Below are 72,089 nucleotides of genomic sequence, written 5' to 3'. Positions count from 1 at the left end.
CAAACAAATATTTCATAATGTAAATTCAAATGTTATTGATCTGTTGTATATACAACTTACAACATACAACTTATGTTAGTAAAACATTTATAGCAAGACAATATATGTTTAGGCTGCATTCACATGTCAGCTTATAATCGCGGGCAGAACCGCCGCGGTTCCGCCCGCGATTCGGAGATTTATTGCAAATCGCGGGACGCCTAGCGTTGCCCGTTGATTTGCAATAGCCCCCCAAACGCCGAGCGATGTTGCCGCGATTTACGCCCGCCGAATCGCGGCAACATCGCGCAAACAAAATCGCGGGACGCAATACGCTCCAAAGAAGCTCTTGTACTTTTTTGGAGCGTATTGCGTCCCGCGATTTTGTTTGCGCGATGTTGCCGCGATTCGGCGGGCGTAAATCGCGGCAACATCGCTCGGCGTTTGGGGGGCTATTGCAAATCAACGGGCAACGCTAGGCGTCCCGCGATTTGCAATAAATCTCCGAATCGCGGGCGGAACCGCGGCGGTTCTGCCCGCGATTATAAACTGACATGTGAATGCAGCCTTAATGTCTCTGTGTAAAGATGTTTTCCTAATTTCTTTGAAAATCTCCAAACAAAATATTTTATGAGAAAAAAATGTAATAACATTCTTTTCTTTTCAATTCCTGAATCTCATGGGTGCAAAATAAATCTCCATCAGGTAATATCCATCATCTAGAGATCAAAGAAACACAAATACCAATTCTGGATATTTCACATAAATATGAGAGGCCCCAATTAACTCTGTACAGCTCTTATTTAAGTAGACATAGACACACTGATTTACTGCAAACTGGACTGCTTAAAAAAAGAGCAGTAAATGATGGTACCAGGACCTCAGTGCTGGGATCTCTCGGTGCAGAAAGGCTTGGTCTTCAGTACAAAGTATCTTGGCACAGGAAAGTATGCAAAACAAGGTGTTAGGTTTTCAGCAAGGGTTAATGTGAGGGTTGGGGTTACAGGGCGTGTTTGAGTGAGGGAACTTGGAATAGGGCTCTTTGAGTGAGAAACCCTGCGCTGATAACTATCAGGACCAAGATCCCAGAAGGAAAAGCTAATGTACTATGATGGAGGAAGTTTGGGAATGTCTCATAATTTGAAGGTAATTTTCATGAATTGGTGTATTGCTTTCATTTCAGCTGTAAAGTGTCATATTCTCTTGGGTCAAAGAATATCGCATTGTGCTGAAGCTATTGAGGAAACTTGTACCACAACTAGTAGCTTCTAATGTTATTAGCCTAAATAAGGCCAGGTGTATGTTCAGTCTGAACATTTAGTTTTGAATAGAATGGGGTAGGCATAAAACCCCTGTCTGGTTTTTATTGCTATCTGGGTAGAGATTTCCCCTCACCCTCTTTACAGGGGTACAAGTGACACTACTAGACGGGTAGTGAGGGTAATTATACAAAAGCAGTATATGCAGAAATAAAAAACATCTATTTTAACCACTTGCCGACCGCTTACTGAGCTGGTACTGCGGCAAAGTGGCTCATTATCGTCTGGCGACGTAGGCCTACATCACCAGACTCTCCTCTCTCTCAGTGGCGCGCGCGCGCCGCTGGAGGCTCGCTCCCACTGTATTCAGACAAAGCGGGAGTCAGGCCAGGGGAGGAGAGGCGATGATCACCGCCGCTCTTCCCCGATCGCCGGGGATCGAGTGAGGAAATCCGCCCGCTTGTGTAAACAAAGCGGGCGGATCTCCTATGTGACAGACAGGGACAGATTACAGGATTCAGCATAGCTGAACCTGCAATCTGTGTCTCTGTCACACAATCCCCTCCCCCCACACACGTCAGTAAGCATGAGGCATACATTTAACCCCTTGGTCACCAATAAAGTTAACCCCTTCCCTGCCAGTGTCATTATTACATTAACAGTGCAAATTTATAGCACTGATTACTGTAGTAATGTCACTGGTACCCCCAAAAGTGTCAAAAATGTCAGTTAGGGGTCCGATCTGTCCGTCGCAATGTCGCAGTCCCGCAAACAAAATCGCAGATTGCCGCCATTACTAGTAAAAAAAAAAAGAAACAATAAAAATGACAAATCTTTCCCCTAGTTAGTAAACGCGATAACTTTTGCGCAAACCAATCAATCACACTTATTGTGATTTTTTTTTACCAAAAATATGTAGCAGAAAACAAATTGGCCTGAAATTTTAAAACATTTTGATTTTTAAATTTTTTTTGGGAATGTTATATATCAGAATGTAAAAAATATTGTTTTTTTTTTTCAAAATTGTCGCTCTATTTTTCAAAAATTAAAAATTGCACAGGTGATCAAATACCACCAAAAGAAAGCTCTATTTGTGGGGAAAAAAAGGACATAAATTTAATTTGGGTACAGCGCTGCACGACTGCGCAATTGTCCATTAAAGTAACGCAGTGCCGAATCGCAAAATATAGCCTGGTCAGGAATGGGGTAAAATCTTCCGGTCTTAAAGCGATTAAAAATACGCTCATTGAGAATTTTTTGGTCAAAGACATGTAGCTAAATATATTTTGGCCTAAATATATGACAAAAATTGAATATATTGGATATTTTTTAACTGTCAAAGTAGAAAATGTCAATTTTTTCGCAAAATTTTCGCTTTTTTTCTTTCTTCCACCAAAAGGAAGCTCTGTTTGTGAGAAAAAAAGGACGTAAATTTTGTTTGGGTACAGTGTTGCATGACCGCGCAATTGTCAGTTAAAGTCGCGCAGTGCCAAGTTGCAAAAAGTGGCCTGGTCATTAAGCAGGAAAATCCTCCGGTGGTAAAGTGGTTAATAAAATAGAGGGGCGAGATACCCAATCAGCTTTGAATTGCTGTGTTCATATTGCAGATTTCACCTCTTCACTGGCTGGTGAAACTGCTGCCACTATGACAATAAGTAAAAACCCAATAGGGGATATTGTAACCCTTCACCACTCTACCCAAAACTAAAAGAAAACATTTTTTACTGGATTTACACTTTAAGTAATGTTTATGCAGGAATTTAAAATATTTATGCTGTGCTGAATCCATACACTATTCACTGTCATCAGGATCACCTTAATTGAAATCTCCAGAATGATTCTTGCTATCTACAGAGCTGTAATAAAGTATTTGCCCCCTTCCTGATTTTTATTTATTTATTTTATTTATTATACAAAGAGAGAGTAAATACACAATGTAGTTTTAAATAATAATTTCATTTATTAAGGGAAAAAAACTGTCCAAACCTGCCTGGCCTTATGTGAAAAAGTAGTTGCCCCCTAAACCAAACAACTGGTTGTGCCACCCGTGGCGGCAACAACTGCAGTGAAGCATTTGCAATAACTGGCAGAGAGTCTTTCACATCACTGTGGAGGAATTTTGGCCAACTCTTTGCAGAATTATTTTAATTCAGCTGAATTGGAGGGTTTTCCAGCATGAACGGCCTGTTTAAGGTTATGCCACAGCATCTCAATCGGAGTTAAGCCTGGACTTTGACTAGGCCACAACTGTGTTTAGGATCATTGTCCTGCTGCATACCCCAAGTGCTTTTGAGCTTGAGGCCACAAACTGATGGCCGGACATTCTCCTTTAGGATTTTCTGGTACATCGCAGAATTCATGGTTCCATCAATTATGGCATGCCATCCAGGTCCTGAAGCTGCAAAGCAGCCCCAGATAATCACACTACCACCAGCATGTTTGACTGTTGGTATGATGTTCTTTTTATGAAATGCTGTGTTGGTTTTACGCTAGATGTAACGGGATGCACACCTTCCAAAAAGTTCAGTTTTTGTCTCATCAGTCCACAGAATATTTGCCCAAAGTCTTGGGAATAATAGAGATGTTTTTTTGGCAAATGTGAGATGAGCCTTTGTGTTCTTTTTGGTCAGCAGTGGCTTTGGCCTTGGAACTCCCAAGTATGCCATTTTTGCCCACTCCCTTTCTTTTTGTTGAATCATGAATCTTAACTGAGGCAAGTGAGGCCTAAAGTTCTTTAGATGTTGTTCTGGGTTCTTTTATGACCTCCTGGATGAGTCATCTTTGTGCTCCTGGAGTACTTTTGGTAGGTTGGCCACTCCTGGAAAGGATCCCAACTGTTCCACATTTTCTCCATTTGTGGATAATGGGTGTCACCATGGTTCACTGGACTCCCAAAGCCTTAGAAATGGCTTTTTAACCCTTTACATACTGATACAAATAAATTACTTTGCTTCTCACCTAATCTTGAATGTATTTTTATCTTTTAGCATGCTTCACTTTGTTAGACAGTTTCTATTCAAGTGATTTCTTGATTAAAAGGTCTGGCAGTAATCAGACCTAGGCGTGACAAGTGAAAATTAACTCAGATTTCCAAAAAATATGGTAATCACAGTTCACTCATGATTTAGCAAGGGGGGGGGGGGTAGTTTTTATATGGGGCCAGGCAGGTTTGGACAGATTTTTTTTTTTTTTAATGGGGGACCAGGCAGGTTTGGACAGCTTTTTAGTCCTTAATAAATGAAATAATTTAAAAACTGCATTTTGTATTTACTTGGGTTATCTTTGCGTAATATTAAATTTTGTTTGATGATCTAAATCATTTAAGTGTAACAAATATGCAAATATATATATATATATATACTGTATATATATATCAGGACCCCTTCCTGATACTTATTTACAGTGTTGTATTTGCACGTTCACAAACAGATATTCCTTGTAACATCCCAACATTTGATGTTTTCTGCACAGTGTGAACATCTAAATTCTCTTTGCCAGTCTTTTCATGCCTGTTACTGTTTTTCCAATATATTTTTTTTATCTGGAGCAAATATATGCATAGGTTTAAGCATGCGAACATCCCAAAGAGTGGAAGTCTTAGGTCTTGGTTCATTACTGTTTCAATAAATGAATCCTTCCTAGGCTAGGTTTACATCAGTAACGTATACATTGATGCTTTAGAACCAAAGATTTTATATATGGGTTACATATGGGTTATATACAGGTTGAAATACTCCAAGCCACAGTTTTTCCTAACATACTGCAATGCAGTACGTTGATAGGAAAAGATACTATTGGAAACTATGTACAGTATTTTTTCTTGTCCATGCATTTTTCAAATGAATGGCAACGCATCCAGTATGTACAAGCCTTTACTCATCCCTATTGCTGTGTTTGATTTTAACAAATTATCTAAAGTGCATGCAGAGCTTTGCAACTACTACAGAAGCAATGCTTCAAGAGTTCAGAAGCTTTTTCTTTTATAGGAAGTAAAACACTAAAGTTTGATCACAATTAAAAAAAAAAAAAGGTGAGGATGAGTTTTTCTCTAGTTACATTATCACCAGCAAGTTTCACATAATCGCGTATTCATTGTTAATTGGAAAATAACTTTCAGTATGTGAGAGTGCTACTTCTGGAAAAAAAGTCACAGCTTGAAAAAAAAAAAAATGGGGATTTTCCTTTTACCAACACAAGTCAAGTTCTTACTTGTGTAGTTTGTTACAATTCACAAAAGTATTCAGTGTCCAGCAAAAACTCTTAATTTGTACAGGGGTCCTGGACTCAACAATAGACATTTGGGTATGGGGTTTTTATTGCCCAGTTGAAAGCTAAATGTTATCACCTATGTCTCAATAAGGGATGGGCTCAGGCATGCTCTGATCGTAGTCCCAACCCACCTGAGCAAACTTGCCAGGAAACCCTCACTGCACACCGCCAATCATAGGCAGTGAGGCATTTCCCGGCCCACAGCTGCACATATACATGCTGCCTATGATTGGCAACATGCAGTGAGGAATTACCGGCGGGAATAGTCAGATGGTTTAGGACTATGATCTGAACACGCCTGAGCCCATCCCTAGTCTCAATCAACTATGCCTAATAAACATTCCCCTTCTCCCAACTTTGATTCTTCAACTGTCCCCTAAACTTAACAATGAACTTGCCTCCTAGCACTGAAACTACCTCTGCGAAATTAACCTTTAACACATTATCTACCTTAACACATAGCTTTAACCGAGCCCTTAGTGGTTCTAAAGCCATAAAAAATTTTTGCATTAAGGTAAAAATGTCCCAGAAGTAGTATCACCCACTTAAATAGGCTTAAAAAAAGCTAGAGAACTATAATGTGTGTACAAAAAGATTTTAAAGAACTGGGTGTTTGAAATCCTGCAAGAATGGGCACCAGCCTACTTTTATAAGCCTTTTAAGGCCACTTTATGAAGGGAGCATGGCTGTGAGCAAAATGGACCTTTCGTTTTAATTGAAGGTCTGCTGTAAAATTGACCCCATCACACCTAACATAACTTTGAAAGTTGACCTTACCACTGATTCTAATCCAAACACTTAACTCTAAACCAAATTGAAATACCAAATTGTAACCAAATACGTTTCCCCAATCTGAAAGTGGTTGAAAACCCTTGCATACAGTGCTCAGCATAAATGTGTGCACCCTTTTTGAAAAGTAAGATTTTAATCAATATCTCAGTGAACACAAGAACAATTTCCAAAATTTTAACAAAACTGAGTTTTATAGAACATTTCTTTTAGCTCCATTACATAAAAGTAAGGTTAATAATATAACTTTGATTACAAAATCTTCAGTACTCAAATTAGTTAATGCAAAAATGAATACACCCCACAACAAAAACTACTACTTCTAGTATTTTGTATTACCTCCATGATTTGTAAGGACAGCACCAAGTCTTATAGGCATGGAATGAACAAGTTTGCAACTTATTGCAACCTCTATCTTTTTCCATTCTTCAAGAATGACCTCTTTTAGGGCCTAGATGCTGGATGGACAGTGATGCTCAACTTGTCTCCTCAGAATTCCCCATAGGTGTGCAATTGAATTCAGATCAGATGACATACAGCACTTAGCCACTGAATCATTTTCACCCTGTTCTTCTTCAATAATGCAACAGTGGCCTTAGATGTGTGTTTTGAATCACTGTCATGTTGGAAAAGTGCACGACGACCAAGGGCACGGAGTGATGGTAGCATCTTCTCTTTCAATATACAGCAGTACATCTGTGAATTTATAACACCATCAAATAAATAAAGCTCCCTGACACAGCAGCAATCATGTAGCCCTACAGAAGGACACTGCCACCACCATGTTTCACTGTAGGTACTATGCATTTTTCTTTGTACCCCTCACCTTTTGACACCATACAGTTTTGAAGCCATCAGTTCCAAAAATATTATCTTGATTTTTTATTTCGCTTACATACTTCAGAGTACAGATTCCCAGTAGGCGTCTTCTTTTTCAGCATGGGCCCTGGCAAATTCTAGGTGGGCTTTTTTTTTGCATGGGCTTTCTTCGTGGACGACAGCCATGCATGCCATTCCTCTTTAGTGTACACTGTATTGTTTCACGGGAAACAATCACCCCAGTTTGGCTTCCTACTTCCTTAGCTAACTGCAGTGAACTTGCATGGCGATTTTCTTCAATTTGAGAAGATGCCCCTGTCAAAGTGTTAACATCCTTGGATGACCTGGATGTCTCTGTAAGATGGTCGCAGTTCCAGTTAAATTTTTGTATCACTTTTGTTACAGTATTCTGACTGATAAGTAAAGCTTTCCTGATCTTCTTGTAACCTTCACCTTTCTTGTGTAAAGAAATGATTTTCTTTCTCAGACCTTGTGACATTTCTCTTTCATGTGGTGCCATTGCTGACACCATGAAATGGGAAGGGGTTTTCTTTTATCCTATTTATTAAGGTTTTCAGATATATGATACAACAATTTACAATGTACAAAGAAGATATGTATATGAAAGAAATCTGCATATACCTTCAGGGTACAATGTACAACTTCCAGAAACCAAAGATGTAAACTCCCTATCTAAAGTAAAAAAAAATACAAGCTCTATATCAGCAAGTAAATATCAGCAAGAGTAAATCTCAGTTGTTATAGTTAAGGGTTAGGTAGTCAGATATTTTACTAGGGAACATATCTACTTATGGATTGTTTACATTGTTTCTATAGAAAAAAGATAAGAAGGACAATAAATAAATAAATAAATAAATAAAGGGGGGCAAATATGGAAGATAAAAAAAAGGGGGGAGGAGATGAAGAAGGGAGGGGGAGGGTTTGTAGATTAGAGCCAAGGTAGGAAAACGGGGCCTATAAGGCCCACTCCAGCATGGCTAAGTGCAGAGAATAGTAGGATTTATTTTAGCCCAAGTCAGAAACACAGATGAGTGTTAAAACTTGGACCAAGCAGCCCAGGTATGAGAAAACTGTTCTTCTCTTCCTGTTTCTTGCGCCAGCAGCCATTCTAGGTCTCTAATGGAGTCTAATTCGGTTGCCCAACCCCCGAGGGAAGGTACAGACGTTGATTTCCAATGGTGAGGAATGACTGCTCTGGCTGCAGCGAGAAAGTGTCCAAGCACATCCTCTTTGGCTGTCTTTAGAGGTCCAGGAATCATAGTCAGGAGAACCACTTTAGGTGATACGTGGATAGTTGTATCCGTAAGTTTACCAGAATAAAACTTTTCTTTGTTAAGTGATGCCCTTTTACAATCAACTGTCTGCTGGACACCTGTTTAACCACTTTACCACCGGAGGATTTTGCTGTCTTACGTCCAGGCCACTTTTTGCGATTCGGCACTGTGCAAATTTAACTGACAATTGCGTGGTCGTGCGACGCTGTACCCAAACAAAATTTACGTCCTTTTTTTCCTACAAACAGAACTTTCTTTTGGTGGTATTTGATCACCTGTGCGATTTTTACTTTTTGCGCTATAAACAAAAAAAGAGCGTAAATTTTGAAAAAATAACAATATTTCTCTGTCGCTCATTGGCAGACGTAGTCCTCCTTGATTAATATCAACTCGGGTTATACTGCCCACTACAGGAGTAGGACCAGACAGGAAAGAAAACAGGAAAGAAAATGTTCTGGCCACACCCTAGGGGCAGTCCCAGAGGGTATATCCTCTCACTTCCTGCTACAGCAAATCAGTTTTTTTCTGTCTAGTTAGGAGTAAGGACCTAGATTCCTTGCTAGGATCTTCGGTCCTGGCAAGATTTTTTTTTAGAAATACTTTTTTAGACAGCTTTTGTTCCTGTGAGATCTTCAAGCAAGTACGCTGAAACTGGGCGACGGGCTGGATGTTGAGATCCAGTGGTCACCCCAGTTCAGCCTACGAGCGCGTGCAGGCCATAGCTCCGCGCTGGGTCGGCCGCGACATAGTCCCACTGGACGGGGACTGACCCTGCGAGTTAAACGTCTCACCTGGACGCCAATGACCAACAGAGTCACGGCGTCCGTATTGGTCGACAGCCCCCCCACCCCGGTGGAGAGGGGTTCTGTCAGGAGTTGGCGCCCGCCTGGTTCCGGTATGGTGAGTAGAATGTTCCCCCTCTCCCCCTGTCGGGTTTGTTGGTGGACGCGGGCCCCTCTCTGGGATGGTCGGACACTCGGTTTTCTGGGTCTCCCCTCTATCCTATAACAGGTCACAGATCCCCCAATTTGAGTGTGATTTTTGTGAATAGAAACCAGGAGGCTTGGTTTGGGAGCTGACTATCTAAAAGTCACTATATGACTGTAAGGGTGACTGAAGTCAGTGGCAGACTACTAAGAGGCATTACTATTGAGGTATAGAGGTATCCTACCTGTCTAGTGTGTACACAGGCCGATGCCTATGCCTGAGTTACTGCAGCCACAGATTGCCATCCCTCCAGAAAGCCGGTCACTTCCACAGGCCACACAGCCTCCCGCAGGCCGAGGACACCTCCCACAGGCCGAGGCACTTCCGCAGGCCGCACAGGCCGAATGCACACATCCCGCAGGCCGCTGCTAGCTTGCAAGCCGCCGCTATCCTACACAGGCCGCCGCCATTTTCCTGAAGATCACACGAGGCCGCCATATTGGCGTAGCCTCGTGTCTCCAGCATGGGGGCGGCCATGTTTGAGGTGACCAAACACCTCGTGGAGTAATTGGGAGGCGCCGGAAGGCGTGTAAAGGGGCGGAGCCGCCTCCTTGGCCCAGGGAAAGCAAGCCAAAGACTTCCTGTCTGTAACAGACAGTGCTGGAAGCAGTTTGATAAGAAACTTCTGTGCATCAGGTGAGCCTTGGGGTCTCTCTCTCTCTCTCTCTCTCTCTCTTTCTGAGGGGTCCAAGCAGGTAGACTGAGGGGCGCTACTGCGCTGGGGGACTAAGTTAAAAAAAAAAAAATGTTTTTTTCTTGCAATTAATTTTTTTGTGTTTGCTGGCAAGTGTCTTGTTACATGAACCCTGCCACTCATGTATCCCCACCTGATCCCCTCGGGGTGGCCGCAGGACCCTCCAGTACCCCACTTGTGATGATGCATTATCAGCAGTTTTGGAGTCTTTGGTATCCCGGGTGGAGGTAGCCTGTCAGGGAAGGGGGTCAAGAAGAGCGACCCCCGCCTACCCCTATGTCATCTGATACTTCAGATACGGATTCTGAGCTTGTCATTGCCGGGAAACCTTAAATCTTGAGGTTACACCGGCAGAGGTAGCTGAGACTCATATTCCTTTTTTGGTACTAGCAAGCCTACCAAAATGGTGAAGGGTTTCCCTTGCCCAAATGGGGTCTTCTGTAAACGAGCCCCTGCTATTTCCAAACGCATTGCTAGGCGCTATCATTTTGAGGAATCCCTCATTACAAAGATGGACAGTACCACCAATAGTGGACTCACCGATTTCCAGACTAAATAAAGCCACTGTTATCTCGTTGGATTGACAGAATGGGCCCAACCCATCTCTAGGGTGGGGGGACGTCTTCACCGGTTTCCGGATCCAGGGCTTTCCAGAATCCCGGATAAAGGGGTTCGCAAAGTCATATGGTCGGGATACAAGATCGAGTTTCGATCACTTCCACCGGTGCGATTCTTCCCTTCCAATATTCGACATCCCCGGGTCGCTTAAAAAGCTTTGCGGGGAACAGCTTGATGCAACAAGCAGTGGTAGTTCCCATTCCTTGGATGAGTTCTAGTCGAACCTGTTCACAATGCCCAGGAGAAAGGGCTAGGTGCGTCCAATTCTGGTCTTGGAAGAGATGGAGTCCATCCATACAGTGGTGGCCTCCCTGCATCAGGGGGATTTCCTGGCATCCATAGACATTTAGGATGCCTATCTTCATATCCCCATCTTCGCAGGACATCAGCGTTTTCTTTGCTTTTCCCAAAGATCATCCCTGGTTCCCACCAGGAGACTGAACTATCTGGGCCTAATTTTGGATACATCCTTGGCAAGAGTGTTTCTCCAGGTGGAGAAACTCCAGAAGATTCAGTCAATGATTCGGATGTTGCTGTCCGTCAACTGGCTGGGATTGATGGTCGCCTCCTTAGAGGCAGTACCGTTTGCCCAGTCTCATACCCGAATTCTCCAAAGAGGAGATTCTTCTCATATGGAATCGGAATCCCGATTCCCTGGACAATCGGATCCGATTGAGCGAGCAGACCAGTGAGGCTCTGGTCTGGTGGCTTCGGTCTCCGATGCTCAGCCAGGGGAAGTCATTTCTTCTGATAAATTCCAGGTTACCGATAAAGGTGTTGGAACTGAGAGCGATCAGACTTTGTCTGATTTACTGGACCGAGCAGCTCCAGGGCAGTCCGGTTCGGATCCAATCGGACTATGCCACGGTCATGACTTATGTCAATCACCAAGGGGCACCAAGAGTGCCCTGGCGGCCATAGAAATGGCCAACATTCTTTATTGGGGGAACAGTTGTTCCAGTTCTCTCCGCGATATTTATCACGGGGGTGGACAGGCAGATTATTTCAGCCGTCAGATTCTGGATCAAGAGGAATAGTCTCTTCATCCAGAGGTATTTCACCAGCTGTCCCTTCATTGGGGCACCCCGGATATGGATCTGTTGGCAGGTTGGCTCAACAGGGCTCGCGCCCGCGATCCTCTAGTGGACGCAGCAGACGCGCTGAGCGCCCCGTAGGGGCAGTATCAGCTACTGTATGTCTTCCCCCCTCTCAAGTTACTGCTGAGATTTCTCCGCAGGATAGAGGTGGAGGGAACTCCAGTTATCCTGGTAATTCCGGGCTGGCCTCGTCAAGCTGGGTACGCCGACTTGGGCAGGCTAGTCGCAGACGCTCCTTGGAGACTTCTTCTCAGGGAGGATCTGCGGTCTCAAGGACCGATCTTCCATCGTGCTTTACAGTCGCTGGTTTTAACGGCCTGGCCATTGAGACCCAGGTACTGAAGGACAGGGGATTGTCAGCTTCAGTTATTCCTACTCTAATTAAAGCAAGGAAAGCGACTTCTAGCAAAGTCTATTATGGCACATGGAAGACTTATATTGCGTGGTGTGAAACGTTGGGATTTCCCCCACGTACCTATTTGGTGACCCGAATTTTGGCTTTTCTGCAAAAGGGGGTTGAGCAAAAACTATCCTTGAGCACCATCAAGGGTCAGGTTTTCAGCGTTAGCAATCTTCTTTCAGAAGCCGCTGGCTACTCATTCCTTGGTGCGGAATTTCATCCAGGGGGTGCGGCACTTGGCTTCACCAGTGCGCGCGCCCTTACCGCCCTGGGATCTTAATTTGGTTTTGTCGGTTCTGCAGAAACCTCCCTTTTAAAATATCAGGGAGATTCCCTTGCATACATTATCCCAGAAGGTGGCCTTCTTGGTGGCTATCACTTCTGCACGCAGGGTGTCAGAACTGGCTGCATTATCATGCCATTCCCCATATCTTGTGGTTCATAGGGATAAGGTAGTTCTTCATCCAAAGCCATCCTTTCTTCCTAAGGTGGTTTCAGACTTTCATCTGAATGAAGATATTGTGCTACCTTCCTTGTGTCCTCAGCCCAATCATCCTCAGGAATATGCGTTGCATTCCTTGGATGTGGTTCGGGCAATCAGGGTATACCTGAAGGCTACGGAATCGTTCCGTAAGACGGATTCACTTTTTGTGATCACGGATGGCCCCAGAAAGGGGTTGCCTGCATCTGCCGTGACTATCTCCAAATGGATCAGACAGACGGTGGTACAGGCTTATTCGATTAGGGGTCGGAATCCTCCGTTCCCTGTTAAGGCGCACTCCACTCGAGCGCTCAGTACTTCCTGGGCCTACCGCCATCAGGCGTCAGTGGTCCAGGTGTGCAAGGCGGCTACCTGGTCGTCGGTTCATACCTTTACAAAATTTTATAAAGTTGATGTGATGGCATCGGCGGATGCCTCATTTGGCCGCGAGGTTTTGCAGGCCGCAATTTGAGGAGACCGGTGGTCTACCTCGAGGGTTTTTTTCCGTTGGAATTTCAGTTGAGTCTCATCGTGTGATTGATGAGCCTTTAAAACTTCTAGTTGGCACCGGTTGGGCCTTCTAGATTGGATTTTGATTTCCATTATCCCACCCCTCATTTGTGGCACTGCTTTGGGACGTCCCGAGTTGATATTAATCAAGGAGGACTTTTTGTAAAATCTTACCGTAAAATCCTTTTCTCTTAAGCTCATTGACAGACGTAGTACCCGCCCCTCTGTTTTTGAGTTGGGTTGGGTTAAATTCTCTAAACACTGCTTTGTGACATAACTGATTTGCTGTAACAGGAAGTGAGAGGATATACCCTCTGGGACTGCCCCTAGGGTGTGGCCAGAACGTTTTCTTTCCTGTCTGGTCCTACTCCTGTAGAGGGCAGTATAACCCGAGTTGATATTAATCAAGGAGGACAACGTCTGTCAATGAGCTTAAGAGAAAAGGATTTTACGGTAAGATTTTACAAAAATCCATTTTTTCCCATTTTTTTATATGAAATTCCCCCCCAAAACAATGTAAAAATCAAAATTTTTTAAAATTTTTGGCCAATTTGTTTTCTGCTACCTATGTTTGGTAAAAAAAATCACAATAAGCATATTTTAATTGGTTTGCGCAAAAGTTATTGCGTTTAGTAACTAAGGGAAAGATTTCTGTCATTTTTGGTGTTTTTTTTTAAGGAGTAATGGCGGCGATCTGCGATTTTTTTTGCGGGACCCTCGACATTGCGGCGGACAGATCGGACCCTTGACTGCCTTTTTTGACACTTTTGGGGGTGACATTTTTACAGTAATCAGTGCTATAAATATGCACTGTTACTGTAAAAATGACACTGGCAGGGAAGGTGTTAATTTTATTGGAGAGGGAGGGGTTAATGTATGCCTGGTGCTTACTAACGTGTGTGGGGGGAGGTGACTGAGTGACACAGGGACAGATCGCATGTTCAGCTATGCTGAACCCTGCAATCTGTCACTGTTTGTCACTTAGGAGATCCGCCCGCTTTGTTTAAACAAGCGGCGGATCTCCAAACTCGATTCCCCGACGATCGGCGAAGAGCAGCAGCGATCGCCGCTGCTCCTCCCCTGGCCCGACTCCCGCTGTGACTGAAAACAGCGGGAGCGAGCCACCGGCGGCGCGCGATTGCCGCCCACAAGGGGAGGAGTCCAGCGTAGGTCTACGTCGCTGGATGGAATCGAGCCACTTTGCCGCAGTACAGTCCCAGTGACTGGTCGGCAAGTGGTTAATGAATAATTAGACTCATCTGTAGTTGAATTCTTGATAATTAAAAGTTAGCTTTTTTCCTAAGACTTTCATTGGGGTGTATTCATTTTTTGCAACATAGTCTTGAATGCATTCGTATGGAAACATACTTTTTTGTGTGAGCAAATTAACAAATCTTGGTTGCAATCAATGGCCCGAATTTTTGGGAGTATTTTGTAGTATAGTGTCCCATAAAAATATTGATTCCGAAAGGAAAGTAAAGGTTTTCTGGCAACTCTGTTGGGTTTACTCATTTACGCTGAGAACTGTATACCCAGTGAAGTGACTAGCCCTAGAAGAAACACAGAGATAAAAAAAAAAACCCTGCATAAGATGTACCTGTTTATCTGCAGTTATTTCTTCTGTAGATCATTCTAAAAACACAGCAGATCACAGGCGTTTTTCTTAGCTATAGCATTAGGGGTCAGGGATCTGAAGTCTCACAGTGCAGATTTCAGTGAGGAAAGCTCTGAGTCCTGATTGGAGGGAAAGGACACCCCCCCCCCCATTTTACACAGTACACAGAGAACATGCAGCGCTAAGGATATGAATCACAGGCTGCGTGCTGGAGCTCTCCTTGCTTCACCTTTTTATCTCTCGTTGTCGAGAAAACCTTTTAGAAGGTACGCCTACTGACAACAAAGGAATGAGATGGCAGAGAGAAATCACACTCAGTGGGATTGATTTACTAAAACTGGAGAGCGCAAAGTCTGGTGCAGCTGTGCATGGTTGCCAATCAGCTTCTAACTTCAGCTGGTTCAACTAAGCTTTTAAAAAAAAATGGATTGGTTTCTTTGCAGAACTGCCCCAGATTTTGCACTCTCCAGTTTTAGTAAATCAAGCCCAGTGTTTTGGATAAAGTATACTATTTCATGTCTGAGGTATACAGCCTCTTTAAAACTGTCAGAATACCCAAACAGCCGCTGCATCTGATTGAGTGCAGCCAATGTTCGGCTGACAATTTTCCACCTGGCTCCTTTTGTTTTTCTAGCAAAGGGTGTTAGACAGGAGGTGCCTGACAGGGTCACCCACATAGCAGGTGTTGTCTGGTTCCTCGAGAACCAGCCAAAATTCATATAAGGTGTACCCACCTTTACGTCTTACATAATGAAGATGCATTGAATCTGTGCTTAGCTGTGCAGTAGGTTTGACAAAGCTGTGTCTTCACTACTTCAAAATAGCTTTTTTGCCATTTTAAATTAAGCTTTGGAGCAGGTGGAGAGTGTCCCTGAGCTGTTGGAGTTGAAACAGAACCGATAACAGAATTAAGCTGAGCTCTCTCTGCATATATGGAAATAAAATAAGATTTAACTTTGTTTTTTGTTTTATTTAGATCTAGAGTTGATTATATAATCTTATTGCACACCTCCATTTCTGCTTTACATCTTCCTCCCTATAACCTTTTCATATTTGAAATGTCCGAAACTGGAAAAATATAAAGTTGGTAAAGTTGTTTCAGGTAGAATTTGTATTCTCAAAGAATTAAAGGCATCATATTTTTTCATTGAAAAGTTAATTTGGCCTTGTATATTTAATACACAGTAAACGCATTAGGAAAATATCACATATTTCTTTTTGTGTTTGATTAGTGGTTAGAAACATGGTCCTAAGGAAGAGTGACTTTAGAAGAGCTGTACTGAGGTAAAGTTTTAAAGTCTCTAGAAAAACTTTCAGGAGTAGCTCAAGAGTCAGATCTGTGGGAAAGCCTAGAGTTAGAGTTAGTTTAGGCTCTGGAGCACCCTAGGCGTTAGAGCTCATCTGGACACACTTCAGAGTCAGAGCATGAAAAAGGGACTATGAAGTCAGAAGAGAATATAAACAACAAATATGTAAATCAGGGGCCTCCAAACTTTCGAAACAAAGGGTCAGTTTGCCACTCTTCAAACTTTAAGGGGGCCAGACTGTGGCCATTGGGAGTAGAAAATGCCCTGGCGTCAGCTACTGTTGCCTTTCTATCATCTTGAACCAGTCTGCCCAATCTCCTCTAACCTCTGATATCAACAAGGCATTTTCCTCCACACAACTGCTGCTCACTGGGTATTTTTTTTTTTTTTTTTTGGACCATTCTATGTAAACCCTAGAAATGGTTGTGCACGAAAATCCAAGTAGATCAGCAGTTTTTGAAATACTCAGAACAGCCCAGCCCATCTGGCACCAACAACCATGTCACATTCAAAGTCACTTAAATCCCCTTTCTTCCCCATTCTGATGCTCAGCTTAAACTTCAGCAATTCGTCTTCACCACGTTTAGATGCCTAAATGCATTGCGTTGCTGCCATGTGATTGGCTGATTAACAATTTGTGTTACCAAGCAATTGAACAGATGTACATAATTAGGTTGCCTGGTGAGTGTATATGTAAATGGTTGGAGATACCTGTAATAAATAATAGTGCCCCATCTTTGGTGTCAGTGGAAGGAATAGTTGCCCAAGGGCCAGATAAAAGCAAGCAAGGGGCTGCAGTTTGAAGACCCCTGATATAAATGATCATACACAAAGTCCGAGTCTTTTCCAGTTGGGGCCACTGTAACCAGCTGATTTGGTAAAAGTAATAGTTTTATTGGATTGTTTGGACACACATTTGTCTGTTTGATGGCATATGGGCTGGATTGCCAACATTTGATAAATTCATACTAATAAAATCTGCAGTGCCCCCTGGTGGTGAATTGTTTAGCTAGTTAGCTAGTTCTTGCCCAAGGACGTACAGACTATGTTTCTACTTCAGTTAAGAAATACATATTGATAACTGTTCTGTCCCAAGCTTGTGACTGGAGAATGAAAGAGCTGTGATAGACTGATTAGGTAATCTCTCTATTCTCCTGTCAAAATGTTCCTTGTTCATATGAATGCAGGACACCTGGTTGGCCTAAAGTACTGCCTCTGTCTCTCCCAGTCTAAATTATGCTGAAGTGGAGGTTACAAAAAGCAGAATAAGGTTAAATTCCGGAATACTGGTTTCATTTAAAAAAAAAATACATTTAAGGACTTTTAATGAATGCATAACTATCATAGGTGTGTGCAGCCTATTGCATTAGGGTGTGCATCCTAAAGCTCACGTGTGTATGTCTATATATATATATATATATATATATATATATATATATGTGACCTCGGCATATTGATCTCCCTGCCGGCACAGTGAAAGAAGTGCGTAAACACTTCTCTTATGGCAGAACCGGTCCGGTAAGAGGAAGATCTTTCCCATCTACCTGCTGGCACACAGAGTGATAATACTAATGCGCATGGGGTGATGAGGGTGTACCCAGGCACACCCAGGATACCCTGTGTGCATGCCTATGATAACTATATTTATTGATGACTTTTTAAAGCTTCGTTTGAACCATTCTTAGACTCTGAAGTTTTGCCTTACAATTAATTTAACTACTTGCCAACCGCCCGCCCACCGCAGTTTTACTGGGGGTACATTGCTCGTGGGAGTGGTGCTGGTGGCGAGCATACGCCACCACCAGCGCACTCCCGCCCCCACTAGGCAGCTGGGATGCCAATCCATGGGACCGGTGGTCGCGATTGCCGCCGCGCACCCGCGATCGCTTCCTGCTGAGAGAGAAAGAGGGTCAGCTGTTTAAACACAGCTGACCGTTGTTCTCTCCTAAATGATCACAGAGCACCTGCGATCCTTCTATACAGGATCACAGGTCTCTATGATTATTTCACAAGCCCCTCCCCCCACAGTTAGAAAACACTCCCCTAGGCTCACAATTTGATCAACCCTACGTTAACCCCTTCCCTGCCAGTGTCCTTATTACAGTAACAGTGTATATTTTTAGCACTGATTACTGTAGGAATGTCACTGGTTACTCTAAAAGTGTCAAAAATGTCAGTTAGGTGTCCGATCTGTGCGCCGCAATGTCACATTCCTGCTAAAAATCGTAGATTGCCATCATTCCTAGTAAAAAAAAAATTAATAAATAAAAATGACATAAATCTTTCCCCTAGTTTGTAGATGCGATAACTTTTGCGCAAACCAATCAAAAAACGCTTATTGAGATTTTTTTTACCCAAATATATGTAGTAGAATATGAATTGGCCTAAAAGGAGGAAAATTTTAGATTTTATTTTTGGGAATGTTATATAGCAGAATGTGAAAAAAAATATATATTTATATTTTTTTTTTTTTCCCAGAATTGTCGCTCTTTTTTGTTTATAGTGAAAGAAATAAAAATCGCAGAGGTGGTCAAATACCACCAAATGAAAGTACTATTTGTGGGGGGGAAAAAAAGAACATCAACTTTATTTTGGTACAGTGTCTCACGACCGCGCAATTTTCCGTTAAATTAACACAGTGCTGAATCACAAAAAATTGCCTGGTCATTAAGGGGGCAAATCCTTCCGGTCAAGAACTGGTTAACTTTAACAGCTATTTAAGAGCTACCGTTCTTTCAAATTGAAATCTTTTACAAACCTGTAAATGCCTTCCATTCCATCTCAGACTTGTACTCACAGTTATGCAGTTGTCACTAGACAAGTGAAAATATAAAATAAAACTGATAGCATAGGTATAAGCTTTGTGATTTGGGACTCCTACCCTTACTTTCTGCCTTAAGGCACTAGTCCCAATGTTGTTTATATAGATAAAAATCCAATTTTACAATGTAAGTCTAGGCCCTTATGACAGAGTTTATTTATTTTAATCATAGTCAGATGTACCATTCCATATCTCTGAAAATCAGAGATCAGTCAGCAACAAAACATGCATTGTGGTTAGCTGTTTCCTAATGATCATACAAGAAAGAAGAGGTCACATTTCATTTTGAAAATGGTTAGACTCAGTGGCCCATGGGATTTGACTCTAATTACAATCTAGCAGTTATTAGAATAGAAAATATATGGACATATTAAAAATACAGTGAAGCGTATTCACGATAATTAGTGTATTCACCCAAGAATGGAGAAGTTGTGTTATACTGCACACACAGCATGCCCTCCTTATTAATAGTTCTTACAGATTATTTGCTTTGACTGTAGGCAGCTCGGTGCTGTAATAAAATGCACATATTTGTTCAGTTACTCTATGTGGGCTGGCTTCCATCACATCAGCTGCACACCGAAAAATCTTTTTATCAGGAAGGGAAATTATTCCAAGGGCTGCAGCTGGAAATGATAGAACTATTGCATAACTTTCCCAACTGAATGAGTAAGTAACAAAGCTCCCTATCACTGAGAAATTACAGAAACTTACTAGTGTTGGTTGGCATTTCCCAGCTTTTGTTTTAAAAGAACGAAAACTTAAACCTGGACCTTCATAGTAGCTTAAGTGTATTAAACAGGGTACACAATGGCAATAATGGTTTGAAAAGCTATGAGAGGATATGAAAAAATGAAAAAGAAAATCTTACATAAGTCTGTAACTGGAGATAACAATCTGCTCATATGTAAATAGTTTGTTAGAGCATTCACAAAGAAAAAATGATTTCCATGTGTTTGTTATCAACATGCAAGTTTAACTCTGAGAATTTGTATGTACACCAGCGTTCTTTTTTTTTCTGGATAAATACAGTGGAATATTTTAGGGAATGACGAGGGTTGCTACTCTTCATACGGCAAACACAACATTTTATTACAGTTTGGAAAAGAAACATGCCATTATGCCATGTCAGATGAATATATAACTGGTTATGACTAAGCAAATCTTTTCGTGAAACGCGTTAACCATCTTGCTGCCTTTATGTCTATGATGTCTACTATGTTGGGTGCTTTTGTTCAATACATATCTTAATTGCCTTTTATTCGGAGTGCTGTCAATCTTCTCTTGTGCTCACTGCTGTATGGATTACGGACCTAGAAGAGCACCCGACTTCCATTACACACACCTGAGCGGCTTTTTGTCCATCATTGTTTAGATGAATATATAATGTCATTACTGTCATCTCAAGGCTCAATGAAGTTATGTAGCTGTACTGTTGGTGGCTTCAGTTCAGATTTTGGACCAAGGTCTCCCCTGCTTTTCAACTCTCCCACCTTATCTTGCTCCACAAACGTACCGAGAATTACTGCATAGATTCAAGATGGGATAGTTGTCCAACAATCAAACACAGCAGAGCTGCCCAGAAAGGCTAGAGTGGCAAATTACATAACATGATTGAGGGCTGGAGACCCATGGTGAAGCATCATTGTGTTCCTCTCCTTCATTTAACAGTTTCCCTGTACAGTTCTGCTGATCATTATTGACCCAAGAGCCAACAATGTCATGAACTATTTAACTGGGTGCAGCACACCACCAAGTCAGGCTGCTTGTCAGAAGTTATTAGAGAACCCATCAAAGCTTACTATAAAAATGATGTGAACGAATTGATCTAGAAAATAATTTAGCTTGATAATATTCACTTAAAGACTAAATTAAATTACGTTTTATGATGTGTTAAAAAGAAATTTCAGGCATGGTACGTTTGTACATAATTACATTGGTCCAGCATGTATTTGACATACCTGGCCAATGCCCCTGGAAGCTGTAAATCCCTGAAATACACATCACTACCCCAATGATCTTCACATGCTTCCGGGTCCTGTCTGAACCGCCAGCCTGATGCACACTGTGATCTCTGGAGATCAGCCGCTCAGCATGGGCGCCATTCAGAGAATGCTTTGAAATTTCTGAATGAGTGCAAAACGTTTTTTTTATTTTGGATGAGGCGGAGAGGCAGAAAGGTGATGTCCTGCCCTCCACCTCATCCAATCAGAGTGTGCTTTGCATTCATTCAGAGAATGCAAAGCATTCTCTGAATGGCACCCATGATGAGCGTCTGACCTGTTGTATTTAAAACATATCAGACGGGCAAGTCAGCACTGGACATGGAAGCAAGTGAAGATTACTGAAGTAACAGTATCTACTTTAATGGTTTTCAGCCTCCAGGGGCATCAGTCAAGTATGGTATATTTCTTAGTATTATAGTATTAGCATTGGTTGGCATTTCTTAAACCAATACTTAATTCTGTTGGTCCAAGCAGGACCACTGTAACTACCTATAAAATATACCATGATTCAATAATTATTCTTTAGGCATTTTTTAGAGGGTATGCTATCCAATGACACATTTAATTGTTTAGCATTCTGAGCCCATTGTAGACTTAAATAGGGGCCTTCAAAAGTCTGATGAAAATAGCATGTGGTGCAGTGTATTTGCACTCTCTCTCTCATGTTCATGATTTTCAGAAGTGAAAGTGACGAAAGGTTTCATGTTGAAAGCAGAAGTAATGTAACATTCTTTTGCTTCCGCCGTGTGCTAAAACACCTAGCAAACAGGTAGGAAGCCTCACTTTCGTCATTCACTGCATGCGCTGCTAGTAATACGGAGTCATGTCAGAGCTTACTGAGTTCCAAAGAGGGAAAATTGTTGGTTATGACAACATTTTCTTTCTGGGAAAACATTGTCCGATGAGCATCAACATGGTCAACTGACCAAAAGAGACAAAAGGACATTGCGCAGGATTGTACCCGGATTGGTTTTAGATTCCATTATCCCCCATCCAAGACTTATATTTGTCAATTCCCAGGAGAGTTCAGGCCTTCTTGTTTGTCAAAGGTGGTCCAACACCATATTTGATAATGATTTCATTTTTTTACCATACTTGTTTCCATAATCTAGTCCAACTCCTGGTATGGTAGGGGAAAGCATTACCATTCAGCAGCAACAGCTAGCAGTGAGCTCAGAGGGGAAGATACAATTCATGTTTTTTTCTGTATTATCTGATAGGCTAAATCTTTTTTTTTATTTTTTGGAAATGGATAATATAGCAGTCACTGGTTATGAACATGAATACATACAAACCTGATACCCGTATATATATATATATATATTTTTTTTTATGCTGCAGTAAATTCTTTATGGGTATGGATACTCTTTGACAGGTGGACAGAATTACATCATCTATTAATGCAAAACAAGCTGTCCTGACCGAGGAATAACCCAAAACTGCAGTAATATTTTTGAGGCTGTCAGTAGAAATGAACAGAGTCTAGAAAAGTGAGGTAATTTCTGTAATTTACTTACGCATGTTTTTTTATCTGTTATCTTTAGGGCCATAAGACACCTCAGCCATGCAATGAATGGGTTGGCAAGGCACCAAAGCATAAAAAAAAAAAACGGATTGCACCATTTTCTGCAATGCGGTGCATAATGGTATGTTACTGTGTGTTGCAACACATGTTCGTTGGAGCTCCATTGCCTTAAAATGTTGTCATGCTACATGCTACTGCAATGTCCTAACACATGTGAACATGACACACTGTATCACAAAGTTGTTTCTTTCTCCCCTTTGCATAAAGAATAACAAAAAAAAAATGAAAGCGCAAGCAGTAAATTCAAGTGAAATTAATAGATAATGTTAAACCATTGGAAATAATAACACACTCATTTAGATTGCTAACCCCTTGGTCTTTTGAAGTGTAATTTATCAGAAAACATTTTATCATCGGAAAATATTTTTTTTGTATATTAAATAAGTATATAGCTATACCATATTTTTAGAAGAACAAAAGAGAATAAGATGATGAATAACAAAGGAATAAGTGGTGAAAAAATGTATATCTCTATACTGGAATCTCTATTCTCCAGGGCACTGCAAAATCTATCATCAGCATAAGCATGCACAACTAGAGACTCGGCCCTGTGTCAAATAAAATAAAACATTACTGACTAATATATATAATTTTATATATATATATATATATATATATATATATATATATATATATATATATATAGTATATATAGTACACTCACCAGCCACTTTATTAGGTACACCTTTCTGGTACCGGATTGGACCTCCTTTTCCCTTCACAACTGTCTTTATTTCTTCGTGGCATAGATTCAACAAGGTGTTGGAATATTACTCAGAAATTTCGGTCCATATTGACATGATATCATCACGCAGTTGCTGCAGATTTGTCGGCTGCACATTCATGATGCAAATTTCTCACAATCTTACACCACATCCCAAAGGTGCTGTGTTGGATGGAGATCTGGTGACTGTGGAGGCCATTGAAGTACAGTGAACTCATTGTCATGTTCAAGAAACCAGTTTCATATGATTTGTGCTTTGTGACATGGTGCATTATCCTGCTGGAAGTAGCCATCAGAATATAGATACACTGTATTCATAAAGGGATGGACATGGTCAGCAAGAATACTCAGGTAGGCTGTTATATTTCTCTATTTGCAGAAAATGTGCAGTACTTGGAATTTTCTTAAAAAGATTGTTAAACTGCAACTTATTACATTTTTGATCTTGAGTTTAGATATACAGTATTTAACTTCACTCCGTTTTAGTTACTTTATTTTTCTAGCTGGTACAGAATGCGATTTCTTCACAAGGGTAAATCCAGGACAAACATAACATAGGTCCCCTGCAGTCTTACCAGTTCACAGTTACTCTGCTCACAAATTGAGCCTATGCATACGCACTATTACATGAAATTGGAAGTTCCAATTTTTTTTAAGACACCTGACTCTCAAGATGAAATCCTTGCATGAAGAAATGGGCAGGGACCCTACCTTCACTCTCACTAAACAGCCTCCAGAGCCCAAAAATTTGCATACCCAAGAGAAGAGTTCCTCTTAAAACCATAAGAGTTCCTCTTAAAACCAGTAACATCATCAGGGGATTTTATTGCAGAACCTTCCATACCCTTGGAGGCAAATCTATCCTGTTCCTTGGGTTATCTTGGCATGTGTGCTTGATAAACATTCTTTTTTTTTTTTTTAATATTTGCTATTCAAAAAAAAAAAAACTGTGCAGTTGGGTTTAGGCCTTATTTGAGAAGTGTGCAGATATGGGTGAGTGGCCCCAAATGCAGACAGTCTGTGGCCAAAATTTGATCAGTGAATATAAATACACTGGCGCCAAACAATAAAAAAGATATAAAAAGTGTTACATTTAGAACTGCTGCTGTTTTAAACAACCTATACAATAAAGTAAACAAGTTGACCACAAGATATATGCGATCAGCAGCGCACGTTCACAACATGAATATTCCACCAATCATAATGTGAAAATGGACAAACCTAATCTATCAATACCAATAATAGTTAAAGTGCTCTGTTCAAATAAATTACTTTGTGCAAATAATACCATAAATATTTGTCATTCAATTAACGTCATTGGAAGCTGGCGATGATGTCAATTGAATGACGAAACGTGTAAAGCTGATACGCAAGTCGCCACGTTCGGTGCACTAGCCCAGAATGCACGTTACTTCAGGCTCTTCCAGTGTGACGCCGCTCCCCTGCACAGCGCGGTAAACCATACGAGAGCTTTGTTTTAGTCCATTAGGCTGCTATTGTTTTTTACAATAATGTTATGGATTGCATTGGCCTTATTGGGGCCAAGTTTTTTCATTAATTTTAAATAAACTGCTACATTTTTTAAAATACTACACTATGAGGAGTATACCTTTCTTTATGTCTGTGCTCCCGGAGATCTACTTTTAAAGCAGCCAGTGCATGGAGATGACACCCTGGGTGGACAAGCCAAGGATCCCAACCTGATCAAGGAGATCATACAAACCCATTTGGACCTCCACCATATGGTAAGAGGGTCAACACCTTCTGGTGAGTGTGAATTTCTGCCATTTCTCCTAGCACAGAGGGTGTCACCATCACTGCTATTTAGAAACAACTGCACTTTGGTTTTTTGGAAGGAGTGTGTTCACTTCTTGGAATAGCCAAAGGAATTGTATACAGTGTCATTGTCGGACTTTTCTGGGGACTATATTTGCACGTTTTTTGTTTTTTATACTATATCACGTTTTTTGATTTTTTGTTTTACTTTTAAGGTATTATTTGCACAGAGCACTTTAACTATTATTGGTATTGTTAGATTACGTTTGTATATTTTCAATTTATGATTGGCGGTATATTTATGTTTTGAACGTGCGCTGCTGATCGCATGTATCTTGCGGTCAACTTGTTTACTTTATTGTATGACCCGAGGTGATTTGAAGCAGCAGCAGTTCTAAATTGAACACTTTTTATATCTTTTTTATTGTTTGGCGCGAGCGTATTTATATTCACTGATCATATTTTGGCCGCAGACTGTCTGCATATGGGAAAAAAAAACTGGGGTTGGTCTAACTTGAGAATGTTTGATATAGTGCCACAGTGATCACCATAAGTATGGTGGTCCTTCCATTGGCTATAGAACCATATGCATATAAAGTGTACTGGAAAGGCCAGTGGACAGAAAAGAGAGCCTTTGAGGGATGGACAGAATGAAACCGCAGGGCAGTTTGTTCAAAATAAATTGTATTTTTTTCTGGTTATAAATAAATGCAAGTAACAATTAAGGTTCAGACAGGGAAGTGCAGAGGTATGTGGTGCTTTACATTGAGTAATGGCAGTGATGCGGTAACCTATGTGATACATTAAACACAATAATAAAGTCATTAATAGTGAATATGACCCAGTGGGGGTGACTCTTTTCTGTCCACTGGCCTTTCCCAGTACACTTTATATGTCTGCATATGGGGCCACACACCCATATCTGCACACTTGTCAAGTAAGGCCTAAACCCAACTGCACAGTTTTTTTTTTTTTTGAATAGCAAATATTTAAAAAAAAATATAGAATGTCTATCAAGCTAAAAGAAAATCTTTTTTGGGGACTGTATGTGTATGTTTTTCGTTTTTTATACTATTTTACATTTTGATTTTTTTTTTACTTTTATGGTATTATTTGCAAAGAGCACTTTAACTATTATTGGTATTGATATATTATGTTTGTCCATTTTCACATTATGATTGGTGGAAGATTTATGTTTCGAACGCGAGCTGCTGATCGCATGTATCTTGCGGTCAACTTGTTTCAAATTTGATCAGTGTATGGCCAGCTTTACTTTTGCCAATGGTCACACCCACTTGCCTGCAGCCTGTTTGGTGTGGAGGAACTTGATTGGCCTACAGAGAGTGTTTACCTCAACCCGAAAGAACACCTTTGGGATGAATTAGAGTGGAGACTGAGAGTCAGGCCTTCCAGCATCAGTGCCTGATCTCACGATTGCGCTTATGGAAGAATGGCCAACATTCCCATAGAAGAGTCAATGCTGTTATAGCTGCAAAGGGTGGGCCAACTCAGTATTGAACCCTAGGGACTAACACTGGGATGCCATTAAAATGTATGTGTTTGGAAAGGCAGGCATCCCAATACTTTTGATATTTTAGTGTATGTACTTGAATAAGCTATACTTTTTTTTTTTAGTATACATAATAGATTTTGGAAATTGTTGCAGCAACAGAAAAACAATCACAATTATGTTATGAATTGATTTAAATGAATAACATATACTGGGATGCCATTATCCACTTGCCGACTGCCTAACGTACATTTACAGCAGCAAGTTGGCTCTTCTGTGCAAAATCACATACCTGTACGTCATTTCATGCAGGAGCTCCAGGGGGCGTGCACGCCCCCCGGAGGTGCGATCGCGCACTGATTGATTACAGCGGGAGCCAATCAGCGGGTCTGGCAACAGGCAGAATTATGATCTGCCTATGTAAACTAAGCAGATCGCTGTTCTGACAGGGGAGACAATAGAGATCTTGTATTTCTGCTAAGCAGGAACACACATTTCTGTCTTACCCCAGTCAGAGCAACCTACACACAGTTAGAAAACACCCCCTAGGGACACATTTAACCATTTGACTGCCCCTGATGTTACCCCTTCCCTGCCAGTGTCAGTACAGTTACAGTGCATATTTTTTTAGCACTGATCACTGTAATAATGTCACTGGTCCCCAAAAAAGTGTCAGTTAGTGTCCAATTTATCCGCAGCAATGTCACAGTCCTACTAAAAATGTGCTGATTGCCTCAATTACTAGTAAAAAGAAAATAATATAATAAAAATGCCATAAAAATATTGATTGGCACAAACCAATCAATATACGCTTATTGGGCTTTTTATGACCAAAAATATGTAGCAGAATACATGTTTGCCTAAATTGATGAAGAAATTTGATTTTCTACATTTTTTTATTGAATGTGTTTTATAGCAGAAAGTAAAAAATATATATATTTTTTTTCAAAACTGTTGGTCTTTTTTGGTTTATAGCGCAAAAAATAAAAACTGCAGTGGTGATCAAATACTACCAAAAGAAAGTTCTATTTGTGGGAAAAAAAGGACATCAATTTTATTTAGAAACAACGTCGCACGGCCGCGCAATTGTCAACTAAATTAATGCAGTGGCGTATCGCAAAAAATGGGCTGGTCAAGGGGGTAAAACCTTCCGGGGCTGAAGTGGTCAAAGTTCATGAGCGTGTAAAGGCAAGAGTTCCAATACTTTTGACTATTTACTGTAGGTCTCAAAAAGGATGTCCTTGTGACAGGTTCAAAAACTTGCCAGTGATTTCTATACTGAGATGATACAAGAATCAGCTCAATCATGGCTGTGACTTGCTGTTAAAACACTGGTAGAAAAAGCTGTCATGTTAACCCTGTCCTAATATGAACATCTAAATATATCAACATTTAGAAAAGAAATTCTGTCTATTTTAAATGTGACAATCATCCTGAAATTCACAAGTGCCATGAAAAATAATGGTCTTGGTGGATTTGCTGTATAATTCAATTTTATCGCTTCATTTATGTTCGTCCATAGGGGACACAGCTTAGTAATGGTATTCTGCTCTGTTTAAATCTGTCACAACTGTGAAATTAGGCAGTATAAAATGAAACAACCTAATGTTTTACATTGTACCTGAAGTACAAGCTTAGGTAGGAAGAAAACAAATGGCAGCAGTAAATGAATTCAGGCCCTAACACAAAGTGACAGATGATGGACTACAGTGCACCTTTTACTGAGACACGGTATGAGATTTACTGTGTGTTCCATGCAATTAAGTTGTCTTAATGATTCCTAGTTACAGTGTAAGGGAATTTAAGACGCTCTAATGATTGTACAGCCAGACAAATAAACATGTAGCTGCCTCAGCTTCAGAGATCAATTTGTCTTCCTCACTGTGATTTACTAACATTGTAGCTGACAAGGGTTCCTGTTCTCTACATTTGATTTTGTGCATTGACCAAGGTTGTTTCTAAATTATTTACATACAAAACTATAATGTGCATTTAAGAATACTGGAACTACGTAGCTCCCAACTGTCCTTGATTTCGAAGAACTGTCCCTGATTTGGAACCATGCCCATCTGTCCATCTTTCCTGCTCATTTGTCCCTCATTTTAGTCTGATCTATATAGTTGTATAAAGAATATGCACTTATTATCATTCAAAAAGTGTTTCCCGGTGATAAACCTTTCATCAATTTTCTAAATTGATAGATATAAAGGAATAGTAGTGTTAAAAAAAAAGCACTTGTGGGTTGAACTAATAATTTTTGGGGGATAATTCTCCTTTAAGAGGGTGTGTCCTATGACTACATACTTTTGCTAATAGGTGTCCCTTGTTCCCATCTCAAAAAGTTGAGAGGTATGGAGATGTAGCACCCTCCCAGGTAGGCGCTAGAAGGAGAAAATATACTTTTGGATCCTTTCTGCTTACCAGAAGGATAAATCTATATTGTTCTCTGCCTACCAGAGCAGACCTTTCTAGCAGGATCAGCTAGAAAGGTCTGCTCATGGTGCTCAGGTGCAACTCAGTTTGTCTGATGTGTATTCAAAGTGCTAAACCTGACAAATGAGTGCACAGGCATTTAGTACAGCCCTGGTGATTGGCAGAGGAAAATGCCTTGGTGCATGCTGGGATACTGTATAAATGAAAGGAGCACATGTGTTGGGGTCTTTCAGCTGGAGAGCAGAGTCCCAGAGGGAGGGGATGGCTGCCTCCCCCTCTATAGAAGTTGCTATGCGGCCCTTTTTTATATATATGTATTTTTTTTGTATGTGTGTTTTATCATGCACTTCTGTGCAGGTGGGGTTTGCTTGTTTTTAAGTAGACAACCCCCCCCCCCCCCCAATATTGTTGAATTCAAAGGGAAGCGCAGTATTCCCCCTTTGGTACAGTATCTCACAAAACTGAGTACACCCCTCACATTTTTGCAAATATTTTATTTTATCTTTTCATGTGACAACACTGAAGAAATGACACTTTGCTACACTGTAAAGTAGTGAGTGTAGAGCTTGTATAACAGTGTAAATGTGTTGTCCCCTCTAAATAACTCAACACACAGCCATTAATGTCTAAACTGCTGGCAACAAAAGTGAGTACACCCCTAAGTGAAAATGTCCAAATTGGCCCAATTAGCCATTTTCCCTCCCCGGTGTCATGTGACTCGTTAGTGTTACAAGGTCTCAGGTGTGATCGGGAAGCAGGTGTGTTAAATTTGGTCTCTAATACTGGTCACTGGAAGTTCAACATGGCACCTCATGGCAAAGAACTCTCTTCCAGATATAGAATAGCAAATATCAAACAAAGATATCATGTTAGGTTCTGCACCAGATATAACATTTAGGCTTTCCAAATTAAACGAATATTTAAGCATAACTGGAATATTTTAGGACAAGACCCTGTCCTGGGATACCATCTCTGATAAGCCTGAAGTGATTTTAAGGAAACCTAGAGACCTGAGGAGCTACATTTCCCCTAGTAGAGTCCAAAAACACAGTAGGGGAAATAGAAATACAGGGGGGCCCTGGTCCACAAGATTCGACCAAAAGGGTAACTACCGATGTGGGGTGAAGAACTGCAGAGCTTGTTCCTATATGTGGAACCATAACATAGAGATAATTGGTACAGATGGTCATAGATGTGAGATAAAACAGTTTATTAACTGTGGGACATCTTATGTCATTTATGGGTTAATCTGCCTGTGTGGTTTGCTGTATATAGGAAGGAATATACGCCCCCTAAAAGTCAGGTTCAATGAGCAAAAAATCATAAATCAAAATCAGGACAGAGAGAGGATAAAAATAGGAAGAATAAATATTCTGTACCTCGACATTTTAACCACTTGCCGCCCGCCCACCGTCATATGACGGCGGGACGGCGCGACCATTATCCTGGGCGGATGTCATATGACGTGATCCCAGTAATGCAGGGCAGGCACGCGATCGCGTGCGCGCCGCTGTGCACTGCCGGTGTCGGCGTGTCCCCGGGACACAGCCGGTCACCGGCAGGGGGGAAACAGCCAATGGGCATGGCTGTTTCCCACGTGATCGGCTGTGTTCCAATGACACAGCCGATCACAATACAGGAGCCCGGAAGATGACCGCGCATGCGCGATCGGGAGCACGCAGCACGGTTATGTCGGTGGAGCCATTCACAGCCGATCACAAAATGTAAACAAAGAGCAGTAACTCCCTATCACTAGCTCTTCTCCCCTCATACAGTTTCCAGTGTGAGGAGAGCAGAGCTAGAAATAGTGAGTTACTGCTCTGTGTACCTGTCACAAAGTAAAATCACACCAATAAAGGTCCCCACACAGTCCTCAGCCCCCCCCCCCAATTGCACCTGTCACCCAACAGTCACCTCATCAGTGCCCAGAAATTGACACCCATAAGGCTACGTTCACATGTGAGCGTAGCGATCGCGGGCAGAATCACTGCGATTCTGCCCGCGATCCGGAAATCATTGCAAATTGCGGGACGCCTGTGCATTGCCCGTGATTTGCAATAGCACCCCAAACACTGTGCAATGTTGCCGCGATTTCCACCTGCCGAATCGTGGTAACATCGCGCAAACAACGCATGACGCCCAAAAAAGGAACAAGAGCTTCTTTGGAGCGTCATGCGTTGTTTGCGTGATGTTACCGTGATTCGGCCGGCGGAAATAGCAGCAACATCGCACAGCGTTTGGGGTGCTATTGCAAATCACGGGTAAAGCACAGGCGTCCCGCGATTTGCAATGATTTCTGGATCGCGGGCAGAATCGCAATGATTCTGCCCGCGATCGTTACGCTCACATGTGGACATAGCCTAAAGTTCACCGGTCACCAGAGACTGCCATCAGTACCGCCGTGCACCATCGCCCGTCACCTGTCACCCATCAGTGACCATCGCCCGTCAACTGTCACTCCATCAATCACCGTCACCTGTCACCCCATCAGTCATCGTCATCTGTCACCCTATCAATCATCGTCACTTGTCACCCCATCAGTGATCGTCACTTGTCACCCCATCGATCATCGTCACTTGTCACCCCGTCAGTGATTGTCATCTGTCACCCCATCAATCATCGTCACTTGTCACCTCATCAATCATCGTCATCTGTCACCTCATCAATCATCGTCACCTGTCACCCCATCAGTCATCGTCACCTGTCACCCCATCAGTCATCGTCACCTGTCACCCCATCAGTCATTGTCACCTGTCACCCCATCAGTCATCGTCACCTGTCACCCCATCAGTCATCGTCACCTGTCACCCCATCAGTCATCGTCACCTGTTTGCCATATACATGCAATCACTTACTGACCGCCTAACGACTATATGCGTCGGCCATTAAAAGCTAAATACTGGGGTTATGGCAGCAGATAGCTGCCATAACCCCGGTATTTTTTGAAACGGCGGGCGGTCGGCTTTCAGATAAGGGTGGTCCCAGTGGCGGATTCGCCGCAAAATTACCCTTACGGTGCAGGGGAAGAGGTGCCCCCCCCTCCTGCCGCGTCCCAGACGTTTTCCCAGCTTACCGGACCCGCCGGCAGCGGGGAAAACTATCCGGTCTCGGATCCTCAGAGACAGGAAGTCGAGTGAGGGCAAGATGGCCCTCACTCGACTCTATGGTCTTGGAGGACCGGAGCTACGTCAAAAGACGTTGCCTAGCAACCGGTTTAAAGGGCCGCTTTTTTTTTTTTTTCCTTTTTCAACAATTTTTTTTTTTCTTTTTTAGTGTAGTTGTGAGGTGTGAGGTCTTTTTGACCCCAGATCTCACAATTAAGAGGACCTGTCATGCCTATTTCTATTACAAGGGATGTTTACATTCCTTGTAATAGGAATAAAAATGATCAAAACATTTTTTTTTTAAACTGTGTAAAAATAAAAAAATTATAAATAAAATAAATAGGAAAAAAAAAATTAAAGTGCCCTGTCCCCGTTAGCTCGCGCGCAGAAGCAAACGCATACGCAAGTCCCGCCCACATATGTAAACGGTGTTCAAACCATACATGTGAGGTATCTCCGCGATCGTTAGAGCGAGAGCAATAAGTTGAGCCCTAGACCTCCTCTGTAACTCTAAGCTGGTAACCTGCAGATATTTTTAAAATGTTGCCTATGGGGATTTTTAAGTACCAATGTTTGGCGCCATTCTGTGAGCATGCGCAATTTTGAAGCATGACATTTTGGGTATCTAATTACTCGGCGTAACATTATCTTTCACATTATGGAAAAAAATTGGGCTAAATTTACTGTTTTCTTATTTTTTAGTTCAAAAAAGTGAATTTTTTTCAAAAAAATTGCATTTGGAAGACTGCTGCGCAAATATGGTGTGATAAAAAATGATTTTAGCTTGTAAACACCAAGTGTCAAAAATAGGCCCAGTCTTAAAGTGGATAAATGGACAACTTTGTGAAAAGTGCTACTTGGATGTTAGGCCTATGTATGTGGCCAGGCTGTGAAAAAGTGTTACACATGTGGTATCGCCATACTCAGGAGGAATAGCAGAATGTATTTTGGGGTGCAATTTTTGCTATGTACATGCTATGTGTTAGAAATATTGCATAAATGGACAGCTTTGTGTAAAAAAAATGTGTTTTCATTTTCTTTCCACATTTTCCAAAAACTTGTGGAAAAAAATGACATATTCAAAAGACTCATTATGCCTTAAAAATGATACGTTGGGCTGTTTGCTTTCCAAAATGGGGTCATTTTATGGGGGTTTCCATTGTCCTGTTGCTCCAGGGCCTTCAAAAGTGCGATAGGTTGTCAGGAAATTATATGTGTAATTTGTGCTCCTAGAATGCCGGACGGTGCTACTTGGATGTTAGGCCTCTGTATGTGGCCAGGCTGTGAAAAAGTCTAACACATGTGGTATCGCCATACTCAGGAGGAGTAGTAGAATGTGTTTTGGGGTGTAGTTGCAAGTATACATATGCTGTGTGAGAGAAATAACCTGTTAATTCGTCAATTTGTAAAAAAAAAAAAAAAAATCTTCATTTTGCAGAGTTGTGGGAAAAAATTACAACTTCAAAAAACTCACCATGCCCCTTATTAAATACCTTGGAATGTCTACTTTCCAAAAAGGGGTCATTTGGGGGGTATTTGTACTTTCCTGACTTTTTAGTGTCTCAAGAAATTAGATAGGCCATCAGGTGTGGTCAAGTGTGATCAATTTTCAATGATTAGCACCATAACTTGTGGACTCTATAACTTTCACAAAGACCAAATAATATATACTGATTTGGGTTATTTTTACCAAAGATAAGTAGCAGTATAAATTTTGGCCAAAATTTGTCAAGTAAAATTACTCATTTGCTAAATTTTATGACAGAAACAAAGAAAAATGCGTTTTTTCACAATATTTTCAGTCTTTTTTTATTTATAGCACAAAAAATAAAAAACCCAGTAGTGATTAAATACCATCAAAAGAAAGCTCTATTTGTGTGAAAAAAAGGACACAAATTTTTTTATGGGTACAGTGTTGCATGACTGAGTAATTATCATTCAAAGTGTGAGAGCGCTGAAACCTGAAAATCAGTCTGGGCAGGAAGGGGGTGAAAGTGCACTGTAGGCAAGTGGTTAAAGAAAATCATAATGCCGACCCAACAAGTATAAGAGTTTTTGGGATTGAATCGATAAGCAAGGATTCCGACGGTGGTATAAGGTTTCATAAGTTATGGGTAGTTACATAGTTACATAGTAGTTGAGGTTGAATAAAGACAATAGTTCATCCAGTTCAACCCGTGTAGGTGTGTGTGGACGTATTAATTTCCCATACCCCTGAATGGTCTGATCCTTGAGATGTACATCTAAGAGTCTTTTAAAAGTAGCCATACTCCCCGCAGTTACTACCATTTGTGGTAGAGAATTCCAAAATCTTGTAGCCCTTACAGTAAAGAACCCCCAGCGTAGCCTGAGGTTAAATCTCTTCTCCTCTAAACGCATTGTATGGCCTCATGTCCTCATGCATTCCTTGCGACTGTATATATTTTTTTTATGTTGGGATCACCGTTGAGGTATTTGTAAATCGCTATCATGTCCCCTCTCAGGTGTCTTTTCTCCAGGGAGAATAAATTAAGCGCTTCTAAACGCTCTTCGTAATTAAGGTCCTCTAATCCCATAATACGTTTTGTTGCCCTTCTATGTACTCTCTCTAGCTCCAATACATCCCTTCTGAGGACTGGTGACCAGAACTGGACAGAATACTCCAGGTGTGGCAGGACCAGAGTTTTATAAAGTGGTAGGATTATAGTTTTATCTCTGGAATACATCCCCTTCCTTATGCATGCCAATATTCTGCCGGCTTTGTCAGCTGCAGCTTGATATTGCATGCTATTGCTAAGTCTATCTTCTACTAAGACCCCTAGATCTTTCTCCATTTTTGTTCCCCCCAGAGGTTCCCCCCTAGCGTGTATTTTGCTTTTATGTTATTGGTCCCTAAGTGCAAGTTATGCAAAAGAGAGACCTATTGCATCTTTACTTTAGGTTCCCTCAGACCAGGGGGTTTAAATGAGGATTTGGAGATCCATTGGGTGGCCCATTAATCTATTGGCACATGGAACAACTGTCTGGTCTAAATCTATAGAGTAAATAGTTGCTTTATTGCTATATATTTTCTTATCATACATTTTCTCATCATCTATTTTTGCTTGATTTTGCTTTACTTATCTTTATTATTTTTCATCACCTACATAACCCAAGATGCATGGTAGGAAGGATCTGATTCTGCATACATTGAGTACTGATATGTATCAAGGGGCCTGACCTGAGGGGGGCCATCCCTGCAGTTAGAGGAGTCAGTGAACGGGTGTCAGTAAAGGGGATACTAAAGAGTATCCTGAAGATAATGTAGTTCACCAAGTCTATTGCTAGAGAAAGAGAAAGGAGGCTTAATAATTTCCACAAATCCAAGTGGCAGTATGGTTAAAGCAGTGTGTCTGCTTCCACAAGCAACCTGGTGAGGCCTAGTGAGAGTTGTCCTTATCTACTGTATATAGTTACAGTTGGAGTATCCCACTATTCCCTTCTCCCATCCAAGTTCCACAATAAATACTAAAAACTCTCTCTCTATCTTACTCTTATGCGCATCCTGCTTGCTGCGTTTGCTCTGGCACAGCAACCCATACAGTAGAAGTAGTGTTGTCACCCTGGGACATGAAGTGTATTATTGTCAGGGTCACCAAGTGAAAGTAAAGAATAAAGCCTGAACAAAGAAAACGAATGCAGCCACCACATCTGAGGACTGGTAAGCTGCAGTATATTACATTCGTATTTATAGTCTTAGATACACTTTAAAGCAATTGTAATCCACTGGTGGTAAAAAATGAATAAAAATCCTGCAAGGCAATGTCATAATGTGCTAGTATGCATTGCATACTAGCACATTATGAAAAACTTACTTTAGAACAAAGTCCTCCAGCGCTGCAATGTCAGCACTGAGCCAGCTGACATCTACCCCCATTTTTTTTCCAGGTCTGCGGCCTCCGGGTACATGAGTGCCCGGGGGCGCAATGACGTCACTCCCGCGCATATGTGTGGGAGCCGCCGTTTCCAGCACAGGCTCTGAAGGTCCGGCACTGTAAGCCGGACCTTCAGAGCGCATGCGGCAATGATGTCATCGGATGCATGCACTCTGAATATCTCCTAAACTGTACAAATTTAGGAGATATTCACAGTACCTTTAGGTAAGTCCTCTTATGTTCAAAGTCCAGCCAATGCACAGGGCAATTAGATAATGTGTATGATGAATATTTATTTAAAGCAGAACTTCAGCACAAACAAATACTGTCTAAACACAAAAACAAGAGATGTGCATATTTTTACTTGAATTAAAGGGGGAGATTTACTAAAACTGGAGGGTGCAAAATCTGGTGCAGCTCCGCATATAAACCAATCAGCTTCCAGGTTTTATTGTCAAAGTTCAGTTGAACAAGTTGAAGTTAGAAGCTAATTGGCTGCAATGAACAGCTGCACCAAATTCAAAGTGTTCCAGCTTTAGTAAATCTACCTTTTTGCATGCTTTGCATGTTTGTTCCAGATGTGCGCAATAGTCCAGTGTGAAACCTTGTATCTCTGCAGGAGATTGCTGTAATAAAGACCGGTCACTCTTGCTTTCTTTCATTCTGCAGGGTGACTGCCCCCTCCTTTAATTCTTTGCAGGAATCCTGTAGTGGGTAGATCTGTTGGGTCCCTCCCAAAGCTCTTCTCTTTTCACAGGCTATGTACAGCACAGTGATGATGTCACTGCTACATTGGGGTAAAGGGCCAATCACAGCAGCCCTTTACTGTGTGATCAATCACAGCTGTTTACAGTGTAAGCAGAATTTGCCGGTTATTGGCAGTCCTCCCCTCACATTGACAGCGCATGAGGAGAGGAGAGCCGGTGAGAGGCAATCCACACAGGGGACATCTACACTGATAATCAGGACACTGATCATCAGCGTCCTGATTATCAGTGCAGCCCCATCAGTGCCTATCATTGCTGCCTTTCAGTGCCCATCAGTAATGCCTGTCAGTGCCCATCAGTGATGTCTGTCAGTGCCCATCAGTGCCTCCTCATCAGTGCTGCATATCAGTGCCCATCTGTGATGCTTATCAATGCAGCCTCATCAGTACCTCCTCATCAGTGCTGCCTCATCAGTGTCCATCAGTGAAGCCTATCAGTGTCCAACAGTGCAACCTCATCAGCGCACATCAGTGAAGGAGAAAAATTCCTTATCTACAAAATGTTATAACAGAAACTATGAAAAACATTTTTTTTTAAATTCTCAGTCGTTTTTTATTTGTTTAGTAAAAGATAAAAAAAAAACAGTGGTGAATAAATACCAATAAGAGAAAGCTCTACCTGTTTAAAAAAAAATGATAAAAATGTTGTTTGTGTAAATTGTTGCATGACAGCACAATTGTCATTCAAAGTGTAACATCGCTGAAAGCTGGAAATTGGTCTGGACAGGAAGGGGGTAAAAGTACCCAGTATGCAAGTGGTTAAAGCGGAGCTCCACCCAAAAGGGGAAGCTCCGCTTGTCTGCCATCTCTGCTTCCACATCTGGCACCTTTTGGGGGAGGGGAGAGTAGATAACTGGTTTTGACAGGTACCCGCTCCTACATCCAGCTAAGTTCGATGTGGCAAACTGAGCCGGAATTTCGTCCCCCCTCCATTCCCCGCAGCCTTCTGGGACACTTCACAGGTCCCAGAAGACCGCGGCCCATTCACAAAATGCAGTGCGCTTTGTGCATGCGCAGTAGGTAGCTTCACTACCCTTAGGCTGGCCATACACTATACAATTTTCTTATTCAATTTCCTTTAGATTTACCTTAAACTATGTAGTGCAAGGGCCTGCCTGACTGCATACAAATTGAAAGTGTTTAGGTTTGACCCTATATTACATGGTTTTGGTAAATCTAAAGGAAAGTTGAACAAGAAAATTGTATAGTGTATGGCCAGCCTAAGTCAAGATGGTGCCACCAGCAGCCGATAGCTGATTGAATAATCGGCTTGGGTAAGGACTCTACCTGATGCCTGGTGCCTAAGTCTTCCAGTATTAAAAGTCAGCAGCTACATTATTTGTAGCTGCTGACTTTTATTTTTTTCTGCATGGAGCTCCTCTTTAAAGAATATAATATATTTTTTTGTTTTTTTTCTTTGTTAGTCAACCCAGACCCTTATACAAGCAATGACTACATATCCTGCCATGCAGAAGCACACTACTGCATATATAATCCCAGTGGGTACTTTTTCTTTTTAGTCACTTTAACTCATAAAAGAATTTCTGGCTTGCTAAACAAAGATCAGCGTTCTCATAAACTTTCCTTGTCTTATTATGTAACATTACTTGGCAGGGTGTGGCAGAATTCTATTCATTGACCCTTTTGTTTCACTTCCTAACTCTGCCCCCTGTCAGTCGCAGCAGGCATTTCTTCTTCTCTCTCGGAGATTGACTTACTCCACTGTCCTTCTGTAGCAGTGGGTGCCAAATAACAGCACTGGCCATGTGTTGCTCTAGTATCCGATACTAACCGTCATATCTCATTTTAAGTTTTTATATATCTTTTTAGTGAAGGCTGTAAAAGTTCTATATGTCAACATATTGCTCAATAACAGCAAGTCTGAAATAACTTTTTTAACAGATGTAAGAGATAGACTTTTATAACCCTTTCTCATCCATGTGCATTTGTGGCACGTCTTACTGCATGTGTTTTCACTAGCGCTTTTTTCCCGTGTTGTTTCCCAGTGAGGTATGCAAAGTGAGGCAAAAAATAGAGGATTTTTTCTGTGCATATGCATTAAAATATGTGATCAATTTTTATGCGTTTACCTTTCATTACAATGGACTCATGGAACCCCTTTCATATGGTCACTGCAAATTCTAAAGCGACATGCTGAGTTGGCAAGTGTATATATCACCAGCACACCATGGATGTTAAAGGTCCCATTCACACGGGGGCCTTTGCGATTGCGGGTGGAATTGACACTTAAATGTGGGTGCAGTTCTGCCCCGATTGTCGCACCACAAATCGCGGCAAACCACATTGTATGAAACTTGTCATCCAAGTTCCTTCTCCTTTTTAATCGGTTTGCCGCAACTGCAGCACGATTTATCATACGACAATCACGTCAGAAACAAACCCACATTTAGGTGTAATTGAAAATGAATGGCCCCTGAAAAAGCGTGGTGCAATTTGTCAGTTTTGCAGAGCGATTTTGGGATTGCGGGCAGAATCAAGGCGGTTCTGCCCGCAATCACAAATACAATTGCAAAGGCCCCGATGTGAACGAGGCCTTAAAGATCCATGGTGTGCTGGTGATTAGAGATGGGCTTGGGCATGTTCTAATTCCCAAGTGCCTGATCCAGCCAGGAAGCCGACACTGCGCTCCGCTAATCACATTTCCCGATCTGTGCAGCATGTCTCAGGCTGGGTTCACGCTGGGGCGGCCTCAAAGTCGCCCAACTCTGAAGCCGCCCTGTGCAGTGCGACCTCAGCGTGGCTTTCAGACGACTTCTCTAGTAGAAGTCAATGCAAGTCGCCCCCAAAGTAGTGCAGGAACTTGAGTTGCTCCGGACTTGAGTTGCTCCAATTAGAATGGTTCCATTGCACTGAAAGGAGCATGACTTGTCAGGCAGCTAATTCGCCTGGCAAGTTGCCTCAGTGTGAACCGGGACTTACTGCCTGTGATTAGCGGAGTGCAGTGTTGGCTTCCTGGTGGGATCGGGCACGTGCGAACACGCCCAAGCCCATCTCTACTGGTGATATATATGTAGCAAGATTTCTAGGCCTATGGCCTGATGTGGGTCTGCCATTAGTACCGGAATCCTCTCCAGCCCATGTGAGCTGAGTCCCCAGGTGTGACAACTGAAGCAGTGACAACTCCGGCATCTTTGTTTGTGATTTTTATTATAAATTAAGGAGATAGGAGAAGGGAATGAGTGGGATACTCCTTTCAGCTTGAACTAATTACAATTGGGACTTCGATCCTGAAAATGCCCGTTGGCGCTCCCTTGACGCCAGCCAGCGCCAACCAACGCTCACTGACTCTGAGAACACTCTGTATAACAGATGAAGTGTTGAATCCTTGACCTATAGTCCAGTAGATCCAAGACTGAGAATTGTAATACTCCTGACACTGTTTCACTGTGTAAGTCTCTGAATACTTTCCCCCGCCTGTCTCAGCTTGAGGTAGTATTTTGTAGAACTCCAAATAGCTATCACTGTAACTGGCACATGCAATACAATTCAGGGCCCAGACTGCAGGTGCCCCCTTTACAAGTGCCCCCTTTACAACTTAAACTCTTCAGGGTCCACTGACTATGTACCCCCTTTACAACTTCAGGGTCCTCAACCTAGGTACCCCCTTTACAGCTAGCTGACACTGGATCCCAGAACCTCTTCTGGAGTGGTCCCCTCTTACTCTAGGCAGACCCCCAGGGGCAATCCGCAGTACTCACGACCTGTGTAGGCTTTCCTGGGACTGGACCCCTCTCTCTCTCTCCGCAGGCTCTCGGTACACCGGATCCCCCTCAGCTCAACTCAGCACTCTCTAGATTCTCAGGCGACACCCCGAGACATCCACCTTCCTCAGACAGGAGGAGAGACAGCCGCCCTCTCCTTCCTGGGACTCTGCTCCCGCCAAAGACACCGTGCCACGCACTTTCCCCCAAACTTATACCCACTCCCAGAATCCCTTGCAGCATAATCTGCCTTCTGGGGTAGTTACAAGCTGGGATGTGTCCCCTGATTGGGCTTCCATCACTGCACTATGAGAAGCCTCTCACAGGAGCCAGTGGGGACACCTCTCCCCTCAGCAGGCACATCTGGAAGCCCTGACACCCCAACCAGACAAACCACAGCCCCGCTGTTAGGCAGACAAGAACCACCACAGGCACAGTTCCACCCAGCACCCATCTGTAGGGTGCTACATATACGTTTTTCAACTTAGCATGCCCCCTTAAATTTGCAGTAAATTTTTGTGTGAAAGAAACCTCCATGAGTCCTTTGGAATAAAAGGTAAATGCATAAATATTGATCACACATTGCGGTGATGCTGCCTGCAATCATAAACGCCCAGGAGTGAACGGGGCCTAAGAGAATTTCCAAATGTATACACTGTATTCAGGTGATCACATAACAGCAGTAAGGTGCAACGTTTCGGGTCGACACAGGACCCCTTTGTATGGCATATGATAAGAGATGCCTGATGAAAGGGTCTTGCGTGGCTCCACAAAGTTCCACCTTACTGCTGTGATGCTGCAATATGATCATCTGAATAAACTTTTGGACATTATCTTAACGATCTGTGGTGTGCTTACAATATATGAAAGCATAAAAGTAATCTCTAACGAACGAAAAATTCATAAAGTGCCTGCAACAGTAATGAGTGGAATAATCACAGGATGTGAAGTGTCCATTCGATAACATATCAAATCCAGGTGCAGATAATTGACAATCTCAAAGTGTCACCCATGGTGTCTTGCCTGCACCATATGAACGAAGTGCAAACTCACCAGAGCCAATTGCTGTCTAAGTTAAAGGACTGCAAAAACACAGTTTGTATATCTGCACTGATTGCATGCAGCTGTTAACAGACCAATTTAGCCCTGACATCACATTTATTTTTCAATTATTGACAATTAGAGATGGGCTTAGGTGTGTTCGGGATCCCACCTGCACGATTCCCCCAGGAAGCCGACACTGCACATGGCTAATCACAGGCAGTGAGACAGTTCACGATCTGTGCAGCTGCGGACCAAAAAATGTCTCACTGCCTGTGATTAGCCATGTGCAGTGTTGGCTTCCTGGCAGGGATCGGGCAGGTGGGATCCCGAACATGCCCAAGCCCATTCCAACTGACAGTATATGCTCTTGCTTTTGATGTTACCAGTCTCCAGCTGATAGTTGTTACAGCCCTGCTTACTTTTTTTTTATGTCTTCTCACTTGCCTGATGCAGGGTTCTTGCATGTCTCTGAAAGTTTGCACCCTACTGTAATTTGATCACCTAAACTTTTGGACATTATCTTAAATATCCATGGTTTGCTAGCAATATATACTCTTGCTTATGATGTTACTCATCTCCACCTGGTAATTGCTACAGCACAGCACCCGCTTACTTTTTTATGTCTTATCACATGATGAAGGGGTCCTGAGTGGTTCCAAAATGTTGCACATTACTGCTGTGATGAGATCAGTATAATAAACTTTTGGACATTATCATAACAATCCATGGTGTGCTGGCAATACATGAATTTGCTTATGATGTTACCACCTGGTAGTGTAGATACTACAGCACCCACTTCCATTTTTATCATTTTCAGAAACATGTGTTTTGGGAATATTGCATATGCCGAGTTGACAGGCAGCACCACCTGTCAAGCTTGGGCATTCAAGTCAATAGTGTCGTTCCACAACTGCAAGGTATTAACTTGTTTCCTTCCATTGCATATCCTAAAATAAGAGGATTTTTTCTCATTATAGGACTGTGGGGGAAGCCACGCAAATCATTGCTGTATGACCCATTGGCCAGATGCACATCCAGAACCACTGATGCACAGTGCAAGTATAGCCAAATATTATAGAGCCATTTATTCCAAACTGCATATAGCTGTTTCAGGCTTTTTTTTTTCCTCTGATAGACGTCACACATCCCGGCATTGGACCAGTGTTCTGTCTATCATAGGAGCTGGTTCAGGAGGTGGGACATCGTATTACAGTGCCCGCCGAGTAAACAGGAGATCCCTGATCTGTGTAATCTGGCGTCTCTGCTTTGATGGGCAATGGTGAGGCTGTAGATGGGCACTGATTAGGATGCAATGGTGAGGCTGCAGATGGGCACAGATCAGGCTGCAATAGTGAGGCTGCAGATGGGCACTGATCAGGCTGCATTGATGGCAAATGGTGAGGGTGCAGATGAGCACTGACGAGGCTGCACAAAATCCAGTCCTTGAGCTTCGGCCAAGTGACTTCACCTAGGCTGAAATAATGTCTTCAGTCTGCTGCAGGCAGAAAAAAAGCATTTCAGTCTCCTATAGAGATCAGATTGTACACTGTAACTTTGAAGCAAATCACAAAGTGACTATATTATAGAGGAAATAAGAAGAAGCAAATGGCTTGGCCACGTGAAAAGGAATAGAGGAGGAAATTATATTTTTAAGGAAATTCAGGAGGCAGTAGGGAGTGAGTAACATGGAACAAGATACTGTATGGATTAACGTTGTTAAAGAGCACCTAAGACACATGGATGCTAGCCTATTAGGGCAGGGCCATCTTACCGAATGGGCATGCTGGGCAGTTGCCCGGGGGCCCCACTTACCCGGGGCCCAGCCAAGCATTAGTCCTGATTCCCGTGTGCATCCCGCCACCGAACTTAGCAGGTGGCAAGTGCCTGTCAGCCCTGAGCTGCTGTCAGGCCACTTGGGCCATGGAGGGGGAGCCCACAACTGCAGGAATGCCTGTCCACTTCCACAGGAACAGGCACATACAGGACAGTTGACTCTAACTCCCGTCCGTGTGTGTGTTCACCGGATCCAGCCACCCAACTTGGAAGCTGTCATTCGCCTGGCACTGCTGTACCAATAAATATAGCCTTATCAATAATTTGCATTTTTATTCTCGTGGGTGATTGTGTAGGCAGGGCCCCAGTGCACTGCATTGCCCGGGGCCCTTTAATGCTTTTAAGATGGCACTGTATTAGGGTTTAAAACAGAAGATAAAGTAGAATATGCTAAATATGTATAGGAAGATGGGCTTATAGTTCTAAACACAGAGAGTACACAAGAATTCAGCAAAGAAGATATTTTAGGACCTATTCATTATAGGGCTTTTGTTCTACAGTGCAATGCATGTATTCTACCCTGCAAATTGCATTTCATGTCTTAAAAAACATTAATTTCAGCACAGCCTATTCAGCACATTTTTTTAACACGTTTGTATGTGGAGTGTGTTGTATTTTTTTGTGTTTTATCATGTTAAACAGGCCTATTGAAATGAATGGTAACTACTCAAAAATGTGTTTAATGTTTTAGTGACTCTGTGGACATTAATGCTTGTATTTTCCAACCTCCCAAAATGCTAATTACATTTTTAAACACTTTAAAGAGGAAGTAAACCCTCCTCTGTAACTTGTACCTATAGGTAAGCCTATGATAAGGCTTACCTATAGGTACTGTAAATATCTCCTAAACATGTAGTGTTTAGGAGATATTTACTTTGCATGCAGCCAGTGACATCACTGGCGCATTCGCTCTGAAGGAAAGGCCGCCCATGCCATTCCATCAGAACCCTGTGCCGTAAACGGCGGCTACCGCGTGCATGCGCGGTAGTGACGTCATTGCGGCTTCGGCCAATCAGATGGCCGGAGGACACAAACCTGGAAGAAAGATGGGTGAACATGTCGGCCGTGTCAGTGGTGAGCAGGCGGCGCTTCGTTCTAAGTTAAGTATTTCAAAATGAGCTAGTATACAATGCATACTAGCTCATTATGCCTTTGTCTTTAAGGTTTTTATTTTTTTTTTTTTTGGAGGTTTACAACCTCTTTAATACTGGGCACTTTTACCCCTTCCTGCACCAGGCCAATTTTCAGCTCTCAGCGCTGTCACTCTTTGAATGGCAATTCAATTGTTTAATAAATGAAGGCCAAAATGTATTCTGCTATATTTTTTGGATGAAAATAACCAAAATAAGTGTATATTATTTAGCTTGTAGGAAAGTTATAGAGTCCACAAACTATGCATATATATATCTGAAAATAAAAATGTATTTAGTAAGAGGCATAGCAAGCTTTTTAAGTCGTAATTTTTGTCACAATTTTTTTGAAAACTTAACCACTTGCCGACTGCCGCACGACTATTTACGTCGGCAGTCAGCCCCTCACAGGAAAAGCGACGTAGGGCTACATCGCTAGCCTGTAAGGGTTTTGGGAGCGAGCGCGTGCCGCCGGATGCGCGCTCCCGCTCCCGCTCAGTCACGGACCCCCCTGCGCGTGTGCCCGGCGGACCCGATGTCCGCCGGGCACTCGCAATCGTCCGTGACAGCGGGAGAAAGGCAGGCGGCTAGTGTAAACAAAGCCGCCTGTCAGTCTCCCCTGTGTAAGAATAGTGATCAAACGGTTCTACTATATAGGACCGTTGATCACTGTTCTTACACATCAAGCCACAGCCAATCACAGTTAGAAACACGCCCCTAGGGACACACTTAACCCCTCCCTCTCAAAAAAAGTTAACCCTTTCACTGCCAGTGTCATTTTTACAGTAACAGTGCATATGTATAGCACTGATTACTGTAGTAATGTCACTGGTAACCCCAAAAGTGTCAAAAATGTCAGTCAAGGGTCCGATCTGTCCGCCCCAATGTCGCAGTCCTGCAAAAGAAAATCGCAGATCGCTGCCATTACGCATTAAAAAAAAACAACAAAAATGACAAAAATCTTTCCCTTTGTTAGTAAACGCAATAACGTTTGCGCAAACCAATCAAAATACGCTTTTTGCGATTTTTTTTTTTTTACCAAACATATGGTAAAAAAAAAATTGGCCTAAAATGTTAAAAAATTTTGATTTTTACATTTTTTTTGGGAATTTCATATAAAAAATGTGAAAAATATTGCTATTTTTGCAAAATTGACGCTCTTTTTTTGTTTATAGCACATGATCAAAAAATCGCACAGGTGATCAAATACCACCAAAAGAAAGCTCTGTTTGTGGGAAAAAAAGGACGCCAAATTAGTTCAGGTACAGTGTCGCATGACTGCGCAATTGTCCGTTAATGTCACGCAGTGCCGAATCGCAAAATAGGCCCTGGTCAGGAAGGGGGTAAAATCTTCCGGGGCTTAAGTGGTTAAGACGTAAAACATTTTTTAAAAAATCATATTTTTTTTATTTTCATACTGTCACCAGTGCAGTACAGCATTATCATTTAACAGGTGTGGCAGTGATCAGGGACACTGACTGGTGACAGTATGTAAAAATAATAATGATAATAATTTTGAATATTTTTTTTTCAATTGTTTCCTTTTTTGTTTAATACATTTTTTTTTTTTACATTTTTTTTTTTACATACTATGGTCGCAGCAATACAGTGTTACCATAGTAACACTGTACTACTCTAGGGAAGTGATCACGATTTTATTTTTATTTTTTTACACATTATAATTGATTGCTTATACCAGTGAATTTCACTGGTATAAGCAACTATTTTACTGAATTAAAATGATTCATTCTGTGTGTTCTATTGTGATTTGCTGTGATTGGCCACAGCTAATCGCATGGTTCAGATGGGCTGTGATTGGCCCTGTTCATACCAGGTGATCACTGTGACCAATCACGGCTAGCAACACAATTGTACACAAGAGATGGCATGAAAGGAAGCCATCCATTGTTTACAAATGTTATGTGATCTGCTATGATTTGTTACAGGGATCACATGGTACCTGCAGCAGGATCTGTCATCAGTCTTATCACTGATCAGTCATCATATGATCAACAAAAGTCCTTCTGACCATCATTTTGCTATAGGCCAGGCAGGAACGGTTAAATAAAACCTTTCTATTTTATTACATACCTTATTTGAGACCCAGTTATGTCATTACTGGTCTCTGTGCTTCTCTGTGCAATGCAGGTAGATTATTTCCGGTGGGTGGGTCCAGCAGGCTGCTGCAAAAACAGTTAAAAAGTAAGTATAGCCCATGGAAATTATTGACTTTTTCAACATATTTGAACAGGGAAACACTGGATCTTTTTCAAATATTACCTACAGATAATGGTGATATGCATGAACAAATTGAAATGGTTTTAAAAAAAATAGGATTTGTCATGTGGAAAAAATAAATATGCCCCTTTATTTACCACCACTTTAAATTCCTAAAGTTAGTATCCAGTGTTTCAGATTAGTTGCCAAAGATTGGAACCTCCTCATTAAGTATGCAAGAGGAAGGTGTCGTATTTAAACCTTAGGTATATACTGTAGAGTCTGGTGTACTTTTTGCTATTGATAGTGTGGTGTCATTATGCCAAGATCAGTAAAAAGCTTGGGCATGTCCCTTCTAGGATCCAAACCCATGTCTGTGAGCCTACCAGGAAGTTGTCAACTGTACTGGGCAAAACTTCTGCAAGCCAGGGCATTCCATACAAGGAGAGTGTATATACATACATGGATCAAAATTTGTCTAAACCCAGCTGAAACATTTACTATGCTCCAGTTTGTGAAAGAATAGGCGTCTTTGTACATAGCTTCTATTCATTCATCTGCAGTGCAGCTGAGGCTACTGAGAATGTGACCAAGGACTCTATGTCCCCAGTCCCTTTCTCTGTCTCTAAAAAGAGTCATCAGTGGTCTGTTAAGACCCCAATATCTCACCAAAGCTCCCCAATGGAGCTGTAACAACAATGGTTAAAAAATAATATAAAATAAAATTGTAAAAAAAATAAAAAATAAAGGCAAAAAAAGTTAAAAAAAATAGTAAGGCCTTGTTCCCACATGGCATACTACAACGTAAACCCGCGCAAGGCCATGTTTACCCAAATGGGGATGTACAATCAGTCCCATTGATGTCAATTGGGACACAGTCACTGCTCCCAATTTGACATCCATGTGGATACATGTGCATGTCCCCAAACTCATACGGTCTGCTTTTGGGGCCATGCACTCACACCCACACGGATGTCATATTAGAATTAGTAGCTGTGTAAATTCAGCCGATGCGTCCTAATTGACATCAATGTGACTGCCTGCACGGGGATGCATGGAACACCTGTGCACCCCTATGTGGGTAAACGTAGCCCTCAATGAGCATAAGCTTTAGTACCCCCCATGTAAAAAAGACCTTAGTAGGAATTTAGCAGGAGTTTTGTAAGTAATATAGGGTTTGTATCCACTAATAATGGTTTAAGTCTAATTTTAGTAAGAATAGTGATTTGATAAACATTTATGCAACTATTGCAGGGCCTAAAAAAAAAATTCAGCAGCACCTTTTTTTTTATTCTACAGGTCATGTGCTTTCAGAAAATTTATAATTTTGAGTTTAAAAGTGCAGTGTAGGGCTCGGGAGCAGAAGGGATAATTGTTCTCACACCCTTCTCTTTCTTGTATTCAGAGACCCCAACTGGAAGGGAAGTTCTTGCTTTGCGGAGCGTGTGCACAGATAAACTGGTGGGGTTTCAGGGATTTTTTTGCAGGTACTCTATATCTATGCTAAGCTAAAGCCTGGTACACATGGGCCAAATACCGGCCAGTATCGGCCAGTTAAACAGAAACATTTGCCCCGTGTGTACACCAGCCTGTCCGACAGAAGCCAGCTGAACTGCCAGCTTTTGACGACGGGCATGCTGGAAAACCAACGTCCAGTCGGCATCCAATCAGTGCTGGCAGTGGCTGTGACAATGTCAATGGCAATGGCTGCCAGTGGTGACCGGTGTGTTCTGGTGGGGGGCAATTCCCTTGTCAGAACACAATAGCTCAGCAGGGAGATCACTGTACTAACATCGGAAAGTTAGTACAGTGAGCTCCTCCCGAATGTCTGCTGGGTTGAATGAAAAAAATAGTGATAGTGTACATAGCATTGGTCTATGTTGAGCCCCTATAGCTCCTTTGCCCTTCTGTCCCCCTGTACTTTGCCCTCCTGACCCCCCTATTGCCCCCCTGAACAAGACCTTCTCTGCTGTTTTTCTGTCTTTATTATGAGAAATCTTCTTATATACACAGTATTTTAAAAATAAATTGTTACATACAAGCACTGCATACATTCTCTGCACTATACAGTATATACAGTATCTCACAAAAGTGAGTACACCCCTCACATTTTTGAAAATATTTTATTATATCTTTTCATGTGACAACACTGAAGAAATTACACTTTGCTACAATGTAAAGTAGTTAGTGTAATGCTTGTATAACAGTGTAAATTTGCTGTCCCCTCAAAATAACTGAACACACACAGCCATTAATGTCTAAACTGCTGGCAAACAAAAGTGAGTACACTCCTAAGTGAAATTGTCCAAATTGGGACCAAAGTCTACTTTTATTTTCCAAAGACAACCTCTCAATATGACGCTGAGTATGTGCACTCAACTTCTTTGGTCGATCATGGCGAGGCCTGTTCTGAGTGGAACCTGGCCTGTTAAACCGCTGTATGGTCTTGGCCACCGTGCTGCAGCTCAGTTTCAGGGTCTTGGCAATCTTCTTATAGCCTAGGCCATCTTTATGTAGAGCAACAATTCTTTTTTTCAGATCCTCAGAGAGTTCTTTGCCATGAGGTGCCATGTTGAACTTCCAGTGACCAGTATGAGCGAGTGAGAGCGATAACACCAAATTTAACACACCTGCTCCTCATTCACACCTGAGACCTTGTAACACTAATGAGTCACATGACACTGGGGAGGGAAAATGGCTAATTGGGCCCAATTTGGATGTTTTCACTTATGGGTGTACTCACTTTTGTTGCCAGTGGTTTAGACATTAATGGCTGTGTGTTGAGTTATTTTGAGGGGACAGCAAATTTGCACTGTTATACAAGCTGCACACTCACTACTTTACATTGTAGCAAAGTATAATTTCAGTGTTGTCACATGAAAAGATATAATTACAAAAAATGCGAGGGGTGTACTCACTTTTGTGAAATGCTTCTTGTAGAACCACGCCCATTTAAGATGAACGCCTTACCCCTAATTCTCTGCCTACACTGGCTTGCTGGACACACAGCAAAAAAGGTGTTCCCGGAAACCTTTTTGAACTGTTGGCAACTATGATATGGCCATGTGGTTATGTGACCATACTAAGTTTTTTGATGTCACAAGCTTTCCCGCCACTTTCTGTATGTGCAACTGCGAAGTGGGGAACCTCTTGCTGGCAGCTCCTTGGGCTGGCTGGGATGCGATTATGTTATAAGAATTCCAGCCCCTTATATATGTGTAGTTGTAAGGTGGGGAATCTCCTGCTGGAAGTTCACAGGCCCAGCAATAAAGCTAACTTCAAAGCTCATCCCTGCTGGTAACTAATACTTTGTCTTTTTTGGGAACATTGTCCGCAGTACAGACCTTTTTAAAGGGTTAGTTCACCTTTATAAAACAACTGGCTATGCAAGTAAGGGGCGTCTGTAGATAAAAACAAACTGTGCAGTTCTGACTAAAGCTGAATAATGCCCTTGCTAGGGGTGTAGGCTATTTACATACCGTACCTCCCAAAGCCTGACTGGAATACTCCCAGGACATTACTAATTGAGGCCTAGTCATTACTGATCATCTCCACCATCACATAAGTGAGCTTTTTTTCTGATTCAAACCACCTTGCATGGCTTTCTCTCCCATAATGCAGTAGCTCTGAGCTCAGGGTTTGAGAGCTCACTCCTGTAAGGGTGACGGTAAGCAGTAATGACTAGGCCTCACTTAGCAACATCCTAGCAATAACCTGGGAGTATTCCAGTTAGTCTACATCTATAACATGCCAATGTGAGCCCATCAGTACCACCTATAAGTGCCCATTAGTGCTGCCAATCTGTTTCAACAGTGCCTCCTCATCGGTGTCACCTATCAGTGCCACCTACTAGTGCCCATCAGTGTCGCCTACCAGTGCCTGCCAGTGCCCATCAGTACGTCTATCAGTGCTGCCTATCAGTGCCCATTAGGGCCACCTATCAGTGCAGCCTCATCACTGCATGTCAGTGCAGCCTCTTTAGTGCCCATCAGTGCCACCTTATCAGTGCCCACCAGTGCAACCTTGTCAGCGCACATGAGCGGAGGAGTAAATCTACCTGTTTGCAAAATGTTATAACAAGCTATGAAAAATGTTTTATCTTTTGTTTTTTTTTTCGGTCTTTCTCGATTGTTTAGTAAAAAATAAAAAACCCAGTGGTGATTAAATACCACCAAAAGAAATCTCTATTTGTCTGAAAATGCAAGCAGTGTTAATTTTGGCAGCACATTTTGATTTAGTTTTAGTCTTTTGACTAAAATGCTATTTTAGTTTTAGTCGTATTTTTACTCATCTAAATTGTTTTCGTTTTAGTCATATTTAGTTAGAGGGGCTTTTAAACTAGGGAATGGGGGGGAGGGTACAGATGTAGAATTAGCCAGTGGAAAGCAAGCTTCAGAGGGCAGAAATGGGGGCATTAGCGGTAGGGTGTTCGGAGCTCCTATACCCAGGGTGGGTACGGGCAAAAATCAAGAGAGCAGCCTAAAAACATCAAAATTACGAGGCTTATATACCAATGCCAGAAGCCTGGCCAACAGGATGGGAGAGCTGGAGCTGCTGATGTTTGAGGAGGACTTAGATTTTGTGGGGATAACTGAGACTTGGTTTGACAGCTCTCATGACTGGATGGCGACCATTCAGGGGTATTCCCTTTATCGCAGAGATAGAGAGGGTAAAAAAGGGGGAGGGGTATGTTTGTATATTAAGAACAGTATACAGGTAAATATGAGGGATGATATTAATAATGGAGCTATGGACGAAGCAGAATCCCTATGGGTAGAGTTTCAAAGGGAAGGCACGGTGGGGAAGGTAATATTGGGCTTATGCTATAGGCCCCCCAACCAGAGGGAGGAGGGTGAGGCGGACCTCATGTTACAGATAGGATTGGTAGCAAGGATGGGAAATGTCATTATAATGGGGGACTTTAATTATCCTGATATAGACTGGGCAGAAGGAACCGCGCTTTCAGCCAAGGCTCGGCAGTTCCTAAATGTTTTGCAGGACAATTTCATGGGTCAGATGGTGAATGCACCGACAAGAAACAATGCGGTACTTGACCTACTGATTACCAACAATACAGACCTGCTCACGGATATAGAAATACGGGACAACTTAGGGAACAGTGACCATAGGTCAATTGGTTTCAGTATTAATTACAGTAATAGGAAACACAAGGGTAATATAAGGACACTGAATTTCAAAAGAGCCAATTTCCCTAAACTGCGCTCGCTGCTAGAAAATATCAAATGGGATAGAACCCTGGGAACAAAGAACACGGAGGAAAAATGGGAGTGCTTCAAGAGCATACTTAACAAGGGGGTGGGCCAGTGCATTCCACAGGGAAATAAATTTAAAAGAGCAAAACTAAACCCTGGGTGGCTAAACTCCAACATAAAAATGTATATTAGAGCTAAAGAAAAGGCCTTCAAAAAATACAAGACTGAGGGGTCATTGGCAGCATTTAAGCACTACCAAGAGTGTAATAAGAAATGTAAAGATGAAATCAGGGCGGCTAAAATAGAACACGAGAGACATATAGCGGAGGAGAGTAAAAAGAACCCCAAGAAGTTCTTTAAGTATATAAACAGTAAGAAAGCGAGGCCAGAACACATTGGCCCCATAAAAGATGATAAAGGAAAAATGGCCACTGAGGACAGAGAAAAGGCGGAAGTGTTAAATAATTTCTTTTCTTCAGTCTTCACAAAGGAATCGGGGGGCTACACTAACCCAGCTTGTAAGGCCGAACTAAATAATACACCTCAGGAAGTGCCGCCATGGCTAACAGAGGATAGACTTAGAGCTAAACTAGAGAAACTTAACATAAATAAATCCCCGGGACCGGATGGCTTGCACCCAAGGGTTCTTAATGAGCTCAGCCAGGTGATTGCCAGACCATTATTCTTGATCTTTAAGGATAGTTTACAGACAGGTATGGTGCCAGCTGATTGGAAAAAAGCCAACGTGGTACCAATATTTAAAAAGGGGCCGAGATATATCCCGGGTAACTATAGGCCGGTCAGCCTAACATCAGTAGTCTGCAAAATTTTGGAGGGGATGATAAGGGACCACATACAAGACTTTAGTAATGAAAACGGTATTATAAGTAGTAATCAGCATGGATTCATGAAAAATCGTTCATGCCAAACCAATCTATTAACCTTCTACGATGAAGTGAGCTGCCACTTAGATAAAGGTAAGCCTGTGGATGTGGTGTATCTGGACTTTGCAAAGGCCTTTGACACCGTTCCCCACAAACGCTTACTGTACAAACTAAGGAAGGTAGGTATGGATCATAAGGTGAGTACCTGGATAGAGAACTGGCTCCAGGGGAGAGTCCAGAGGGTGGTGATTAATGGGGAGTACTCTGAGTGGGCGGGTGTGGAAAGTGGGGTCCCCCAGGGTTCTGTCCTGGGACCAATCCTGTTTAATTTATTCATAAATGATCTAGAGGAGGGGATATCTAGTACAATCTCAGTATTTGCAGATGATACTAAATTAGGCATGCCAATATCTTCTATGCAGGATGTGGAAATCTTGCAAGCAGACCTGAACAAAATAACGGGGTGGGCAACTACATGGCAGATGAGATTTAATGTAGAAAAATGTAAAGTAATGCACTTGGGGGCCAGTAACCAGAAAGCAAGCTACTCACTAGGGGGGGAACCTCTGGGTGAGTCTAGGATGGAAAGGGACCTGGGGGTACTGGTAGACAACAGGCTTGGAAGTGGCATGCAATGCCAAGCCGCTGCAAGCAAAGCCAACAGAATACTGGGTTGTATAAAAAAGGGGATTCACTCCAGAAATAAAGAGATTATTCTTCCACTCTACAAAACTCTGGTCCGGCCACATCTGGAGTATGCTGTCCAGTTCTGGGCACCGGTCCTCAGGAAGGATGTGCTGGAACTGGAGAAAGTCCAGAGAAGGGCAACAAAAATAATTAGGGGAATGGAGGACATCAGCTATGAGGAAAGACTACAAGCACTGAACTTATTCTCTCTGGAGAAGAGACGATTGAGGGGGGATATGATATCAATGTACAAATACTGTACTGGCGACCCTAGCATAAGGAACAAACTATTCAGAGTAAGGGAATACAATAAGACACGTGGCCACTCACTAAAACTTGAGGAAAGGCGGTTTAACCTTAAAGTGCGTAAGGGGTTCTTCACTGTAAGAGTGGTAAGGATGTGGAATTCTCTTCCGCAAGCAGTTGTATCAGCGGGGAGCATTGATAGTTTCAAAAAACTATTGGATGGACACCTTAAAGACCACAACATACAGGGGTATACAATGTACGGTTAAAAGCAAACACACACACACACATCATAGGTTGAACTGGATGGACTTGTGTCTTTTTTCAGCCTCACTAACTATGTAACTATGTAACTATGTAACTATATTTTAATCGACTAAAATCTCCAGTACATTTTAGTTAACTACAAATCAAATGAGTTTTTGGTAAATTGTAATGCATTATTTAAACATTTCTCTAGAATTTCCATACTAACTATATACTCTTGGAATAAAAATCGAATAATTTTATTATTTATAATATTAAGGTTTGAACATGCACTACAGATACAGATTTAGAGTCCATTCACACTGCCGCGACTTGTCAGGCGACTTGTGTGCCCTCAAGTCGCCCCAAGTCGCTTGTCATAACAAATGCAATGTAAATGAATGAGAGCCGTCTTAATATGCACTACTGAAGTCGCTCCGACTTCAGAAAAGGGTCCTGTACTACTTTGAGGCGACTTGTATCCGACTTGTCCCAATAGACTTCAATGGGAGTCGCCTCCAAGTCGGATCCTTCTCTTTTGTCAAGCGACTGTTATTTGACTTTCCAGGAAGAAGAAGGAAAATTAGCCAGGCATTCCCCACATTTCAGCCATGCCTACAGTTCCTATATACCATTATCTCTGCCTGGTCTGTGTGAGTGGCACTGGAGGACACAGATAAGTGGCACTGGTGGGCAGTGGCACTGGTGGACACTGATATGTGGCACTGATACGTGGCACTGGTGGACACTGATATGTGGCACTGATACGTGGCACTGATATGTGGCACTGGTGGACACTGATTTGTGGCACTGGTGGACACTGATGCGTGGCACTGGTGGACACTGATTTGTGGCACTGATACGTGGCACTGATACGTGGCACTGATACGTGGCACTGATACGTGGCACTGGTAGACACTGATTCGTGGCACTGATACGTGGCACTGGTGGACACTGATTCATGGCACTGATATGTGGCACTGATATGTGGCACTGGTGGACACTGATTTGTGGCACTGATTTGTGGCACTGATACGTGGCACTGATATGTGGCACTGGTGGACACTGATTTGTGGCACTGATACGTGGCACTGATATATGGCACTGGTGGACACTGATTTATGGCACTGATACGTGGCACTGGTGGACACTGATTCATGGCACTGGTGGGCAGTGGCACTGGTGGACACATACGTGGCACTGGTGGGCAGTGGCACTGGTGGAAACTGATACGTGGCACTGGTGGGCAGTGGCACTGGTGGACACATGTGGCACTGGTGGGCAGTGGCACTGGTGGACACTGATACATGGCACTTGTGGGCAGTGGCACTGGTGGACACATACATGGCACTGGTGGGCAGTGGCACTGGTGGACACTGATACGTGGCACTGGTGGCCAGTGGCCCTGGTGGACACTGATACGTGGCACTGGTGGGTAGTGGCACTGGTGGACACATACGTGGCACTGGTGGGCAGTGGCACTGGTGGACACTGATACATGGCACTGGTGGGCAATGAGGAATTGAGTAAAAAAAACAGAAAAGGGGAATTAGGTCACAACACATCATATTCTGATGGCCAAATACAAAGTCGTCTATCATATAAGTCCCTTTAAATAATTCACAAGTTGCGCTGAAGTCGCGGTAATGTCGCGGTAAAGCCGCGGTAAAAAGTCGCTCCGACATGGGGCGACTTATGGTCGCGGCAGTGTGAATACGGTCTTAGCCATTTTGATATAGAAAGTCTTTATAAATAAAGCCAAGTTTCATAAACAAAAATATTGCTTTTTGACAAACAGAAGTGCAACTTTAAAATACAAAAAAACCCAAAAACTCTTTTGGCTGTAATGTCATCGCACATATTACCCGAATACACCAACATGAAATATTAAGAAAAAATATGAGAAAAGCCTTTTCCTTAATTTTTTCTCTTTCAGCAGCTCAGTAGATGCCCCTTACTTATGCTTATGCAGTAGTGCAATACATGTTTAAACTTTAATGTGCAAATATTACAGGCTCTGGATAGAAATGTGTGGCCGATTTAGAAATAGCCAGCCGAGAAGTGTTAATTTTGATGTCAGTTTTCGATTTTGTTTTAGTCATTGTCTTTTGACTAAAATTTAATTTTAGTTTTAGTCATATTTCAGTCATCTGAATTGTTTTAGTTTTAGTCGTATTTTAGTTGACTAAAATAGTGTTATTTATAGAGGAAAATATCTTATTTGACGAAATAAACACCGGTTGCATGACCACGCAATTGTCATTCAAAGTATGACAGCACTGAAAGCTGAAAATTGGCCTGGGCAGGAAGGGGGTAAAATTGCCCAGTAGGCAAGAGGTTAATTAATCATGTATTTTATGTTTGCCTGGAGTTCAGCTTTAAGAAAGTATCTTCCAAATAATTTTTTAGTCCTAATATGTTGTCAGATAAAGGACATCCCCTGAAAGGCTGCTTGTTGTAGAACACTAGAGCATCTGGAATCACCCCTTCAGCCTGACTGGTCTCCTTGCTGATCATAGACGTATGTCAGCTCACACCCAGCTCCAGGCACTTTAATACAGTTCTACACATTAGCTGGCAATGTCATGTCCCAGCTGTGCTGCTGCTTCTACTTCTACCGAGCCGCTGTTGTTCATTTGTCCTTAAAGAGACATTCCCCAGTGTACACGTTTACCATTTTATTGCAGAATTGAAGGAGGCAATACTATGTAAGGAGAGCACGATTTCTTACTACAAAGAAAGTGCCAGCCTCATATAGTAAATGTAGGATGTTGTCACCTGTAAGGCCTTCCTGCAGGCCTATTTTTATTGTATGTCATAAATGTGGTGTGTTTTCAGCTGAAAAACTGAAGCGGTCATATTAAAATCTGATTCTATTGTTGCGTTCCCCCCGCCGGAGATGCCGTAGTTTAACCACATGCCTAGTGGGTACTTTTACACCCTTCCCACCCAGGTAAATTTTCAGCTTTCAGCGTTGTCGAAGTTTGAATGACAATTACGCAGTCATACAACACTGCACCCAAACAAAATTTTTATAATTTTTTTCAGGCAAACAGAGCTTTCTTTTAGTGGTATTTAATCACGGCTGGGATTTTTAAAAAAAAATTTCCTAAGCAAACGAATAAAGACTGAATTTTTTTTTTTTTTTTTTTTTTTTATAGTTTATTATAAAGTTTTGCAAACAGGTAATGTTTCTTCTTTACTGATGAGGCTGCAATGATAGGCTGCACTGATGGGCACTAATGAGGCAGCACTGATGGGCATTGATGGGCACTGATAGGCTGCACCGATGAGGTGCACTGGTAGGCACTGATAAGGAGGCACTGGTGGACACTGATAGACTGCACCGATGAGGCGCACTGGTGGGCACTGATAGGCGGCAGTGTTGGGTACGGATAGGTAAATATCATATTACGTGTCACCACAGAGTGGCACTGTGGACACTACAGTGTAGACCTGTGCCTCATCCTATGTCATAAATAGTCAAAAAATGCACAAAAGAAATGGACTTTGGTGGCACAACACAACCTCACAACAGGCTAAGTTTCTAAAAAATGATACAAAATGTATTAGCCCCCGTTCACACTAAGGCGACCTGTGAGGCGACCTGGTCGCCTCACAGGTCGCCGTAGGTCGCCTTCCATAGGGAAGCTGCGGACCCGTTCTAATAGGAGCGACAGAAGTCGCTCCGACTTAGAAAAAGGGTCCGGAGCTTCTTTGGGGCGACCCGGAGGCGACCGCCATAGACTTCAATGTTATGAAGTCCGTGGCGGCCGCTCCGACGTCGCGGCTCGCTGCTCGCACCGCGACCTCGGAGGTCGCCCCCCGAAGTCGGATCGCCCCTATGTGAACGGGGCCTTACACATTTGTTTAAAAACACATAATAATGGTAGAAAAAAATAAAAATACAAGCAATTTTTATCCAATGTGGACTGACATCCCCAGTGTTGGATACATATGCCCTAGGCACTGATAGATTTTCCTGATAGGCACTCATAGGCAGCACTGATGGGCACAGGTAGGCAGCACTGGTAGGGAGCATAGAGGAGGAGGCACTTAGTGACAGCAACGGTGGGCACTTAATGGCAGCACCGGTGGGCACTGATTGGCAGCACTAGTGGGCACAGATTGGCAGCACTAGTGGGCACATATTGACAGCACTGGTGGGCACTTTTGGGACTGCACTGATAATCAGGACACTGATAATCAATGCCCTGATTATCAGTGTATATGTCCCTTTTACACAAGCCAGTTATCAGCTCTCTTTTCCTCTCTTCATGCTGTCAGCATGAGGAAAGGAGGAAAGGAGTGCCGATAACTGGCTTCTTTTTACACCCGCGATCAGCTGTGATTGGACACAGCTGATCATATGGTAAAGAGCTGCTGATTGGCTCTTTATTTCAATCTGTGATCATTAGTCAGCCACCCACCGGCACAATCACGAGAGGATGTCATATGTCAACCACCCAGAAATAGTCGGCTGGGGCTTCTTGGATCTGTGGGGATGTAGTCCTTAGGAGACAGTCTCTATTAAGTGGAGAACCGTATGGGACTACAGGTCCCAGGAGGATAGTGTGCAGCAGAAAGATGGAAAAGGAAGGAGAAATCTGGACTGGGGCATTCTCACATGGGAAGTGAGAGGTGGCTGTTGAAGGGTGCTGATGCTGAGTCGGAAACCCTGCTGTTCCCAGAGTCTGTTGGGGTGTCAGTGTGAAACTGTGTTGCTGCATTAGCACAGATGCCACAGCTGTCAGAGAGATCCAACAAGCTGAAGTAGAGGAACATCACTGGTTTCATGAAAAATTGCTGGTACTGAGTCCAGAGGCTCTGACAATGTCACAGGTTACAGTCATAAGAGAGCAGGACAAGGCTTCTACCGACTGCATAGTGGAAAGATTCCGCTGGCCACGACCTCCCTAATCACCTCTTAAAGGGACAGTACCACTCTAACTTGGGACATAGTTAAGGGACTCTGGATCCCAGCATTAATATCACACTGGCCAGTAGGATGGGTTTTGAAGAGACTCCAGAACCTTTAGCTTCTAGTTTTGTAATTAGTTAGGACTCCCCAAGATTTAGGGCTCAGGTACAGAAATACCTGACCCTCTTATTGTTCTTTGCATTTGAAGTGCACCTGTAGGCTACTAGTGTTAAATAAATGTAGTTTTTGGTCTTCCTGATGCCAAGGAGAGCAACAATTGTTTAGTAGTGTCTGTTCTGAGTTCTGCTGCTGCAGGCTCAGCTACTTTCCCCTACATCTGTGTTCAGGGATTTAGTGGGATGAAGAGTTTAGACCCTGGCTTGCATATTAATGCCTCTTTAGCCAATTCCTTGTCAGGAGAGTGATTGACCAGCAAGGGTTGGGAGGAGTATAATAAGACTGAAACCCAGATTCCTGTTGTTCTTGGGGGTGTAAGACCCAGCCAGTGGGCTGTGGCATCCCTGGGAGATTAGCTGCAGCATGCAAGAATCCTTTTTTGTGGTCTCAGCTCCTGCATGGGCCTCTGGCTTAGCTTTCTGAACTCATGCAGAAAGTTAATCTAAGGATCCAGGACATAGGCAAACCAAGTATAGAAACGGACTGATATTGCAGGCAGCTACACTATATTCACTGTATTCAAGACACAGTGTACCAGCCTTCTGGACTTAGAGGCTTTCTTTGACTTCATTTGGGAGAGTTTTCTTAGTACATCCAGGACTATACCCCTGTTGAGCAACCAAAGATGGGATTCTGGTATAGATGAAGGGAATTTTAAAGCATCGCCTATGGAAAATTTATGGAACAGAAGTCATTTGCTATTTGCTATTATAATGTTTAACATGTTGGGTATTTATCTACTTGGCACACACTCATCTTTTAAATTTTATCAAATATGGGCAATATATTATGTTTGGGTGCCCTAAAATCAACTTTTATGTGTTTAGTACTTTGTACTTTTGAAATGTTGTGCTTGATAAACTGTTGTGCTAATATTGTGCGACATAAAAATCTGGAACTACCGCTATTTATTCTTGAGGGTCTCTGGTTTCAGATAATATATAATGTTTTGGTGGTTTTAAACAATCTTCAGGCCTAACATTATTTTTTTAAACATATGTGCAAAAAAAGGCTTTTGCCGCTGTTCCCCACCAAACTATTTTTTATTTTTTTTGCTTTGGTACATTTATTTGACAATCCTTTGCCTGTTAGTCTAGAAAATGGCCATTTCTGGTTTTTAACATTTTGGCTCACTTGACTTTAATAGGGTTCCAATACAACACTTGACCCTTTTTTTTTGCACAGAGCCCCCCGTGACATATCATACCAAACCTTCATTAGCACTAGGGTTCTGGTATAGATGAAGGAAATCCCAAACCGTTTTGCTAAAAACAGAAATAAGCAGCCTAAGCTGTAATTTACTGGAAATTTAAGCAGGATTTTTATTTCTTTCTAAATTACAGTTTACATTCTCTTGTCTATTAGCCTAGAAAATAGCCATTACTGGTTTTTAATATTTTCAATCACTTCAATGAGGTTCGAATTCAGAACCCGTCTTAAAGCAGACCCAGGTACGTTCAGCTCATCCCTACCTTGGGCATGACTATATATATATATATATATATATATATATATATATATATATATATATATATATATATATATATGTTGATGAAGATCTTCTCCCAAAATTAGATTTATGAAGTATGGAGCTAATTAGTAGCAGAGAGCACGTACTGCAAGGGTGCTTGATGATAAAACCATTGAACCTTCCCATAAGCTGCTTACAGTATTTATGTTTGTAGGTGGACCCCCCTCAAAATACTCATTATCAACTGAGAAAAATTAAGGAATGTAGATATGTATGCATGCGAAAATTGGTAAAGAAAATGTAAAAATAACCAGTTTTAAGCAAAAAAATCAAAACCCTGATATTTACCAGGAACGAAAAGCCTTATATTTACATATAGTTTTCCCCAGTACTTATAGTGAACTCAGTGAACACATTTTGCTAGGTATAGTCAGCAAACATCATCTGACGCCCCAAACCTTGTTTATTACCCTTGGGCATTGCTTATAAGAATACAATGCTTTGTGACTCCCCATTCAAGCTGCATAAGGACAGCAAATAAATAGAAAATATACAGTAGTTCATGACCAAATTACTTAAGTTAAGTGGTTTTCATGAAATTACTTCTGTATAAACAACAGGATAATGGATAGACATAAAATTGACAGTACACCAAGTCCAGGGTCTGATGCATCTATATTCAGGCAAATATGATTATGTCAGCTGTATATTATATATATATATATAATAAAAAAAAATCCAATTATAAACATGTTTTACACATTTTGATCATTACTTTGCATTTGCATTCCAATATGTGGCCAGCATGATGGTGGACATATCTGCATATGCAGATAATCCCAGGTGTCTACACACTTCTGCGAATAGGAAACTGACTTGTGTTTCCAAGGTTTTGCAACTGCTGGGAACTGATTTTTAATTTTCTTATTGGTATCATTGCACCAACTTGTACCTGTGCCCAGGCTATGCACACTTAGACATTTACATATTCTAAACAAGAAGTTAAGGCACTTTAGGAATAATAATTGTGCCTAAGAAGTACCCAAAAAAAAAAAAGTTTTGTCTTGAATTCCTCCTGAACAAATAGCAGTATATTTTACTGGAAAGTGAGTATGCCTTGCCATTCTTGTACAACATTGTAATTGACCTAATATGGCCATACTAAGTCAAAGATGTCATAGCAGGCATCCCAGCCCCTTTGTGTATGTGCAGCTACAGGGAAGGGAAACCCCCAACCACAACTAATTAGGTTGGCAGAAATGGCTTCCTTCTGTGTATGGCCAAACGTTTAGGCTCATCCCCATTTAGGGTACTTGCACCCGGTACTGATGTTTATTAATGTATGAACATCAGTATTTCTGGCTGAATATTCAGATGTTTATTGTGCAGGCATTTGTGCGTGTATTTGCACGTACGCACATACATGAGAAAAATACATTCTAACCTCTTCAAATTAACATTTCTCTTCCGTTCATTGACAGACACAGCTCCATATTCTTCCCCATAGGGATATGCTGCCCTCTACAGAGTAGGACTAGGTAGACAACACAAAAGCTTGGCTAGGCTCTGCGGGCCGTCCTCAGCTGGCATAACCCCCTTCTCTGCTTAGAGATACTCAGTTCAGGAGAAGGACCTAGTCTCCCTCCCAGGCCCTAGGTCCTGGCTTTTTTTTTTGTCTATTTTTTTGCTGTTTGTTTTTGGATCCCGTATTTTTCCTATGGAGATCTTCTAGCAACTGCCGGGCTGAGCAAGAGGCTGCGAGTGTGTACAAACCAGAGCTCCACACTCGGTTGGCTGTAACATAGCCCCACTAGACAGGGGCTGGCCCGCAAGTTAAACGTCTCACATGGTCGCATACGACCAGGTCTCAGCCTGAGTCACAGCGTTCCTTCTGGCTGACAGCTCCCCCACTTTGGTGGCCAGGAGGTTTCTGTCTTGGGAGTGTTACCCGCACGCTTCTCTGGATCAGTAAGTAAGGGCCCCTCCTCTTCTTTGCTGGTTTTGGTGTGGGTACTCCCTAGGGTGGTTGGTCCCTCTGGGGTTCTCCCCCCTCCCCCTCCTTGAGTGGCATTGAGCTGGCTTGTCTACCCGTGCTTATGGTAGGGGGGGTGGGGCGGGTGCCCAGGCTGTGGGTGCCCCTGGCCTAGGTGCCTGCGGGCACGCTGTCCCCCGGTCATCCTCGGTGTGCCTTCTATGGAGTGGGTGGCCTTTTTGGGTCCCCTTGGGACAGCTTGTGGGCCTGGGGGGCAGGTGGATCAGTATCCGCAGGTCAAAGTACCACACGGTCGGGCAGGCCAAAAATGTAGGCTGTGGCTTTGTGGCCCACTGGCTGGCCCACTTGGCAGCCCCAGTTGTGGCAGCTAATGGCACCATTGTACCTCGGGACATCCGTCTTCCTTCCGCTCCCTGGTTGGTCGCGGATCGCCCGCGGATGGCGCTCATGCGGCCTACTTCTAAGCCGTGGCTTTGTGTCCTACTAGGCCGCCCCTCTTCTGGTAGGGCAGCTTATTAGGGGGACAACAGGGTCCCAGGCAGGTTTAGCTGCCAGGGTGCTGTGGGGCATCCGCCTTCCCCAGTGGTTCTGTGGGGGTAGTCTGTCTGCGGGTTTTCCTGCATTAGCGGCAGACTGCCTTCCTTAGGGGGTCCCATTGCAGCCTCCTATGCGGGCCTCCTTGGGGGGACCCCTTTGCAGGGTCCTCTCATTGGCCCCTCTTTTTGTGGGCCTCAGGGCAAGTCCTTTCTCCCCTTGTACTGAACAGTGGTCACGACAGATTGTCCAGATTGCCCGTCAATGTCTTGGAACTTCGAGCGATCAGGCTTTACCTGGATCATAGGGCGGAATGACTCCGGGAGCTCCCAGTGCAGATTCAGTCAGACAATACCAAGGCCATGGCTTTGTAAATCACCAGGGGGGCACAAGGAGTGTGTTAGCAGAATTCTCCGGTGGGCAGGTCGCGAGATCCTCTTGCAGACACCACAGATGCTCTGGTGGCTCCATGGAGCTGGTACCATCTGATTTACGCCTTCCTTCACTCCAGCTTCTTCTGCGATGCTGGTCTTGGTACGCCAACCTAGTGTGACAGGTTACCAACATCCCCTGGAGGCTTCCTCTCAGGGACGATCTGTTGTTTCAAATGCCGATCTTCCATCCTGTTTTACAGTCGCTGGCATTGGCGGCCTGGCTTTTGAGAGCCAGGTGCTAAAGGACAGGTGCTTGTCTGGCTCGGTGATTCCAACTATGTTAAAGGTGAGGAAATCTACATCGGATAGTTTTATCAAAAGTTTTATCATCGGATGTGGAAGGTGTACATTCCTAGTGTGCGGTTCGCGGAGTCCATCCTTGTTCCTTTTCGGTGGCTCAGATTCTGGCCTTTCTTCAAGGGTGTTGAATCAGGAACTGGCCTTGGGCACTGTGAAAGGCCAAGTGTCTGTCTCGGCAGTCTTTTTTCAAAGACTTTTGGCTTCCCATTCCATTCATTGGGGTTCATACCTTCAGGGGGTTCATCATTTTACTCTGCCTGTAAATTCTCCTCTATCACCATGGGATTTGAACCTGGTTCTGTCAGTTCTTCGAAATCTCCCTTTGAAAATATAAGGGAGCTTTTTTGATGGCTATCACCTCTGCTCGCAGGGTGTTGGAACTGGCGGCTTTGTCTTGTCATTCTCTCTATCTGGTGGTTTACTGGGATAAGGTGGTCCCGTGACCATGGCCGTCGTTCCTCCCAAGGGTTGTCTCTGATTTCCATTTGAATGAGGACTTCTTGCTGCCGCCCTTGTGTCCCAGGCCGGCTCATCCCAGGGTATATGCCTTTTATACCCTGGATGACGTTCAAGCTATTTGGCAGCCACTGAGTTCCTTCGGGGGTCAGACTCACTATTTGTGATTATGGATGGGCTGCCGAAGAGGATCTCTGCTTCCTCTGCTACCTTTTCCAGATGGATCAGACAGACGGTGACACAAGCTTATTCTCTTATGGGTTGGGTTTCCCCCTTTCCCTGTGATGGCACATTTTCCTCGGGCACTTCGTGTTTTTTGGGCCTTCTGTCTTCAGGCATTAGTGGTGCAGGTGTGCATGGCGGCCACTTGGTGCATACTTTTTTGAAGTTTTACAACATGGATGTTTTTACATTTGCGGTTGCCTCCTTTGGCTGCAAAGTTTTGCAGGCTGCGATTTAGAGGGTCTGATTTTCCCTCTTGAGGGTGTATTTCAGGTTGGGCTCTTGTTGTTATAGTTGAGCTACTATTACCTGGATTGGCTTGTGTTTAGCCTTGGGTTTGTTTTTCCCACCCCTCATGTTCGGCACTGCTTTGGGACGTCCCTATGGTGAAAAATATGGAGCTGTGTCTGTCAATGACTGGAAGAGAAAATAGTATTTTTGTACTCACCGTAAAATACTTTTCCCTCAGTTCATGACATACACAGCACCCACCCTTTTAAGGAGTATTTATGCTTCTGTTACCGCTTGTTACAAAACCGAGTATCTCTCTAGAAGAGAGGGGTGTTTTGCCAGCTGAGGGTGGCCCACAAGGCGTAGCCAAGCTTTTGTTTTGTATGCCTAGTCCTACTCCTGTAGAGGGCAGCATAACCCTATGGTGAAGAATATGGAGCTGTGTCTGTCAATGAACTCAGAGAAAAAGATTTTCCGATGAGTACAAAAATCCTATTTTTACGCATACACGCTTACTTGCATGTACTTTTATGCATATACGCGTGACCACGTAAAATACTAAGCAACAACTCAGATTTCTGCTTTTTTTTTGTACTAATCTATAGGCAGTGCATGTTTGTACAGACACATTGAAAATAATGATGTAACGGGGTAGGGGGCTGAGCCTTATGTGCAGAGGTAGCCTCGCAGGATCCGGTGGAACAGGAACACAGACAGGTCACTCTGGTGGTAGACAAGGGCTAGCCCGAGGTGCGAAGTCTAAGTGCCAACAGGTCTTCACCAGAGCCTCTGATGGTGAGGATGGATTTTGCTGTGTGCACCACACCAGGTCGCGGTCCTCAGGGTCGCCCCACCAGGAGGTGAACAAGTCCAGAACCGGTAGCAGATAAGCAGACAAGGATAAGGCAGAAGAGTAGTCACAGGAACAAGCTGAGGTCAGGGCGGGCAGCAAACAGACGAAGTGAGGGGCAAGCTGGGAGGTCAATCAGGAAGTCAACAGGATACAGCAGGTTCAGGATCAGGAATACAGGTGAAGCTGCAGACAAGATAGCAAGGAACAAGTGTGTCAGTTACCCTTATATAGATCACATTTGGCGCCAATACATGACGCTATTGCGTGCGTTTCTGCGCACACGCATGCACATTGGCGAACGCAAGGTCGCCATATAAAACGGGAATGAGTGAATTTGCGCATGCGCATTCTCGTACACCCCCGGGATGTCACAGTGCGTTCCTTACAAATGGGATTTAGGTAGATAAAAAATAAATAAAAAATGTATGCCTGAAAATACTTAGTATTTTGGCAGGAGTGCAAGAGCCCTGAAAAAAAACACCTACTGGTTATCCACATTAGAAGGATGGTAAGCTGCAAAGATCTTCTGTCATAAAAATAGCTAATATTTTAGTTGGAAAAGAATGGGTTGTATTGCGCTCAGCACTTAAAATAGAAGGTGCTTGTGTGCATAAATATGTGAATATATAAATAGCTAAAAAAATATATATTTATTAAATTCCTTGTGTAAAAAAAGTCCTTATTATATAACAAAAGTCCTTAAAGTGCCCAGTGCAATACGGATCTCTCAGCAATGACTGAATATCACTCTATCTTCAAGTGAGGGACCTCCACCATAAAGATTTTCTCCACCCAGTGCTCGGGGTAAATACTTCTTACCAAAGCTGGTGGACCCCTTAATTACAGGGGGTCTAAAACAGCATAATGGTCCACAAATGCCTCCAAGCTTTCTCTCAGGTCCCTTTAAAAGTGGCTCAGCTCACATAAGGACTCCAGATATCTCCAAGTTGTTATAGGGAAAAGATAAGGAAACTCCAATAGTGTAATACGTTCTATTAAAGGGTTTATTAATGAAATTGCACTTACTCAAACATAGGAATCATAATGCCTTCATGAGATAAATGCAGCATAGGTTCGGTGTACGGGACGCTCCTCTGCTCCTGCGTATCACCAACCCAGAACTCCACGGTCTCACGTTCCCGACGCACGTTTCGTCAGACGCGCTGACGTCATCAGGGGATCATGTGACCGTACGTTTCCATTCACAATATATAGAGGTATCTAGCTGACAACATCCAATCGCTGGCCGGCTGTTTCTGAACCGCCCATTCCTTTCGGGATGCTAGGTTCTCTCCCATACCAGGAAGTGCTCCGCGGCCATTTTTTATTTGGGCAAATCGCCAGTATTATAATCAGACTTTGACAATCGCCAGTATTGCACTCAAACAATGGTGCAAAAGGAATCCGATTGCCAAGATAAAGATTAATGGAATACTCAGTACCTAGTTACTGTATACCAAATTAAGGCGATGGAATGCTGTTTACAATATATGAATGTTTAGTGTATATATTACCCTCAATAGCATTATTATGAACCCTAATACATAATATATTTTATTTTACTACATTAAATTTGTTGGATTAAAAACATAAATATATTTATTAATTTATACATATCCCTAAAATTAGATTAAATTATTGTGTAGTAAATTTAACACTAAAAAATTATTATTACTAATATGCATAAAATTATTTATCAATAATAATTAATACTATAAAAGGCAGATTTGATGATGTACATTAAATAAATTCTAAATTTAAAAAGATTTTAAAAAGATTTTGGAAAATTTAAATCATTCCTCAAAGGTATATTCTAAAAATTTGAAATATAACAATTTAGGTCGATGTCAATATTCATACCTGACGGCTGTAAAGTTTGCATTTTGTAGATCCATTGGGTTTCGTTCATAGAGATCTTTTTGGTCATATTTTCCCCTCTCCAATGACGATCTACTTTGTCGATACCACAAAAGGTCATCTGAGATGGGTCCTTATTGTGGTATAGACGGAAATGGTTGGAAAGGCTATGCTTGGGAAAGCCTCTCCTTACATTCCCAACATGCTCATTTATCCTAATAGAAAGCTCTCGTGTGGTCCTGCCTATATATTGTATTCCACATGGACAACTTATTAAATAAGTCACATGGGTGGATCTGCATGAAATTAGCTTTTTAATTGCAAATTGTTGTCCTGTGACTTTGGACCGGAAGCTAGTAATTTTCCTAGGGTTTTTCTTTGTCATTAGGCAGGCATTACATTTACCACAAGGAAAAAAACCTTTTACATCCAAAAAAGTTGGTATATTTTTTGGGGGGTCAGGTATATTTGGTGCCAACATATGTCTCAAATTTGAGGCCTTCCTATAAATAAAATGCGGTCTTTCAGGGAGGACTTTATTCAATGTTTTGTCTTTTAATAAAATCGACCAATGCTTGCGCACAATTGCTTCAATCTGTTTGTAATTCCTGTTAAAATCTGTTAAAAACGCCAGTTCCCCTTTTGTCTCTGTTTCCTTCTTTTTGGTTTTCAGTAATTCACTCCTAGGCATCCGATGTACCTGATCTCTAATTTTAGTAACTTCTTCATGTTTATAGCCCTTTTCTACAAATCTTTTTGTCAATAAATTAGATTGAGTTAAAAAGTCTTCATCGTTTTTACAGTTCTGCTTGATGCGCATGTATTGTCCTTTTGGGATAGCACCCAGCCATTTGGGATGGTGACAGCTTCGGGTAGGGATGTAACTGTTTCTGTCCGTTTCTTTGAAGAAACTTTTGGTAGCAACAGAACTACCCTGTTTCACCAATGTTAGGTCTAAAAAGTTAACAGACACTTTGTCCCATGTGGCTGTGAATACAAGGCCATACTGATTCCTATTCATGTCATCAAGGAATTCTTTTAGGGATTCCTCTGACCCATTCCATATTAATAATAAATCGTCAATAAATCTTTTGTATAGAATGAGTGACGGATTCAGATTGGCAAAAAATTCTCTCTCTTCCCATTGCCCAAGTAGAATATTTGCCACACTCGGGGCATATTTGGCGCCCATTGCCACGCCTCTTATTTGGTTATAATAACCTCCATCATGCCAAAAATAATTATTTTCCATGGCTAGGCTCAGGGCATCACAAATAAACTTTTTCTGTTGAGGTTTTATATTAGTTTTGCTATTTAGGGCAGCTATGGTGGTGTTAAGTACATCGTCTTGCTTCAAGCTAGTGTACAGAGACTCAATGTCGACTGTCACTAAGAAGGTGTTTGGTTGTACTTCCACTTGCTCCAATAAATTAATCAAATGTTTGCTGTCTTTGAGATGAGAAGGGTAAAGTGGTACAATCGGCTGCAAAAAATGGTCCACATACTCCCCTATCCGGGAAAAAATCGATTCGATGCCACTAATAATAGGCCTGCCAGGGGGCTTAGTCTTATTTTTGTGGACTTTTGGCAACTGGTAAATTATGGGTAAACGTGGTGCTTTTGGCACAAGGTACTGTGCCTCTTTTTTAGTTAATATACCTCTTTCTTTGGCCTTTTTCACAATTTTCTCCAGTTTTGATTTTAAACTCTGGGTTGGGTTGGTTCTCAACTTTTGATAGGTGACTTGGTCACCCACTAGTCTGTCCAGTTCTAGTTTGTAGTCATTTTTGTTGAGAACCACTATTCCTCCCCCTTTATCTGCTCCTCGTATGACTATGTCTTTCCGATTCTCTAGTTCCTTGAAACCCTTTTCTAATTCTTTTTTAGTATAATGGTGTTTTAATTTAATTTTCCGCACATCATCTTCTACCATACTCTTAAAAACTTCCAAACAATGGTTGGAAGCTTTGGGGGGGATTAAAAACAGAACGATTTTTCAATCCACTGTCCTGATATTCAGCATTGTTATAAGTAGGATTATATGTTTTTTCTAGAAAGTGTTTTTTAATTTTAAGCTTCCTGACATATTTTTCAATGTCTATAAAAGTGTTGAATTTATCAACACTTTTGTCAGGAGCAAATTTAAGACCAAGTTCCAGTATTTTTAATTCGTCAGGGGTGAACTGGGCATTACTAAGATTAAAAATCCCAGCCCCTAAGATACTCTTTTCCTTTTGTTTCTTTCGTCCACCTCTGCACCCTCTCCTCTGTCTTCCATTCTTTCGTTTGGTGGAAAATTTCTTTGGGGTGTCATCTCCTGTTGATACTGGGGATAAGTATCCCCTCCCCATTGTTGCCAATGGTTCTCTTTCTGCCAGTAGTTCCCTTGGTTCCATTGTTGTTGGGGTCTCCAATTCTGCAAGCCCCTCCCTCGTTGCCAAGGCTGGCCTCTCCCACCTCCTCTGTGTCCCCGCCAAGCTCCATTTGGGTGGTTGGAACCTCTTCCCCTCCCTCTTTGACCCGGGGCGCCACCTCGCCCCCTCCCCCGAAAACCCTTCTGTTGATTTTCTGGGGTATAGGCCAGAGGGGAGTAACTATTATACGTTGGTACATTATACTGGGAGGTATTGGAATACTGTGGTCTATTATTTCTGTTTCCAGTATACTCATTCCTACCATTATCATCAAAATTTGGGGTCCCTCCAGTGGGAGTAAAATTGGGATCTATAAATCTCTCGATTCCCATCTCTCTCACTGCCGGGGACTGTGCAGGGATATTATTAGTGTTAATGGCATTTAGTCCTATTGGAACTAATTAATATTAGTTCTAACTAATAAATATTTTAGTTACATAGTTAGGTTTAAAAAAAACACTAGTCCCTCTAATTCAACTAACAGAAAAAACGAAAAAACACACACACACAACCTCCATATACACAATCCTATACCAACAATTGATCCAGATGAAGGCAAAAAAAAACAATAAAACGTGATGCAATTTGCTCCAGCAGGGGAAAATAATTCCTTCTTGATCTCCCAGGAGGCAATCGATACTTCCTGGATCAACTTTCCCTGTCGTTATTACCTCTAAATATTGACATCCAGTTACATATTGCCAATTTAGGATTGCATTCAGCTTTTTTTTTTTTTTAAACAATATACTTAGCTGGCCAGAACCAGTTCCTTAAGGTGTCTATTCCACATTTTCACAGCTCTTACTGTGAAGAAGTGTTTCCATATGTGAAGGTTAAATCTCTTTTCCTCCAGATATAAAGTGTGTCACCTTGTCCTTTGTAATGACCAGAGAAAGAATAACCTTACACCAAGTTACTATTTACTCATCGTTACTCTTCCCAAGAGAGAATCATTTCAGTTCCTCTAATCTTTCCTCATAGCTGAGCTCCTCCATGCCTCTTATCAGTTTGGTTGCCCTTCTCTGCACTTTCTTCAGTTCTCTGATACCTTTTCTGAGAACTAGTGCCCAAAACGAAACTGCATATTCTAAATGAGGTCTTACTAATAATTTGTACATGGGCAAATTCATGTCACTCTCTCAGGAGTCTATACCTTTTTTGATACATGAAATATTTTGCTCACTTTGGAAACTGCAGCTTGGCATTGCATGCTATTATTAGGTCTATGATCTACCAGAACTTCCAAATCCTTTTCCACCATTGACTCCCTTAGCTGTTCTCATCCTAGTATGTATGATGCATGCATGTTTTTTAGCCCCAAGTTATTAACTTTGTATTTATCAACGGTAAACCTCATATGCCACGTAGTGGCCCAATTAAATTGTGTATTGAGGCTGACTTATAAATTGAAGACATCCTATAAAGGACAAAATTCTGCTGCATAGCTTGGTGTCATCTGCAAAGACTGAAATGGTACTTGTAATCCCAAACCCTATATTATTTATAAATATGTTAAAAAGCAATCTTGGGGTACCACCAACAACTTAAGACCATTCAGAGTATCAATCATTAATCACTACTCTCTGAATATGGTCTTTTAGCCAGTTTTCTGTCCATTTACAAACCAAATTATCTAAGCCTGTAGACTTTCATATACAGATTAGCCACGTATGAAGAACTGTGTCAAATGCTTTGGCAAAATTCAAGCATACTACGTCCACATGCATTCATTTGTTCACATTTTTGCTTATCTCCTCAACAAAAGGAATCAGATTAGTTTGACAGCTTCATTTTTTCATGAATCCAGGCTAACTATTGCTTAACCACTTCAATACCGGACACTTTCACCCCCTTCCTGCTCGGGCCAATTTTCTGATATCGGCACTGTCACACTTTGAATGCCAATTACTGAGTCATGCAAAACTGTACTCAAAATAAAGATAGGCAGATAAAGCTTTCATTTGGTGGTATTTAATTACAACAGGGTTTTTTTTTTTTTATTTTTTTGCAATATAAACCAAAAAATATCATAAGTATTTAAAAACACATTTTCTTAATTTCTGTAACAAAATGTTGCAAAAAAAAAAAAAAAAAATCATTCTTCATAAATTTAGGCCAAAATGTATTCAGCTACATTTCTTTGGAAAAATAACCTAAATTAGTGTATATTATTTGGTCTGTGTAAAAGTTATAGGGTCTACAAACTATGGTATTTTATATATGAAAACTGATTAATCCTGATGTACTATTTGCCTATTTCAATTCTT

The sequence above is a fragment of the Pelophylax lessonae genome (genome assembly GCF_965119305.1).
Source record: "Pelophylax lessonae genome assembly, chromosome: 5".
Classification (NCBI taxonomy): domain Eukaryota; kingdom Metazoa; phylum Chordata; class Amphibia; order Anura; family Ranidae; genus Pelophylax; species Pelophylax lessonae.
Note: the sequence above shows the minus strand (reverse complement) of the source record.